Source organism: Drosophila busckii, chromosome 3R (genome assembly GCF_011750605.1).
Source record: "Drosophila busckii strain San Diego stock center, stock number 13000-0081.31 chromosome 3R, ASM1175060v1, whole genome shotgun sequence".
NCBI classification, from domain to species: Eukaryota; Metazoa; Arthropoda; class Insecta; order Diptera; family Drosophilidae; genus Drosophila; species Drosophila busckii.
In genome coordinates this window covers 5573144-5645232 of record NC_046607.1, presented here as the reverse complement: position 1 = coordinate 5645232, position 72089 = coordinate 5573144, and the positions used below count along the sequence as shown (strand labels likewise).

The window sequence follows — 72089 nt, the reverse complement described above, 5'->3', positions numbered from 1 at the left end:
CTAAATATAATTCAATGTACAAGGCTTAGTTCAAGTGCTATGCTTGCTTCTAGAGCGCCGTTAGATCGTAGTCCTGCTTTATGTGCTGCTGCAGATTGGTCATGAGATCGGATTGCTGCTGCTGCTGCTGTTGGTGATGATGATGCGCATGCATTTGATTGTTGTTGTTGAGGTTGTTGTTGTTATTATTGTTGTTGTTGTTGTGTAGCAATTGCTGCTGCTGAGATCCGGCATAAGCATTCCCACTGCTGCTCAGACTGCCCGCATCGGTTACTGCTGGTATATACGGCGGATTTCCCAGCGAGGAGCTGACATCACCAATGCTCTCCAAACTATCAGAGCGTAAGCACTAGAAAAGTAAAAAAAAGTAAATTCATTACAAATTGCTATAAGCCTAAGTTTAAGAAATATCTAGAGATAACTTAAAGAGATTTTATTATTTGGAGTCGCACTATGGGTAACAAGTCTAAAATTCTAGCAGAATTTTTATTTTTTAAACAAGACCAATTTCATTAATTGGCGAGCTTCTGAAATTATTTTCCTTGACTCTTTCTATATCTATACTTAGACTACATCCAAGCGGCATAACTCCACTTGATATTGTCTAATACTACAAGCACATATGAGTTGTAAATGCCTTAATACCATTTAAATCTATAAGAATTTATTAGAAGCATTTAATTCTGAATCGTTTTGCTATTCAAACTTAAGTTAAGTACGCCACATATAGAAAATTCAATATGGACACATGACTATGGAAAAATCATTAATTTACATAATCAATTTATGCATTTGGAATCATTTTGTAGCTGCAAGAGTTGTTCAATATATAAAACCGATTTAGAGTTTGAATTGAAATTCTGATGATGCCTTTCAATGGATAACAATTTACTTGAAAGCCTTAGAAGCTTTTATCTAGCACTTTCCGCAACTTACTATTTTTTTGCCAATTTAGTTTAAAGATTTAGAAGCTTTTTAGCTCATGTCATTGTTTACTCTTAAGTGCTGCGCTGTTGACTTTCAGCACACGCAACTTACCTCATTCATCACTGGCGTTTGTTGCTGCTGCTGCTGTTGTTGTTGCTGCTGTTGCTGTTGTGCCTGCTTCTTGGCACTGGCACGCTTAGTGGTCTTCTTGGCTACTGGTGTTGGATTGCCATTGGCGTCGACGGTCTTCTTGCGCACATTCTTGGTGTTGGGCAGCTTGTTGTCCTTTTTCCACTTCATGCGGCGGTTCTGGAACCAGATTTTGATCTGGCGCTCCGACAGCACCAGCGTATGGGCAATTTCGATGCGACGGCGTCGGGTCAGGTAGCGATTGTAGTGGAACTCCTTCTCCAGCTCCAGTATCTGGTGGCGTGTGTAGGCGGTGCGTTGGCGTTTCGGCTCCATTCCAGGCTGATACGAGCCGTTCGCTGCAATCAAGAGAGAGAGAGAGAGGAGGAAATAGCGTAAGAGAAGATGCATAATTAATGATTGGCAATGCGCGCATGGGCGGGGCTGGCGCAGTTACAATTAATACACTTCAAATTGGGTTTTCATAATAAGAATAAGGCTCAATAAATCTCGTCAGATAAGTTGACAACCCCAAAAAGCGCGCGCGAAAAACTTTTGACAACACCTTGGGGCGCTTAAAAATTAACCAAGGAGCAGGAGTGGGAGACAGCCAAATGGGCAGCGGGTAGATGAAAGGACTGCGGCTGCTGCTGCTGCTGCTAGTTCGCGTCAGTTGGACAGGATAATTAATCAAAATCAAATAATACAACTCGCTGTCTTTCTGTCTGGGCAAGGACTCGACTCGACTCGACTCAACGCGTTTGTGCGTTTCGCTTTTAGTTTTTCTTTAAAAACTGAAATTAAACATTTCCCGGCCACCCTTACACAACAGTCGCAATCGCCTGTATCCTTTTTCCTGCTGCGTATTTTTTCCCGTTCTGCTACACCTGCTGCCAGCTGCTGAGCGGGCTGAAACTTGTGGGCTCTATCAAAGGCAAACTGACAGGCAGCCCATCAAATAAGCATTCGCACCATCAATTTCAATTTGGCCAGCTCAGCTACCAATGCCACTGGACTTGATGTTTCTATCTCGTCCTGCTCCTGCTGCTGGTGCTGCTGCCCATTGCTTGACCAATCATATGCGACGCTATTGCTGTAATTTATAAAAATTGCATTGCATTGTGACAGACAGCTTTCGATTTGATATAAATATTTCAATTGCCAGCCACTAGATTAATGATGTTGTCCACTCTGCTCGCTGACAGCCTCTGGGGAGCAGCTAAAGCAATTGGAGCAAGGGTTTGATTTTCTCTCTTTTGCTAAAAAAAAAAAATATAAAACTGCAAGCACAACTGTAGAGTGAATGGGTTGCTGACAACTTATTGTTCGGCTCTAAAAGCGAAATGTTTAATTTGGCAAAAATAAACGAGCTAGAAGTATGGATCAGCCAAAAGTTACAGTAACTAAACAAAATACATAATTATATGTAGCTATATTTATATGACGATGACTACAGCAAAAAGTTGTTTCTTAATCTGAATTTTAATTATTGGAATTTATCAGATAAATCAATTTAGCATAGACTTTTGATTTGTCTTTTTCAGAAGCAAAGCAGGTGCAAAAGTTATTAAAATTAAACTGCGCTAGTTTATTAAACACTGGAGACAATACTTATATGATTTTTCTTTAAACTAAATTTGCATTTTTTTATATATCAGTTATAAATTACTAAGACGAATGTTTTTTATTATAAAGTAAAGTATGCAATCAACTTTTTATACTATATTAATATAATAAAAGCTGTTGCTTGTGTTATCATCGTCTAAATGAAGTCACAATTATTTGTCATACGTATAAAGAGCAGGAAGAATTTACCTCGCCTCCAAACACAATAAAATTCTTGAACTTCTTGTAATTTCAACAGTTGAATGTCCTTTTTGAAATTCAAATACAAGCAACATGCAAATTCGTTAAGCTGGCTGCTTCAACTGCTCGATGATTTATCAAAGTTACAAGATAAAAATTATATAAACAATGCGGCAAACAAAACATAAAAATGAAACAATATCAATTACAAAGGCCCAAAGGAGCGCAGGAACAAGCCAAAGCAAAAAACAATGATAATATGGGCGGGGGCAGCAACAAGAACATCAGCTGCTGCTGCTGCTGCTGCTGCTGCGACGTCGACGCTGACGTAGGCGGCATGCTGCGTTAATTCGTTTTTAATAAGTGCGTATCATTTCATTTCAACATTTCAACGAAATGCTGCTGCCAGGAAGAGGCCTTCAAAAAGTCCAAATCCAATTGCAAAGTCTCGCCGCATACAAATAAAATTCGAATAACTGCCAAGTCATGCTGTAGACCCAAAAGAGTGCCAATTGGCATTGCAGCCAATTTATGAAAATGCCAAATCATACAAGGCCAAGGAAATCAAGATTGCATAAAGAGCGAGAGAGCAAGACAGCAAGAGAGCGAGAGCAGCAAAGGGAGAATTGAGCGTGAAACTGTTAAAGAGCGAACGGTGGGTTTTTGGGAAAATTGGCGCTCTCCAGGGAATACATATGTATGCGTGTGTTTTTTATATGAATGCGTAGGCAGCGCACTCACTCGCTCTCTCTCTCTCTCTCTCTTTCACTTTTTTGAATATAGTGTATAATTGGGCTTGTCTCTTGCATGCGGCTGTCGGCATGTTTGTCCCATCATATGATTTATCATACGCTTGTGACTCTACAGTTTCATTCACAGCAAAGGGCAGCGCAATAGAGCCAGCCATATAAATAAGTAAATAAAAAACTATGTCAGACGTTACTTAATGAACATAATCTGTTTGTCTCGCATTTATAGGTTAACTCAATATATGTTATATCGCTTTAATCCGCATAAGTGATCGTTGGCCCATTTAGCTGTGCCCTGTTCCTTTCTGGCTTGCATGAGGGTGTGGCTGTTGCCAGTCAACAACTTCCGGGCTTTACTTTAATTTTCATTCATTCGCCAATAACTGGGCGCACTCTTTTTACTTTTTTTTCTGAGCACTGATCTCAATGAGCCTTGTGATTAATTGAGGCGATAGTGCGAGCAAGCCAGGCCACGAACTTTGTAGCGAGAAATTTGACTCGTGCCGAGTTCGAAAATATTTTACGTCTGTCAACTTTGATTTACCTGCTCATTCATCAAACGAAACAAAAAACTCGTTACCCCTGCCCCCAGCCCCAAGAGCTCTGGCGCTACGCTTGTGTTTTATGGCAATAATAATTAAAACAAACATTTCACATGCAGCAGCAGCAGCAGCAAATTAAATTTAAAATTTCATATTAATTTGCTTAAACTGAGTGCATATTGCGCATACGCCGCTTAGGCCAGTGTCAGCTGTGCGACAAAGCTTAATTCAGTTTCAGGTTTTTACTTTAAAATATTGTTATTGCCAGCTGTTTGTGTGTGTGTCTGTGTGTGTTTGGGTAAGTTTTTTGTGCTTGTTTCATGAGCTCATGGAAAAAATACAACACACATAGAGCAGAGAAAAAGGCAAGTCAACATCAGCATTTCAACAACAGCGGGAGCTGCATCAGCAGCTTGTCAAGTGACTTGCAGTTTGTGGCAAGCAAATAAAAATAAACATGAGCTCATGCTACACACACACACACACACAGATACAGAACAAGAGCCCCTAGCATGCGTAGCAGAAATCTCATGTACTTATAAACAATTGCATATATGTATAGACGGCTTATGTATGTAAGCTGAAGCACTTGGACTTTAAGTTTAGCAACACTCGAACAAAAGCATAGAATGAGTCTAAAAAATTAATTAAATTTAGCTGCAGTTGTTGTTGTTGAATTTGCAAGGTGTTCAAGCCACTTTGTTTTGCTTGTTGCTGCCAAAAAGAACACAAAAATGATTTATTAATGCATGCATATAAAAATTAAATATAGGAAATATCTAACTTCATTTTGACACAACAAGCAACTCAATAAAATCACTACAATCTTTTCACTTTTCATTGCGCAGCAGCCAGCAGCATAACTAATGCTCAAAAAAGCGAAACTAACTTAGAACTATTATAGCCGCTTATTTCTGTATGAAACAGACAAACAACGCAAACGCGTTAAGAAGCTCACGACTTGGAGTCGTCGGCAAACAATAGAAGGCGACCTTGAAAACTACGCTTTGTTCAGTTCTTAAAACCTCACACTAAAACTCTGACGCTTGATTCAGTTGAATTCTGTGCGCGTCGCACCAATAAAAGCGTCGCTAATTAATGCCAATTTCAATAATTCGCACAACTTGCGACTAACTTTTATTGGCGCAAATTGAGCGCAGACTGCTGCTCTATCTCTCTCTCTCTCTCTCTCTCTCACTCTCTTTTCTCTGTTTCTCCAGCGGGACGCTAATTACGCTTTGTTTGGTGAGCCAAATGCTCGCATGTCAGTTGTATAAAGATACAGATGCCGGGCGGCTCAGCTGTTCGTGCCTCATCTGTCATAAAAGGCGAACTTCTTAATTTTTACTGCGTCATTTTCATCATTGTCATGCCGCTGGGCCGCAACTTTAGTCTGTTTTGTGTCTTTGCAGTTTGCAAAAGCGAGTTCGAGTTACACATAACTGAGTTTACGGCTCTGTTTGGGCCGCCTCTTGCACTTTTGTATAGCTGGATGCTGTTGCCGTTGCCGTTGCCAATGATGATGATGTTTTTCGCAAGTCATCGGTTAACTGTGACTGAGCCATGAGCCTGGCCTCTGTAAACTTAATCGTGGACTTGCCATTGAAATTCAGTTACAAGGCCTGTGCACGTTTTCAACTGTTCGCTTGTTTTTGAAAATTCATAAGTAGCTTATTCATCTGCATAGCTGGGCTGAGCTCTCGTGCATGAAAATCAATATTATATATATTAAATATTTAAACCAATTTAATGTTTATCGCTGGGCATTTCGTGTCAACACTTGGAATTTAATTATATTGAAAATCTGTTTGTGTTTACGCTTTGACGTTGGCAAATTAAAGCTTGTTGCGCCCTAAGGCAACATAATTTACAAATGGCTTGAAACTGAGCCTATTTCGGGGGACCACACGCCACCTGATACGCACGTCAGGCGGCGGCGGCGACCGGAGCGCAACATGTTTGGGAACTAGGCAAATGCCAAGCCAAGAGTCGAGCTCGAGCTCGAGCTCGAGTGTAAGTCATTTGTAAACGAGCCAAGTGCCAAGATATGGCACCACCGGTCTAACAAGCAGCGATTGAGAACCAAGAGCTGCCCCCCGCCCCCGCTCATGCCACATTCCGTATAACGAGAGAGATGATGCACTGACGATAATCAAGTTTCGTCTTGTTTTCGTAGTCGCGCGCTCATGATAAATGTCACAACATTAACATCAAATGACACGGACCATCCGTCACTCAGTCGGAGTTTGCTGCGGCTGTGGCTGTGTCTGTTTGCCCCTGAGCGATCTCTAAGGTTCGTTTCGTTTCTTTCTCTCTTTCCCTTTGGCTGAACTACTTCGATTTGAGGCTCATCAGCATAGCAGCTAATTCCCCAGTGTCAGTGTCGCACGTCAAGAAACCGAAACTGAAACTGAGGCCTGAAGAAAATGCGCGTGGCGCAACTCGAAATGTTATAATTGCCCATTAGGGTCAAGGTTGCGTTTAATTGGAGTGACGACTGCTCGAGTTGCATAGTCGCATCGACTAAATAAAGTTAAGTAAAGTACTGCTGGCTATCCCATTAGGCAAATCGAGCTGTGCTAATTAAAAAGCCATTTATCAACCCCAGAGAGAGCCTTAACCCATCATCCATCCACATACGGCCCTTTTGATTATGTTTATGCACTTGCCACTTGCCACGCCACTGGGCTGTCAGTCCAGTAGCCAATTTGGCTTGAATAAGCGACTGACAAATGTCGGAACTCTCAACACTTGGTTCAATGAATTGGATTTTAGGCGCGTTAATGTTCCGGCGCGACAATTAATGGTAATTATCTAACAGAGATCTGACATTCAAATATGAAACGTAACCACTTGGGCATATTGCTGGCTGGCCAAGATCATCGAAACCTTTTCTGTGTGTGGTGAATGGAAACCTGTTTGGCCGTTTGTGTGAATTGAAATACGCAGCAAACAAGTTTATGAATTTCTATAAACGCTTCGCTTAAAAATTATTAATTATTAACTTTTGTTGCAATTCTTACACGTTCAGCTTGACAGCTAAATTTTCTTTTGAGCTGCAAGTGTTGAAAGCGCCTAAGTATATTTTCAAGTGCCACAGTTGCATGCCCCAAACAAACACACACACATATGTGAAAATGTCACTCGCCATATATATGTACATATATATGTATATATACTTTTAGTTGTGCCCTCAGCAGAAGGCGCGCCATTCTTGATTTTGATTAATGAGCAGCGAGCGCAAAGTTTTTCTTTCTTTTTTGGCTTTTTGGACTTTTTGTTTATAGTTTAATTTTTTTTTGTTTTTTGCGCCAAGCTCTTGAGCATTACAAATGTCTGTCAGTGGATCAACGTGGGTGTTGGCAGCCAAGTAATTTAATTAGCATACCAAATTGCGCCTCTTTCCGTTCGTATTGCAACATTAACTGCTGCGTAAATTCACTTACCAACGCCCGCTACATGAATCTTCTTCATCCACGGGTAGATAATGCGTTCCCCGTCGGTTGTTTCAGCCATTAGATCATCATCACTGTCTGAATCAACCAGATCGTCGTCGTTGTCATTGGACGCCAACTCGTCTGGCGATCGATCGAGCATCAGTCGATCTTCCTCAGACATATCCTAGAAATTTTACAGTTGTTAAACAAAATTATCCAACGCTTAGAATAATGCAGGCTTACATTTTCTGATCCCATATCATCACAGTGTAGAACTTCTTGTAGTTGTTGGCCCGTGGGTGCAGCTTCTTCCAAGCGCTTCTCCAATTTCAAGCCTGCAATTAATTTGATAGCGTTTGGATTCATTAATAAACAATATTTTTAATAATTAAGTTAGCTGCTATTATGGATATCGGATTGACTTTTTAAGTGAAAGGCTTAGCCTTAGAACTTATATTTTATCAAATTAGCTTTGGTTTAGGTTAAACTAACGTAGCTTCTTGTATTTGTTTATATATATTTGTTCAATTGGTATCTAAACATATAGCTATGTATATTATATATATTCTAAGGATTAGACTTAATTTAAAATTTATGCTTTTAATTTTAACAATATTACCAGCCCAATTATTCAAATTAACTTCTGGGTATTTTAATAACAATTAAAGTTCTTCAACTTAAGCTTGCGTACGCAAAATTTTCCCAGCTAGTCCACTCTATATTATTAATGAGTAAATTCAAAAGTGCCCACTTTTTTACAATATTAATATTGCATTTATTGTTTTGATATAATTAAATTACTCCATGAACCAAAGCTGCATATGACAAACTTTCCCAGCTAATCTACTACACATTTTATTATTAATGGACTGTTGACAGTGGCCATATATTTATGAATTATATAAAGCCAATTACAATCAAATTACTAACTTGACCAAATTGCTTAGTGCTTATTATAGACCGTGACCATATATTGACTCACCCAACTCCTGCAGACCCAGCGAGGTGTTCGTTGGCGGCTCTGTGGAGGAGCATTGCAGCGGCAGATCCATTATCTGTGAGGAGAGCGGCGAGTGGCCCTGGGAGTGAGTGCTGCCCACGCTGCCGTTTGTGTAGTAACCCCCGTAGTATCCATTGGAGTTGTTGGCGCTGCTGCTGTTTGGCACATTTATCGACGGCGGCGGCCCGTAGCCCGCCTCCGAGTGCACCACACCAGCTGGAATATACTCGGGGGCGTGGTGCACAGCTGCCGCGGCGGCAGCTGCTGCATGATGTCCATAATAGCCGAGACTCTGATGTGGATGCGAGTGCGGATGATGCGTTGGCGGCGTGGCGGCATAATTTGTTGTGTAGCCGCTGTTCTGATGGTGGTGACCAGAGAGTGCGCTGTTGTTGTGGTGGTGCGAGTGCGGGAGCTGATTGTGGTGGTGTGCAGCGGCGGCCATGTAATCATTGACCATTTCCGCCGGATGCGCGGCGTGCGGGTGGCCAGACATACCTGGACCGCCGCCGCCGCCAGCTCCACCAACCCCACTGCCGGCACCCATGTGACCCGTCGAGGCGGTCATCGAGTAGTGGCCATTGTAATGATGATAATCGTCGGCCACCGGCGGGAACTTGGGATCCAGGCCATTGCCCATGGTCATGGGACTCTGGACGTGGTGCGGCGCGTGTGGATAACCCATGAGGAATGAGCTCATCGTAGTTACTGTACTATACTCTATTTGTTTGTGATTTTTTGATTGCTTTAACTTTTGCTAGGCTCTGCGCTTTGATCACATATTTTGCCTATTTGCAAAACACACTTATTGGCACTCTCACTAGCACATTGATCACAATATTTGGAGTATGCTCAGCATTACGAAAACGCGGCGAAGCTCTGTTTTTTTTTATAAAACACAACACTTTTGTTTTATAAACAAAAATTATTAATTTGTTAGCGGCATTCAATAAGTATTGAAAATATAAAACGACGCGTCGTCCCAACTGCAGACGAGAGCGAGTGCGAGTGCGAACCGTTCAATTCGAGCCGTTCTTTTGTTATGAATACTCGTGAGCGCTCAGAGCGCAAGCGAACCTGTTTCTGTTTTGCTGTTGCTTGCTCTCTCGCCAAATCGCCATTGCCATTGACTGACAGCCAGGCGATGACGTCGACGCGACGAGTCTCAAAACTCGAATTACTGGTTTTGCATTCGCTGCGGCAACAACAACAATGCGCATTCAAAGGCCAGCCCACAAGAGAACTCTGTGGCCATGACTGTGCGCCATTTTCCACCACCAAAACAGTCTGTGAGTTGAAAGAGCGCAGAGCGAGAGCGCAAGAGCAAGATGGCAGAGAATATGAACACACCCACTCGCTTCAAATGCGCTCTTCACAGACGAGGCGAAAATAATAGTCACGGCTGCATCAGCTGCTTGGTTAAACTTGCAGAGACTTGCTAACAATTAAAAGCGATTAAAAATAATAAAATAAATTTCACATTAAATAATGCAAATAATATTTAATGCAATTTAGCATTTATTTAAATTTTACCATATTTGTGTTGTGTACGGCTGACTGACGGGACTGTATTAAAAGCACACACACACTTGTTTTTTTTTTCTCAGAGTCTGCGAGAGCAACATTTTGAGCACGAGTGTGAGAGTTTGTGTTGTTTTGCGGTCTTTGTTAATGGCGCACGCTCAAAAACCCCAATAACAACAAAAATCGAAAAAACTCCCTCGTCATTGCGCCTCTCACAACGTGCGTAGTCAGCCAAGAAGCACCGCCTACTTTTCACTGTACCTTTCATCGATCCCACAAAGCGAATATGGCAAACCATTTATATTTTTTTTCAAGAACTTATAAGCAAATGCAACAATATCGATCGTCGTCGACAATGCTAAAGTGTTGATGTAAATTTGCTCTGCTTATGGCCCCGCTCGCACTGACTTGCAATAATTTACCAATGCCTCTGAATGTTGAATGAATATCACTGCACTTGCCGCAATATTTTATTTTGATTGTGGCTACAATTGTTGTTGCTGTTGTTTCTGTTGTTGTTGTTCTTAATAGAGACAGGGAGCAGTGGTGGCTTTTGTTGTTGGCTACTATCATTACTACCGTGATTTGTATTGCTGATGAAATGATGGGCATGACAAGCGAATATTCAAATGAAGCTGCCTCACATGGAAAATCGATACAATGATTGTTGTATAATCCAGCCAGATGAAAAAGAAGGTCGCACATTTAACGCTTTAATATTGTTGTACGTAAATATTTATATGCTCTCCTCCCACTATCATCATTAGCAAATATGCAACTACAGTAGAACTTTTGGCTTGCGCCATGCCTTGCAGACCTTAGTGGGTGAGCCAGGAGACTGTCTAATTGCCGAATAATTGAACTCATTCCAATTGCGCACACGTGCTTATTCACACATGAGTATGTTCACTAATTAATCGACTTGCCAACTGATTCGATTTTGATGGTGACTATCAAAAGTTCATTAAGTCCATTAAGTGTATAAAACTTTAATTTAAATGTCTGTTGACTTGTGCAGCAGTTGGGCCAGCACATGTCCAACGGTAAACAGTTAACTATTTTGACAAGTTAATGTAAATGTACAAACTCGATAAGCAAAGCAGTTATTAAAAATATATTTTTAGTAAAGTAAATCAACAAGTAAGTTTACATTGCATTTGCTGCTGGCTTAAATTTATGCTTATGTAAGTTGAGAGTGCAGCATGGAAGCTGCTCAAGTTCTACTATATGACGTCGACTGGCTTCGTCAGAGCTTTGAGTCCGAGATGAGCCCAGAGAGCTGGCGAGGGTGGACTCGTGTGTGTGAGTGGCTCAGTGGCTTGGGCTGCTGTTTGCACAGCATTTGAGTTTCAAATCCCAATTCAGAGCCAGCAATCAGTTGCGACTGTCAGGCGGCAAAGGAAGTTCACTTGCTGCACAAGGCAGCAAATGTGATTAATGGTCTTACACTATATGCGAGAGCCACATTATGTGAGTCGCTGTTGGACTTGTATTTGTATTTGCAATTTATATATATATATATATCTATTTGTATCCGTTCTTTGTTGTCGCTCGTTCAGCTTAAAGGCGACGCAACCGCAAGATTTTAATATATCAAGATAAATGCCTAAATATCCAAGTTTACCTGTTAAGCTAACAGCATATCAACCAAATAGTTTGCTTTAAGTACAGTTTATAAACAAGCACAAAATATATTTGAAGCTACACATTCCTATTAATCCACTTGGCATGCAAATTATGTTAACGACATGTTGACAAGTGAGATTGAGCAGGCGACAAGTGTGCGAACTGAGCTGAGCGTTGATTATTTGACTCCCTCTATTTTCAATTTCAAAAGCGCCAACAAGGCAGACAGGACATTGAAGGAGGCCTAGCTAGCGTTTGTGGCGTTGGCACATTGCAATGATTGATTGAATGATTAATGATTGACTTCGTCGTGTGTCAATTAAAGCTTTAAGCAGCCCCAAAAACACGCTCAATGTGACTTTTATGGACTTTAAAGTCGCAATACGAAAATTAAATGCGTTTTGAAAGCTTTCAGCTGGCGAAATGGAAATTGTCTGAGCTGTTTCCCAGACATTGCGACATACATAGATAGGCAACATTTAAATGTGGTTCATTTTGCGCGACCAACAATTTGTCCATTTATCAACAGACTCAACTGTTAGCTGTCATATTAGGTTCGAATCGGCGACCCAGACCTCAAGACGCAGTCGACCCAAAGTCGAGTGTTTAACGAAATTTACACTGCGGCTGTTTAAAATAATTACACGAATGACTTAAATGGAGTTGAGCCGCGGCCGCGTCGAGACGCTCGGGGGATCGACTGGGACACACAGGTACCCATTATATATGACAGATTATCTCTGATTGATTTCATTTTTTGAAGCCATGCACGCCATAATGAACGCAAAGGCTGCACAAATGAACCAGCAACGGCTTGAGGCCAAAAGCCCCAAACTCCGACTATGATCGCCGATCGCCTTTGCCGCCAATTGGTTAAATGTTTTGAAAGATGGGCTCGTAATTGCCTCACATTAGCTGAAATTTAAGAAAACTGTTAAAATTATGCTTAATGATGAACGCTGTTTATCTTTTTTTAGTCAGAGTTCGACTACAAAAATTTCTCATGGACTTATTTTTAAATATTTTTGAGTAGCAAGTAAACAGTTAAAGTTTCATTTGTTTAAATAAAATAAAAACAAATACATATTTTGAACTTGCTTTTGAGCAGTTAAGATTTCATTTAATTAACATTTTTATATGCCAGTAAAATATGCAACCATAGCCAATTGAAACTAACATTTTAAATAGCAAACCAAATACTTCCGATTAACAAAACTTTCTATAAAATTTTCACACCCTAGTCAGACCCCCAATAGACCAAACATGAAAACAACTTCTGCGTTTATGCTGCAAGAAAATCGTTGAGCCCCACGCCTCTTGCGCTTATCCATCAAAGAAAGCTTAGCTTAGCTATTTAAGCTAACCCTTTAATTTAGAGAAACTTTGAAGACCGCCGATGCCGATGCCGAAGACGAAGTTGAAGCCCAAAAGCTTTGCTCAAATTTCCAATTACGTCTATGTCAATCATAATTAGTAACAACGTCGATTTTTCATTGAAGGGCTTCAAAATCGTAGCTAAACGTAACATAAACGACAAGAGCAGCAGCAGCAGCAGCAATGCGGAATCGCAGTCGGAATGCCCAGAGAATCGACTTTCTCACACATGTGCGTGGCCCGGGAGCTACAACAAGTTTTCTCTACGGAATTACAAGTGGCAAAGCCGTATACGATATACACTTAACTCTATGTAATGCTTGTAAATAAAATGAATGTAAACAAAAGAGTTGAGCAGCAGGCAATACCCGCAGCTTTGGTTAGTGTGCGACTCGTAACGAGCCAAGCTAGAGCCCAATAGCAATGCTCACATGGCAAGAGAGCGAGAGCGAGAGCGAGAGCCAGATGAAAAGTCCGGTAAGCATGGCCAAAAGCGTTGCACAGTTTGTTGTAACATGTAATTTGGTACAGCATTGGATGCGCCGCCGCTGTTTGGTTCCCGTAGCTTGCTGGCGGTCTGTTATGAATGTGACTAATTAAATTTAAAGATATCCAAGAGATTATCAATCTTTGATGCGCATCGCCGAGCCAGCGAGCCAGCAGAGCAACTGCGAGTTCGGCTGAAGTGGGGCGGGGCAAGAGTATCGATATGCTTCGACACAACATTTCACAAGACACAAAACAAAGCCAACTGGCAAACAGAACTCTGGGCAAACAGCAAGAGCAACAACAAGCATCAGCACCCAAGAGCACATTTGTTTCATGATCATGATTGAAATAATGATTAATGAACGCGCCGCCAAAATTCAATTCGAATTTACTATGTATAGCCCGGGAGGGACTCTCGAACTGAGCCGTACCGACTTGGAATTCGCCTGCCCGCCAACTGTGTTCCATGCGTGAAATCAACAACAGAGAGAGCCCAACAGACCAGACCAACAATCGAGCAGTTGCATGTGGGCTCCATGCTGTCCAGCAGCGACAAGCTGCACTCATGTATGTGTGTCCTGGCAGTACCATCAATTATAGCTTTTCGTTTACACCAACGCAGCTCGGGCCTGCTTTGGACACTTGCATCTGGGTCTGCCTCTCTCTCGCTCTTTCGCTCGCTCAGACACAACGGAGCACGCAGAACGTTTTCATTTTATGGCTTCACAATGGCCAAATGGCTTTGTTAACAGCTTTGTGCAGTGGCTCGGTTAATAAATGTTTTTTTAATTGACTGCTCGCTACACCCGCCGCCGCAACATTCTTGGCCAAGCTCCGCTGCAGTTGCGTAAGTTGCTTAGTTTAGCACTTCCCTGTAATTATCGTTAAGCTGTTGCTTAATTCGTTAAACTACACACAGCTGTGCAATTAATTCCCTTTGTCATAATATTAAGCATTTTGTGTAAATTAATGAATACGTTTAGCTTAAAATCTAATGCGCTTGGCGATTACAAGTCGAAAAGCTTCACATGCTGCATGATTTTCGCTTTTTCTGCACTTGGAATTTTTGATGAGGCGTAACAACTGAAGTGCCTGTGATTAGAATGCTAAATTTAAATTCACTTAATTGTTGTCTGAGCGCTCAGTTATTAGTGATTCGCCAGAAATCTGTCTGGGCATAACTTTTCCTAGTACTGCTCACTTTACAGCTCAATTAACATTAACAATTCCACAATTGCAGTCAAAACAGCAAATCGAATTGCTTAGTTTTCGAGTTTGGTAGGTGTTAGCTTGGCTAAGTGCAGCGTATGTGCTGCAGCTTTGTTTTTTAAAGGAACTGTAGCGTTGACATCGATAATAAATGATCAGTTCGAGGGAATCAAAGACAAGCGGGCACTTCTTTCACTTTTCAAGAAATCCACAGGAAGAGCGAAAAAAAAAACTTTTCTATACAAACTGTCAGTTAAATCGGTTCGCCCTCAGTCTTAATGCTGAAACCAACTTGCTGGCCAGGTCTGGGCTCTGAGTCTCTGGTCGTGCCTGTTGTCTTCTCGTCTTGCGCATAATTAATGATCTGCTCCATATTCACGCATTGGTGTAGGTCTCTCTCTCACTGTCTCTCCGCCTTTCGCCTTTCGCTTAGCTGCGTGTGCGGCGCGGCAGTTGCAATGTTCCTACTACGCCTGCATGTCTGCATATCCGTGGGCTGCTGCCTGCCTGGGTCTGGGTCTGGGTCTGTGTCTGAGTTTAGATTTCAGATTTACCATTTCTTATGTTCCGGCAACTGTCACTTTTCTATCTCTAACGGCCACGTGATGTGCGTACGAGAGAAACATGAGTGAAAGACTTTCCCGCTGGACAGACACTGAGCTCTGCGATAAGCGTTGCTCTGAGCACATCTGAGATGCATCTGCATCTACAGCTGCCAGTGAGTTTCCCATGCTCTAGCTCCCAGCTGTGAGCCAAGCTAAAGCCAACAGTTTGACAGACAGCAAGTTGACAGTGCACGTTTTGTCTTTCAGCCCCCCTAACCCCCTAAGCTTTCTTTCTTTTAACATAATTCCATTTCTTATCGAACGCATGGAGGAAGCTGTGGGAGCACTCAGCTAATCAACGCGCGGCCTCAAAATGTAAATAGGCACATCCTTCAGCAAATATTGTCGCCATTTTCTATTTTCTACTTAATGGCCACAACTTCTACTCCCTCCCGCTCTCTCCACTCTCTCGTCACCGGCCGTCGTTCGTCGTATCTGTCGCTCTGTCTGTCAAGCGCGTGCAAAAAAAAAAAATAAAATGAGAAAAGAAAAACAAAGTATACTTTTCTTTTTTCGTTCTTTCCATTTCTTGTGTGTGTGTGTGTCTGTGTGTGTATTTTTTGTTGTTTTCGCGTTCTTCGCACTCTCTGCGCCTGAAAGTGTGAGTGTGAGCATGTTTTCGTTTTTCCCCACTGCTTTATTTTCTTCTCGGGGTTTTTCTTTTTTGACACATAAAAGGACACGCACCGCGTCACATCATGAAAGGATTGATTAATGATTCGTTGATTTTTCGCCCTTATTCTCTTTAGTTACACTTGGGCACATAATCCGCCTTCTATCCAATGCTACCCATTCCCAACAGGCAGTCGCCCAAGCCCAATCCCAAGCCCAAGCCCAAACCAGTCCAATTTTGCGCAAGGCAAAGTGAGTTTTCAAGAGCGAACAATTGCCACAATGGATTTCAATAAACTCGCCCAAACTGAAATCAAACAAGTTTCTACTATTTCCATTTCATATGCGCATTTCATTAACTGTAAGTCTATTTAAGCAAAGCAATTAAGCATATTCTATTAAATACAAACTACAGTTTGACTTATCATTAAATGAAAACAAATGCGTTTGGAGCAAGTACATCTTATGAATAAAAGAACAGCATAAAACTAATTATCATTGGCCACTTCACATGAGCCAAGTAGCAATGACAATTAAAAGCAAAAGGACACGCAGGGGGATTCACACCCACCTTCGGACAAACTGTTGATGTGGCAAAGTAATTAAACTGGCTACAGAGCTGACTAATTTAAGCACAAGTTGAGTTTTGACCAATGTCCATTCGTTATTAACGCTTAAGCAGCTGTTGAGAGCACACGCAAAGTGTGGGAGGATTAGAAATGGAGCAGCTTGGGGTTGGGGCCGCTGGGGTGACTTTGAAATACGTGACACATGTCCACACTCCATGTCCAAATCACATTCGCATTCCAGCGACCAGTGGCCATTTAAACTAACAGCAAGCTGAATTCCTGAATTCTTGTTGCCTGCTTGTTCATCAGCCCACACATCATTTTTAGGAGGGTAGCAATGGGTGTTTAAAGTGTCGAGTTTGCGTCTTAAAAGTAGAAAAATTATACCAGGGCTTCAACCTATACCTACTGACACGCCTGCTGCCCATTTTAAAATGCGTTTAAGTCTCTGTAACGTGGGATGGCCCAAAAGATAGACAGCCCAAGCAACAGCAACAGCAACACGAAATGAACCAAAAACGTAAAAGTAAAAAAAACATTTAAAAGGCAAAATGCGTAAGAAACCTTTATCAAATTTGACTGACAGGTTTTCAAGATGTTCGCACTACCAACCAAATGTTTCGCTCCTACTCCATTTCTGTTGTATATTTTGTAATCCAAAATGGCTAACGTCATTGTATTTTAAGTTAAACAAAAAACATATTAAATAGCTACATATTATGTCTTTTATAAAAATCATTTACACTTTGATAAACTGCTAAGCCGAAAAACATACGCATAAATACATGTATATTATAAATTACAATATAGTTAATTATAGCGTTTTTTAGTTAGAGTTAGAGTAAAGTTGTCCTTAGCCTTTTTAGACTAAAAGCTTTATTATTTAAACCAATTGAAAATCTTATTTTATGCAAATAGTTTTTGCTCTAAAACCCTTAAAGTTTTTGCATCAACATGTTTGCGCTCAGTGGCGCCATCTATGAGATAATAGTAATACGTTCCACAACAAACTGCGCTTAGTGATGACAGCTAGCAAATGCACGAACCATGCAAACATCGCACGTTAGCGGCAAATTTAATAAAATTCGATGTTTATTTTGTAGCAAGTATATAATATTTACTGCTAATTTGTATTGCATGCATAATTTAAAGAAAAAAACCAGCGTCGCGGTTTTGTTAATTAAAAAAGAGTACCCAGTACGATGCCACCAAGCATTGAGGGCTGTCAAATGGGCATTTTCAGTGCTGATCAATCATTGTTTAACTTTAACTATTTACTAAGCAAAACAAATAAATCTTAGGACGTTGGATTAGCAGCCCGCAGCATGTGGAGCATTCGCCCAGGGCTACATACCATATAGAGCGGCGAGCGGGCGAGCATCGGCCTGCCAGACAGCCATTGGTCTTACTGTGTTGTGACCACTTTATACGCAATGCTGTCACACTGGATCGGATAAGCTCTAAATCATCCACTGAAACGAGCTCACCAAAGCATTTAACTAGCAGAAATGGCGCCTAATGCTATGAGCCGGCTGCTCCAACAAACGCGACTTGCTGCTTAAGAAATTGATGCATAGCCTGAGCTGCTGTAGAAAACTCAAGCATTTTTATTATAGTCTTATCCTTAAGAGGCTAAAAGCTGATCTAGCATCTCCAGACCGTGCTTCAATTAATTTAAATTTTTCAAAAAGCTGCCTCTTAATTTTCTCTGAATAAAAATAACAATGTAATGTTAAAAAACTTTTTATTTATACTCATTGTAAACATAAATTAAAAAGCAAGCAATTTTTGCAGCTCAGACAAATATTTATTTAGACTTTGAATATGGACAAAAGATTGTTATTATCTTATTCATATTAATATAGAATTTCCTTGTTTGAAATTTACTTATGTATATATATTCTCTATAAGCATGTTAATTAAATATTATTTTTAACATACAAGTGATGGCTTTACTTAAGTAAAAACTAATCTATCATTGATTGATTATTTTACAACTTGACAACATTTTAGGCGCGACTGCACTCGAAATTGTTTATTACTATTAATAATATAAAAAACATATCAATTTATCATTTTGTGCCTTTATCAGTGCAGAAATAGTTTATCGAATTGAGTAATTGTGCTTTTCATTCAGTTGTGTTATCTACAACATTTAATACTTTTAATATCTAAATTACTCAGCATTTACTTAGAACTTAATAAAAATGTACAGTCAAGTGAATAAAGCGATTGCATTGAGAATATTTTCTTTGTCAAGAACTTATTGTCTATGATGGGGCTGGGGCTGGGGCGTGACAAGTTCCTCGATGACAGTTGCAATGTCGTTTCTATTGGTACAAATAGCACGCCGGAGTCCGGATGGCATATGCAAATTGCCATAAGTGCACGGCCATTTGCACACAACTACGTAACAAATCCAAAAAAACGTGGCACAAAACCGTCAGGCGATTGACCCAAAATGCCAAACACTTCACTCCTGCGCACTTTACTTTGGCTGCCACCTCCTCCTCCTCCGTCTCCTCCTCTTCGAGTAGCTGTAACCGAATTGTAATAGCAATTTGTATGCAAAATTTGATATGTAAATTCAAGCAGCATGGCGAATAAATTCAGAGCACAAGCAAAAAGCTGCACATGAGCTGCAAAAATTTTGTGGAATTTACTGCAGCTGAAGGATGCACAAGAAATGAAATTTATGCATTGAGGTGATTGAAAATCGTTAGCTTAGGCAATCTGCAATAAAAAATGCGTATGAGTAACAAATTGATTAACAAAAAAAAAAAAAACAAATCAAAATACAAACGTTTTTATTAATAGACTGGAAGCACTTGAGTTAGCTCAGCAATAAAAATAAATGAGTTAATAGTAAAAATGGAATTCCCTTGCACTTTTATTATCACGTGTTTTTAATTGTTGATCCAATGAGCCACTTAAACCTCTCTAGAACCGAATTTGTCCTTAAAGTTAGTGTACAACAAATTCGGATCTACAGGGTAGATGTGGAACAAAGTGTCCTTAGATTTCGCAGTTCGAGCTCGAGTTCGAGCTATGAAAATTACATGCGCCGTTTCAAATAATTTCCGTGTCGTGCCACACGTGATGCGAAATTATGAAATGACCCATAAAAAATGATTACAATGCTCACCACAGTGTAGAAGTAATTACAGTCACGATAAGCTTACACATTACACATTGCTGAGTCCTGGCTGTCGTCGCCTGTCGTCGCTCCAAAGGCGGACTCCAGTGCGTGCCAGTGCCGGCGATCAACTGAGCCCAGTGCCAGCGGCATTGGTGGCCAGGTGAAGACCACAGATTAGACACTGGCAGGCAAAATCTATTTGTTAATGTTCTGTGATAAGATAAGTGAGCCAACCACCAAGCAAGTTGACTGTCTTCTAAGCGCTTCCATGTATCTAATTGATTGCAGACGGATTAAAGCACTTTCTTCATATCAATATCGAATATCGGAATTGATATCGTCGTAGTCATCATCATCAGCAACGCTGTCACCTGCTGATAAGAGAGGAAGCACAATTTAAACTAAAGTATGATGGATAGCTACGTTGCGCTAGTTTCCTCAAGTGGAGCCACACACACACACACACATATGTATCAATCAGTGTATTTCACAGCTGTCGCCGCAGCCAGGGCCAGAGCTTAGTTGGGGGCCCTGCAAATTGCACTCAGGCAAATTTGTTTGCATTTGGCTGTAAGACAGAGAGCGCCCCACTGTCGATTAGGCTGGCGACATGGCAGGTTGGGTTGTGGGTGGGGTTGGCTCCACATGCTTGGCGCCATGTAGGCAAAGGCCGTAAGCCTTTCAGTAAGCTGTCCCAGTGCTGCTCAGTGTTCCAGCTACCCGCACACACGGCCAATGATGATTCAGCAGAAGCATTCGCAGCAATTCTGCTGAATAATGAAGGACGACGCACAGTGAGGCTTCACCCAGAGCGTTGAAATATGGCACATATCATTGCCATTGTGCAAGGTCGTTGGGAATTCTGTTGCCAGATAACATCTGCAACTGTCAGCAGTTAAATTTGCCTGTGTGTGTGTGTGTGTGCCTGTGTGTGTTTGATGCTGGTTAAGTCTGCAAGCAAAGTCAATTAATTAATGAGTTTTTAGCGTTATTCATTAGGCACTAATCGCCTAGGACTAAACTATTCTATGCTTAAGCTGTTAGGGGCTGGCTGAGCTGAAGAGCTGAAGTCAAAAACCTTTCGGTCAGGCTGGCTGTAGGCAGAAACTGAGACCCCGGATTAAGTTCTATAATGGCAACAAATCTTGCGTAAACAAAGGCAAACGAACTGACTCTTTGCACCCCTGTTGGTCGCACTCCCTCTCGCTTGCGCTCTCACTCGCTCGCTCACTCGCTCGCTCTCTTCATTGCCTGACTTGGTGGTGGTGGCAGTTTGTTCTTTTTGCAGCCTCAATGGCTGTCGCTGCCTCAGCCTCTCTCCAAAATTTGTGTACACACAATCCACAAGAGAGCGCGCAAGCAATAGATAGAGAGAGCGAGAGCGAGAGAGAGAGAGTGTCAGGCAGCTGCTCAACAAGGGCTGCCATTGCCAGCCAACGGTGGTGGATTCCACATCAAGCTGCAAGTACAACGACGCATTTCTACTATAGATATTAACAATTTGTGCTGCTGGCCAGGCCAGCATTTATTTGTTAGCTGCTCTAAATACTTATTGCTCTGGCTATGGCATGGCAACCTTGGGAAATTAACGCAGCCTCGCCAAATTAAAGTTTGCAAAAAATATTCATTCATTACATCATCCTCAGATAGCAGGCCCATTGCCACTTGATGTATGCTAATTGATTTCACGTGGATAACAGCAGTTAGCACCGAGGCAATTGTGAATACAAGTCGCCCCAATATTTGCTGACGACGGCACAAGTCGTGCAAATCAATGTTAGCCAACTAATAAACTCGAATCCACTCAAGACTGCTGCTCAGCTGCTGATTTCTATTGTCATAAATATGAATGAGATCAGTTTTCGCAAAAAGCGCAAAATTTATGGCCAACGTCTCTTGGCAACAACAGCGACGCTTTCGATTCAATTTAGTGTTAATAAAAATGTAATAAAAAATTTGATTATATTTTTAGCAAGACACTTAAAAATATTCTAAATTTAATGCTGATCATTTCATATAGCTTCGGCATATTTATTGGCTTAATAATTGCAACTATATTATAATTATTTTGTAGAAATGTTTAACGCTGACTTTCAATATATATTTGTCAGCATATAAAATAAAATTTGAAATGTATTTCGCTTGATTCCCTATATTGAACAGCAGGCATAGAAAAATATTTCTGAGTTTAATGTGGATCATGCCGCATATTAAAATTGTTAGTAACAAATTAAAAAATAGATAGACTATATTTGTAGAAGCGTAAATAAATTCTAAATTAAGTGCAGTTATTCTTCGCTTATATTAAATTTTATGCCAGCAGTCGTGCAAAGATTTAGTAAAAAGTTTAATTAAGTCATTTGAAAATTCTAAATTAAATGCGCTGTTTTCCTATAAATTTCTGCGTATTAATGGCTTAAATAATTATAAATAAATTTAAAGATACGCACTGAGGAAATCTATAGAGCTATTTGTTGCTACCTTTGTAATTAATTAATGGTATGCGCTTTATCGCGAGCCAGCAGTGTACGATCAAAAACAGATTTTGAATCGCTTCACATGTATACAAAGTGCTGAGTGCATAGCATTTATATATAGCATACACATGTATATAGTAGTTATTGTTGATTGTAGCTCATAAATAGTTTGTTTTTCTTATCACACGATAAATATGATGGATTGCAGTAATGAGTACATAATTACAATTAATACCAACACAACTACTAAGTGTACTAAGTACTCGAAGCTTTCGCGTACACAGTTTGTTTGGTAAGTTTACGCCTAGCAGTTGGTATTAAGTCACAGTTATTTTTGGTAGCCCTGCTCAATGCGTTAACTGTAAACCCGCCTGAGCCCCCCGCAAGCTCGGAACGGAACGGACGGAAGTAGGCAAAAGGTAAGTCAGCAATGTTTGTTTGTCTGCACCCCAGTGCAATGAAAATAAACGGGGCAATGACTGGCGAATTTAACCACGTTCCAGGGCAGAGAAGAGAGACTGCGACTGCGACTGCGACTGAGACTGAGACTGAGACTGAGTGAGCGACAGCAGCTTCGCACATAAATCAAATGCCGGCAGAGTCAGAGCTACAGTGTGAGCGATAAGTAAGTTTATCTGCCACTGCACACGGCTGTCACACGTGCAATTATATTGTAGCTTTGCCCCACTGTGCGTGCGGCGTTTTCTCAGGCACAGTTGCCGTTTGTTTGCATCTCTCTGCGATTGGATCGGAGCGAAGAGACCATGAGAGAACTTGAGGCCAAGGTTGTTGCCGTTGCGATTTCAGTTTCGGTTTCGGTTTCAGTGCGCGAAACGTTCTTGTTATTGTTGTTGCTCAGCCGCGCAGGTCGCGAAGCGAGTCGCGGTATTAGCAATAAAAATGGGTGCAGGTAGAGAGAGAATTTCAGAATAAAAAAAAACAAAACCAACACACACACTGCGTCTCACCTTTAGCATGTATTTCGTATTTGCTTTTGGAACCTGCAAAGTTGCGGCATTTTGTATCTGAACACACGTCACTGCCTGTGTGTAGTAGATACATATGTATCTGTATCTATTGCTCATACCGGTTGTAGTCGCGGTTCCTGTTTGTTGTTTACAAAATTCACCGCCTCGGCTGCGCTTATCTTCATTTCTCATTTTATGCCCAACTTAATGAAATTGAGCTTGCAACTTCGCTTAGTAGGGGGTGAAACGGCCGAGCAGCTGCAGTTCCCATTGCAATTGGCTAACGAATTTGCATGAAATTCAAATAAACATGCCAAAAAACAAAACAAAAAAAACAAAAGTGCATACCCTGCCGACGGGGATGTATTTCTCTCAGGCGATTAACTCGAAAGTCGTTGCATCTAATTTGATTTGTGTGCTGTGCTCTGCCGCTGTCTAGCAATTCACAACATGTGGCAATGGGGTGTGGGAACTTTAAATATTTAAATTGTTTGAGCAACGCGTTCCAAATTGTGTTTCTAGTATTTGCTCTGGGCTTATCAAACGGCGACGGCATGTTCAACTTTATCACATTCATATCTCTGGCTGTTTGTCTAAACCTTTCGAACTCAAGTGCTCAAGCTGCTTGTCTGATAAGTTCATTTCAAATTGACTTATCTAAAGCTAGCCGCAAGTTGTAAAAATTTATAGTGAATTGAACTTTCTCAGTTTGGCGTTGCATGCAGCAATCTCATAAAAAAAGCAAATACATGTGTGTAGCTTTTAATAGGCGCCCCAAGAATTTGTGTCGCATTCAAAGTCGGAATTGCATGCATTTTCTATATATGGGGCCATGCTAATATTTGTATAACGAGCGACGATAACATGCTTATGTACCTATGAAAAATATATATGCGAAATTCAGGTCAACACGAAGCTAAAGCACGAGCTTGCTACTGAGGGGGGAGGACTCAAGATCAAAATTGTCATAAAAAAGCGCAGAGTTTTATAATTAGCTAAACAAAAGCATAAAATTGCCATAAAACGAAGCGCGCTTGGCCCAGTGACAGTTTTTAAGCTTGACGCTTTTAGCCAGATTTGCATATTGGCAACAAAGCAGAAAAAGAAAGTAATACAATTATGCTGCTGACTGCGGAGAGTGCCAGGAATTGGATAATTTTCCACACATTAAGCGGAGCTCTCAAACAAGAAAAAATAAAAAGGAAATGACTGCAACTGCAGCTGCTGTGGAGACGGCAGCACTTTGACCTTAGACAAAGCGCCATATTGCTCACACGCACACATACGCACACACACACACATAATCATGCATATAAGTATGTATGCAAGTACATTAAGTGCAGCCGTTGCCTTTGCTTTGGGGTTGCAATTTTGAAGCTGCGACTAGCTTTGGGGTATGTAGATAAAAGGGGCGGGGGGCGCTGTTGGCAGCTGCCACTAATATTTTGGGTATACTACTTAACCCATGCACTAAATGGCGGGACAAGTGTTTTATAGCGCGAAAAGCACGCAAATTCGAACTTGGGCTTGGGGGTTGTTGCTTGCTCAAGTGTCTGCTGCTGTTGTTGTTGCTGCTGCTGCTGCTGCTGCTGCCGGGTGACAACAACGCTAAAGCTGCTGCTGCTGCTGCAGTGTGGTACGTTAGGGTTGGGGGGGTGTGGGTTTGGGCTGGTTGCTGTTTCTGTTTTCTGCGCAAATGAAAAGTGGATGAAAGGCGCTGCTTTGCACATTTCCGGGCGCGCAAGTCACACACACACACACACACACACACACTTGGAACCAAAACGAGGACAGAGGCACAGGCACTCTAAATGCATGTGTGTGTGCGTGTGTGTCTGTGTGTGAATTTTTGGGTGGTCGCTTTAGCCTCTTTTCTGGCACATGCGTATTAAAACAAATCGAGGCAGTGCCCTCAAACTTTTGCTTGCCCAGTTTTCATATTATTTCAATTTTAATAAGTGCACCTCACACACTTTTGCTCAGCACTCACCTGCGGCCAAATCAAAAAGCCTTCAGCTCAGGTCAGTTCGCCGCTTGCATTTTTTATACTTTTTGTTTTTTGTCTGCATCAATCGCTGCTCTTGATAAACACTCTGCTCTCACTCAAGTACAAGTTTATGTTTTAGTTTCTTTTTGATTTTGCCTTTTGCAAACTCGCTGGCCAACAATCATCATCCAGGGCAACCAGCCAGCCAGCAGCCTGCAGGATATTAATGTGTTAGCTGCGACGGCGACAGCGACAGCGACGTTGTCGTTACGCCTGTCGATTGGCCGCGCTCTCGATTGCGACGACTGCTGCGTTCGGCGTCAAATTTCAAACTAAAGTCAGTTTGCCTGCCCGGCATGGCCGCAGCTAAAACTCAGTTCGACTCAAATGCTGCGACCCTCCAAGTCAGCGTTACCCAGTGGCAAATAAACGAAGCAATGTGCCATGTGATATGCCATGTAGGTAACTGCTAAGGTAACGTCTATAAGCAATGATTCTTTTGTTTGTATGGCTATGTTATAAATAAATACCTTGAAAATTTTGTTACCATCAGTAAAGTAAGGCATTTAATTAAGTCATAAAAAATATATTACGATAGGTTTCAATTAGGGAAAAGTTGCTTTATTTTAAATAAATAAATTTAATATTAATGGCATGATGTAGAAACTGTTTACGGCATAGAAATAAACTATGAAATGCTATATTTGTAAAGTAAAGAGTTTTTTAATAAATTTATACTTTAATTTAAAATGCTGATATAACATAAAAGTGTAAGCAATAGAAAAACATATTTAACAGTTTTAGAAAAGTGCGATTAAGGTAAAACAACGTCAACTCCATTTGCTATTTGCTTTAGCTTAAATGTATTAAAAATAACACTGCCCCCTTAAATTCATTTTTATATTCATAACTTTTTATTTTTGCTGCTGGGTAAGCAAACTCGTGAGCACTAACAACAATAATAGCTGCTTTTTGCTAAAGTTGATAACAGCCATGTTGATGTTGGTGTGTGTGTGTGTGTGCACTCATGTGTGTTTATGTGTGTGTAGCACAACCACCTAGCACCTACATAGTATTAGAGAGTGAAAGAACTGTTGAGTGAGTAAGAGAGCAAGAGAGAGAAAGAGAGTAAATAATACACTTGGAAAAATGTTATGCAGCAAGCAATGAAATGAACTATTTAAAAGAGAATGAATATATGAGCGCTTGTTATTTCTTGCAGTGCATGCAATTTCATTCATTTACCAGGACATGCTGCGTTATATAGTCACACATATATACATACATACATATGTATGTGGTGCATGCCTGGGAGAGCACCCAGCGTAGAGCGATGGCGATGGCCGTGTTTGTAGACATTATCCTTGTGGATTTTGTTTCCACAGAAATTGGCTGGCACAATACAATTTGCTAGCTCGCGCGCTCTGCAAGGACTCTCAGCAAGGACTCTCGCAGCGAAAGAGCAAGAGCGGTCGATTTACGAGTGCACGCCCGCCAACTGGAGTCAATGAAACTTCTTTGTTGCACGCTCTGCTCCGCTCCGTGCTTCAAAATGAAATCAAAGTGGGATATTTAAAGCCTCATTAATCAGACCGCTACTTTCCACACACAGAGAGAGCTCTGGGGCAAGCAGAGAAGGTGTCGAGTGCATCAGCAGCAGCAACTACTCAAGGCTTTTAGCTTGGGGACTGACTGAAGAGCGTTAATGTGCTCATTAAGTTCAAATTTGTTCCATTGATAATTACACACAGCTCAATAAGATGCGACGGTGCAAAGTTTTATGACTCACGTAGCAATCCTAATAGACAAATTAATTTCATTGGGATTGTAACAATAATTACTAGCAAATACCAGAAAAAAAACTAGCTCAATCTTTTTTTATAAGAACTGCAGCCATGGTCGGCTGGCTGCTCAGCATGGAATTTTGACAAGCCAAAATACTAGCGAAGGATACTTTTTGATCCATTGTTTAGAGTGTGTTTTTTAATTTATGACCCATATTTCCTGCAGTTGCTGTGTCTTAATTCTACCTGAAGTAGAACTACGGGCTGCTGTAGTTGAAGGCTATATTACTTTCTTAGCCTTGGATGTACAGTCGAGAAAATGCAACTGAGCCGATTTCTCTTTTCACATACTGAACTGGCAACGTCATGGAACTGTTTTTTTTTTCCTGAAAATCGTTTGCTCTGGTTTATTGTACAAATATTTGCATTTATTTTGTAGATTAACACGGCTCTAATGTACAATAACTAGTTCGTGTCTGAGCGCTGAACGCAACATTCGTTTTATTGTTGCACCGTTTCAGCTAAAGCAATTTGATTATTTGTCGTAATGAATGCTAATTAAACGCATTCGTTTTCTAGTTCACTTGACAGCTTCTCCGATGCTAACTCGGCCATAGAATCTCCATCTCCAGCTCTTACATATATGTATTCGTTCAACTTTAACATCAGCAGCGTTCAACAACGTTTTGGTATTCGGCAGGGTAACAAAGTATGTATGTCAAAATTCTTAGGCGTATCCATGAACAAAACCTTAGAGCAGCGTCTCTTTCTGTTCGTAGCTTAGCAAACAGAGCCGCAGCCACACACAAACCCCGACCCTGTTATATACCATGTCGCAAATACACAAACTCGAGTATATAGGCAAGAAAACGCGCCGCACCACGACGCGGTACATAACAGATACGGATACTGTAGTGCATGCCCAGATACAGATAGCCAAGAGTGTTTCACACAATTTTGGTGTATCCACACATAAATGAAAATGCAAATAAAAGGTGTTAATTTCATGAGGGTCCAATTAGACGTTATGCTGCTCTATGCTTTCGTTTCAGCTTTTAGCTAAATGCCCCAGCATCAGGCACCTCCACAATCAATTGATTAAACTTCCTACGTATTTTTATTTGTATTAAAATAAAGATAAAAACAAAAATAATAAAAAGTAGATCGCCCGAGCAGGGACTTGAACCCTGGACCCTTGGATTAAAAGTCCAATGCTCTACCGACTGAGCTACCCGGGCATGTGTTTGATTGCCGCCAAATTATCAATATAACGCAGCTGCTGTAAGAAGCTTTCGTTAGAACTTTTCTAAAGCTTTCATTCTGCTGTAAAGTTCTAAATCAAGATATCCAAGGGAGTGTACAACAAAAACTCTACTAGCTACTTGGCACATATCATATTGCTAAATAATCCTTATAAAATAGGTTTAATTAAAATCTATGTGATAAAATATTCTGCAATAGTCTATAAAAAAAATTTATAATCGCCCGAGCAGGGACTTGAACCCTGGACCCTTGGATTAAAAGTCCAATGCTCTACCGACTGAGCTACCCGGGCATGTATTTCCAGGCTCGCCAAGGTGCGAGTAAGAAATTCTATTAATAAAAGAACAGGATCTATTATTAATTATAATAGTTTATTATTAATTTCTTAACACCCTTCAGTTATTAGTGGCTGTGAAGTAAAAAAAAATAGGAAAATGTTTCCAGTACTCCGCATATAAGATTAAGAGTTTCATAAGTTACATAAAATATATATATTTTTGCAAAAAGATTGCGGTCCAACAATTGGCAAGGCTGATAATGGCAGTCCACTCCGGTACGCTATCCCACTACTGCCTACCACGGGAACTCTTGGCTGCTGGTTTTCACCCCTGGCCCTGTACATCCCTCCTTAGCCAACCTGGATGCAACGCAGACTCCTCCGCGGCACCCATATTGATGGCAAGCTTAGTGCGGACGTTCCGTCAACATGGCTGGTCCACTACACAGTGAATCCCAGCCTCAGGCTATTCCACAATCAGACCTCACAGAAGCGTGATTACAGAAGCTGCCAACCTTCCAGTCGAGCAAACCGTATCCAAAGGTGATATTAAAGCAACCTTTTTCCTATGAAGTAAATATATATGCACACTGCTTTGCCGACACGACAACTCAATACAACATACTTGCTCGACGCGCGGTGGAGCCATACATGTTGCAGTGCGAGTTAAAACAGCTTGCAACCTTTTATTTTAAAACAAAAATAATTAAACACCTGAAATTTTCTTGCACCAACATTAAAAAGTAATATATTAATTTCAAACACCAAATATAAAGTAGTTAAGACACATACCAACATATATCCGAATATCTATAGATACTTTTAATACAAATTTACCAATCTTCATTCACATTGAAGTAAAGACTTAAATTAAAATGCGCGTTTTCAAAAAAAGTCCATGCTCCTTTAAGCATATAGTCGCCACTTGGAAAGGGTACCTTCAGAGTTTCATAGCTTATATGAACGTTGTCCACAATTATGGGGCCCTGAGTGACAAAAAGGATGAGATATATTTTGAAACTAATTTATATCTGAAAACCCACCACATATGGACAAGAATGGTTTATGTTGGAGAAATTCGCGTAAGCATCATAAATAATTCTCCCAATTCCATATCCCCGACTTATCGACTTTATGTATTTACAGCCATCAATGTTAATATTTATAAGCCACGGCTTATAGCCATTATGTTTCTAAAACATTTGATATCGCACGAAATACTGGTTTATTGGATGGTATATAGTTGCATTCAAGGTAAATGTATGTCTTTAGCGACTTATTGCCCGCAGTCGACACTTGTGTACTTCAAATACCGATTTGTTGTCAGATATGCAAACTACATTGGTAAACTTCACTTTGCCGGAATTCTGAAAATATAGAACGTTATTAAACTATTGCAACATTTTTTACAATACCTACAATATAGCTCAAATGTATAATGAGCAAAGCACAAAATATTATAGTTTTATATACTTTCATTACGTTATTGTCACAGAGACTAAATGTTTGTTTCCAGTACCCCGCACATAAATAATTTTAGATTAGCATCAAAAGAATTGATTACACGCAATTTTGGCTTCCATAATTATCTAATCACACGTGTTTTTCAAATGTTATGCCCATCTACTCTGATATCAAATTATTAATACTTTTTTATCTACCATTATATTATTATATAGTAAAGATCAACATCTGCGCGGTTAAATTGATAGACAATTACAATTTTGAAGCTGTCTGTGTTTCTAAATTGGCATTAACTAAGCAGCGCATGTGCGGATGCTTGTCTCTCTAAAAATTATAGGTGTAAAGTGTTAATTACATAATGCTCATTACTTGTCGCAGTTCTAATCAGACTTAAGTATTTTTCGCAAGCTATAAGTTCCTCTTAAGCCAAAGAACACAAGTCGTTATTGCAAGAACACAAATATTATTTATAAATATGAACAATTTTTATCTATTAATATTAATTGTCTGCATGTTTAACTTTTTTCAAAACAGTTTTTTAAAAGATAATATTACAAAATAAAAAGTTTAAGCCACTTTAAGGCTCAGAAATATATTATTCTATTAATATTTTTTTTTTAAAATACAATATTTAATTCAAATATTCACGTTCGAGCGTATGCTGTGTAACCCGCCCCATCGTACGATGCTTATCAGCAACAGAGCGCTCTCACTTATTCGCAGCAGCGCAGACCTCTCCAACAATCTAACAGATTTTATAATCTTGCAGGAGAGCTTATTACTTTTCACCGAAATATACGTGCGGGCTGCTTAGTCGGCACTACAACTCAATAACAACATACTAGCTCGATTCGCGGTCATGTCGCAGTGCGAATTAAAACAGCTTGCAACCTTTTATTTTTAGAAAATGTGTTAAAACCAAAAATAATTAAACACCTGAAATCTGCATGCACCAACATTAAAAATATAATATTTTGAAACAAATTTATTTCTAAAACTCATCACATATGGACAGGAATGGTTTATGTTTGAAAAATTCGCATAAGCATGATACAAAATTTGTCTCAAATCCCCTTTTTCTCGACTTCAAGAACTTACAGCCTTCAAAGGAAACATTTATTAGCCACGACTTATAGCCACTATGTTTCTGAAAGATTCGAAGTCGCACGAAATTACTGTATAATAATGGATAAATGTTTGTCTATAGCGACTTATTGGCCGCAGTCGACACTTGTGTACTTCAATCACCGATTTGTTGTCAGATACGCAAACTAGATTGGTAAACGTCACATATATAAAAATATATCTCGTTATTAAACTATTGCAAAGTTTCTTACAATACCTACAATGTAGCTCAAATGTATAATGAGCGAAGCACAAAATATTATAGTTTTATATACTTTCATTATTTATTTCATTCATGTTTGTTTCCAGTACTACGCATATAAATATATCGGTCAAAGCATTTAGGATTCACATCAAAAGAATTGATTACACACAATGTTATGCAATTACGTTTCTATCTAATTTATTTAATAACCTTTTTATCTCCCATTATATAATTATATATTTTATACATTTGCATCATTGACAAACACAAGCTCTCCAAATAAAAATCTGTGTTGCTGCATTAACACTAGTTAAGCAGCCGTATGTGCGAGAGCGTGTCTCTCAATAAAATATGGTATCCAAGATATATTGTATATTTATATTTATATTAAAAACTACACAAAGCTGTAGTTTGGCAAAAAGATTGCGGTCCAACAATTGGCAAGGCTGATAATGGCAGTCCACTCCGGTACGCTATCCCACTACTGCCTACCACGGGAACTCTTGGCTGCTGGTTTTCACCCCTGGCCCTGTACATCCCTCCTTAGCCAACCTGGATGCAACGCAGACTCCTCCGCGGCACCCATATTGATGGCAAGCTTAGTGCGGACGTTCCGTCAACATGGCTGGTCCACTACACAGTGAATCCCAGCCTCAGGCTATTCCACAATCAGACCTCACAGAAGCGTGATTACAGAAGCTGCCAACCTTCCAGTCGAGCAAACCGTATCCAAAGGTGATATTAAAGCAACCTTTTTCCTATGAAGTAAATATATATGCACACTGCTTTGCCGACACGACAACTCAATACAACATACTTGCTCGATGCGCGGTGGAGCCATACATGTTGCAGTGCGAGTTAAAACAGCTTGCAACCTTTTATTTTTAGAAAATGTTTGTAATGTAATTTAACATAAAAATTAAAGCCAAAACAATTTATGTAAGAAGTCGAAGCGTTTTCTTGCTAAAGAGGAATATTTTGTATTTCAAGAGTACGTTTATAATTACAGAACTATTGTACTTTTTAGCTTTTGTCATAGAGCAGCTCGATAGTATACTGCTTTGCCGATAATATAAGATAAGCAGTAATATGTGTAGCTAGCTTGAAATAAATCTTATAAGGTAATTTCCAATGCTTTGATTGGTTTGTAAAAAAAACAGTGTATCCAAAACAAAAAAGTAAATCGCCCGAGCAGGGACTTGAACCCTGGACCCTTGGATTAAAAGTCCAATGCTCTACCGACTGAGCTACCCGGGCATATGAAATCAGGTTTCCCACGAACTCTCGTGTTATTTTGAATAGCTCTGGACTAGCAGGAACAGGATCAATATAATAAAGAAGAGGAAGAGACATTTACATTTTAAAATAGTTTTTATTTTTATGTCATAGTCATACATGTTTACATATGTTTGTATCGGTTTTGATTTTATTATATTTGTATGCTTTTGTTTGTTTTATAGTTCAGTAACACTGCCTATGCAATGGAGTCCATATCATTACATTCATACGGATTTCATTAAAAATTAGTTATGTAATTTATTTTTACATGGAATGCAATTAAACATTTTGCGCTCACTGTGCAATGGCGCACACAGTTGTCGCGCCCCCTACCCCGAAAATCTACAAATTTTTTCTTTATATTGCATTGCATAGCGATTTGAGAAATCATTTTGCTTGGACAAATTGCAAAAATACATACGTACATATATAGATACATACATAAATCAAACGAAAAACGATTAATTAATTTGTGCTAAGTATTTTTTGTTTGAGTTACATTTTGTTTAATATTGTTTTTCGCTCTTTTGTTCTGGCTTGATTTTTTGCAGTATTTGTTTTTGTTTTTACTAAAATTTGTCTTGCTAATTTAATACACATAACTTAGGAGCTTACGAGCTAGGTTCACATAGACTAACGATAGAATCTAGAATGCACTAACCTTAGCTTAGCGAAAAGTACAGCATAAATAATTACATTAAATTTATATATTGGTTTTACATTATAAGGGGGTTTTAACAATTTGCGCATTGCTTCATTAATCATTCGATGCACACACTTAAGACTACGAGACAATATATGTATAGGATTTTCAATTCGATTTACAGACATGAAACATGAAACACTTGTACATTAACCAAAATCAAAATATGTATGGGAGAGCTTTCAGTATTGGGTTGGGGCTGGGGCTGGGGCTGGGGTTGGGGTTGGGATGTCTTTGCTATAAAAATTATGCTAAATTTGCATTTGCGCTAATTGGTTTTGATCGCTTTGCCAAATTCCCTGTTTGTGCTCCGAATTTGTTCATCAATATATGGTGCAGATAAAGATAAATTAATTAGTTATTGACAAATTTTGAATAAATTAATTGGTAAAGCATTTGCATAGCTGTTAAAGCACTTTCAACAACACAAAACTGAACAAATTGCAGCTCTCGAGCAAAACAATTGATTACATATAATTTTATTATGTACGTTTTTTTTTTTCTGGGAAAAAAAAATATATAAAAAAACAAATAATAAGAGATACACAAACATAATAAGGCGCCCCCTGAGCAAGGAGATGAGGCGCTCTGCTATTTACAAACTAAACAAAGCCTTATACGATTAGCTAAATTTATGCGTATAGATAGTTTGGGAGGTTTTAAGTACACACTTGAGGATATGAATGTTCCCGGGTTACACTAGAAATAGAGTTAAGTATAGTATAAAACGAAAACTAATTTTAATAGAAATCACTTTGAAATTATTGCAAATGTTGTGGGTTGTTGTGTTTTCATATTTTGTTGCTTTTGTTGGGCATTTGTTGTTCGTATGTGCAGCTTAGGACTAAAAATTTATGCTAGACTTATATAACTAATAGCTTTTCGAATACTGCTTAGAGAAAGAGGTTTATCATACTGGGACGTGCTCAACGGCAAAACAGACCTGTGTGTGTGTGGGTGAGAGTCTGTATTTGTGTGGTGTTGTTGTTGTTGTTGTTGCTCCCACCAGTTCCAGTATCATAAACCCAAACGAGCCGCACTCCGGCAACGCGGCTCGTTTCTCAGCTTAACACGAATCAGTTGCAAACAAGAAGTATCATCTTTGATGTTGGTGGATCGACGGCGACAGCGACAGTGGCGGCAGAGCGACGCAAGCAGAGCGAGAGAGCGAGAGAGAAGCGCAGCTCAACAGCAGAATAAGTTGCAGCCAACAATATCCGCTTTGTACTCCAGATCCGATTCGGGATCTGGCTCGGGCTCACAGTCCAACTCCAGCAGCTTCTCAAGCGACTGTTGCTGCTGTTGTTGTAACTGTTGCTGCTGCTGTAGCTGCTGCTGCTGCTGCTGCCTGATGATAACCTGAGATCAGAACTCTTGCGGATACTTGATGCAATCGGCATTGGCCTGGCTGGCATTGGCCACCGACACGGCGGAGCCGAACAGCGAATTGGGGCCGTTGCCGACACTAATGCTGCTGCCACCTCCGCCGCCGACGCTGGCGCTACCGAGCGCCGCCGCCGTGCTGACATCCTGGGAGGAGGCCTGCGACTGATAACCGCCGCCGCCACCACCGCCGCCTCCGCTGGCTACGCTGGCTGCTGCCGCCGCCTGATATGGTTCCTGATACAACTGATTGAGTCTCTAACCAGTACCCGAAAAGTGCCACGCGTCCTATGCGCTCAGGTGCGCAAACTGCGACGGATGGATATCGAACTGGTGGTAGGGATGGCCATAGGGGCCCATGTGGTACGGCACAATGTTCATCGACGCCATCTTGTGCTCCTTCTTCCACTTCATGCGCCGATTCTGGAACCAGATCTTGATCTGCCGCTCCGTCAGGCACAGAGCGTGCGCGATCTCGATGCGTCGTCGGCGCGTCAGGTAGCGATTGAAGTGGAATTCTTTCTCCAGCTCCAGCGTCTGATAGCGGGTGTATGAGGTCCGTTGTCGTTTCGTCTCGCCATTGGCATTCACAGTACCTGCAGAAAGTCAGACGACAAGGCGACAGATTAGTAAACAGCAAATCAAATACGGAATAAATTTAATTTCAGTTTTTGAATTCAATCACGACCATTTTCATAAATTCAATTTCGATAAATCTTAAACCAAATTCAAAAAAATCGTAGACTAAATATTTTAACAAATTTAGTTGCCTATGCTCATTGGCAGAAAGTTAAACTTAAAGTTTTAGTTTGCCAAGCTTTAGGCTAAGGCGTCGCCAGTTAATCGACAAAGTCTTGAAGTGGACAAGCAAACAACTTTGGGCCAAGCTTTCCACCTGAGGCCTGCTTACAGTTAATTTTCTTGTTTATTTTGCCATTTTCTGCAACGTTGCGCATTTCATAAATATGACGTGACAAACTGCAATTTCGCTTGGCAACAACAAAAGACTCTTTTTATTATCATTATTTAGCCAAAAAATCAACAATAAGTTGACTTGACTGTGCCATGCTGGGAGGTGGGGGTGGTGGAGCTCTTCACTCTTAGACAGCTGTCGTTGGGCTGCCAAAATGCAACTCGAGTTTCTTCACCCACTGCGTTTGGTCTAAGATAATGACAATTTTCCAAACCAATGTTGGCAGGCCGCTGCCCCGCTCTTCCGCTCTCTTCCGCTCTCCATGTTTTGTCATCTTTTTGGGCTTGTGCGAGGGCGTTCGAAACGCGTCGTTCATAATGAGAGGGCGGGCTATGGCAAAGTAGACTTTTAAAAGCCATTTACCGTGGCGTGTTATTATGGCCAAGTCAATTGGCCCGCCTGGTTTTCAACAACAACAAAGTGGCAGAAACAATGCCTCACACACACACGCATACACACACACACACACACATGCATATAGACCGTTTTGAAATGTGTGGCAGTCAGTCAATTGTGATAGATATGCCCGACTGTCGACACTTTGGGAAAACCAACAAATGTTCTTGTTCCCCCCCAGAATCTTGCTGAGAGCGCACCACTGACTTTATATGGGTCATGGCCCATTGCTAAGCGGCAATTGGCTCAACAATGTTGCTGCTGCTGCTGCTGCTAAAAACAAAGAGCTGCCTATCAAAAAAATCATTTGATAAAACATCAGTTGGCTGCGCTAAAGTTTAGCTAAAAGTTCGCTCCAGCTACGACTGACGCGGTCATTGAGGATGTCGCTCGCTCAGTGGCGGTTTTTGTTTATTTTTTGGCTACGCGACGTCGTCGGAAGATGTCGGTGCACATCAATCAGTGGAAAATCTAAATGGAATTTCTGATTAAACTTGAAATTAATTAGCGCTCATTTAATTAAAATGAATTTGACTGTATCTAAAGCACAAGCGCCCACACAAACACACATACAACTATGCATGTGTGTGTGTCCATGTTTGTCGCAACTGAGCAAGGCGGCAAGGCTCTGTTAGCTGGGCTTAAACTAATGACCACGTAAACAGCGAGCAGACAGTAACCAGACAACGACATTTAGGTTTCATCACTCATGTCTGAACAGCATTAAAGAGAGTTTTGCTGCAAATTAAATTCTCTTTCTCACTCTCTCTCTCTCTCACTCTTTTTCTGACCCATTTCAGTCACTTGTCAGTCAGACTATCAAGCATCAAACTTGATATCGAAACTAATATTTCTAGCTTGCCATTAGAAAATGTAGCTGTCGCTCAGGAATGCGTCAAACTTTGCAGACGACGCGCACTTCAGTGCTCATGACCACCAGAGAGAGATAGAGAGCAACTGGTCACATGTAATATTTAGCGTTGCAGACGCTACTTCAATTTTCTTTACTTTGCTCTGACCTTGCAGCAGCCACAAGCAAAAATCAATATGAACTGAATGTTGTTGCAACCATTTGCAATTGTCAAATGCTGCTGCTGTCATATGAATGTTGCAATTTGTTTACACAAAAGTGTCTCAGAGCTAAACTATCTTGGGAGTAGCAGCTGAGTTACTTTGAAATACAAAAATGAGCGCGATATTAAATCATTTAGCATTATGAATAGCTTAATCAGCTAATGCCAGGCACAGTTAATGCTTGGCACTCTGCATTGATTTCCAGCTAAAGATCAGTGGACAACTCTTTACCGCTCCCAAAAATAAATGTGAGCAGCATTGCGTTCGCTTGTGGCCTGGGACTGGGACTGGGACTAACTCGGCTACTCGTTGTGTCGCTTGTCGTTGTCGTCGTCATGGCCAGGCGCAAAGCCCCGTTGAGTTGACAGCCCTGTGGCATCATCTTGTGGCATCGCCACCTGGCTTGTCATATCACTTATTGCCGGGGCATGGCGCGGTGCCTTGACAGCGCCAATGAGCGAACATTCGAAGCGTTTTACAACTTTGTGCCCATTTCGTTTCGTTGTCTCTGAGTGCGTCTGTTTGTCCCACAGTCTGTCTGCCTTTAGACTTTGTGAAATGCTATATAGACATATTGGATTTTGCATGAGGCGGCGATACTTGTGTGTTGCCAAGTATTTTAAGTACTTCAACAACTTGCTTCAGCACATATCCGAGCTATGTGACATTTGTTTTTCTCTTTGGCTGCTCTTTTGCATTTCATTTTCATGTAAGATGACGTCAAAGTCACAGACGCTGACAGCCGTTTAACATATCAGTTGATATTTTGAAATTTGGTGCATGCAAAAATCAGGCAACAGAATTTATTAAGTGCCACAAAGCCAGAAAGAGAGAGAATCGAGACTCGCTGCGGCATGCAGTTCTGCAATTCAAATTCTTCCATTGTTCGCAGGGCGTTTTGCATCCTGATCATGTTGTGATTGACACGGGATTAGCATACGCGCCGCTTTGTGAGGCGAACTCAACACAAACTCTCCCTGGTTCAAAGTTAAGCTTGAAGCCCTTGGCCTAGGTCGGACATGCATACCGATGTTAGCGGTTCAAAGTTTAATTGTTTTCTTTTGCTGCTAGAAATAGAAATAAAATTAAGAAAAACGCTTGCGGCTTGTCACAAACACTTGTAGCGGTCATTTGTCAACGTTGCCCGGCGTCTGGGCTCGCTCATTGGAGAGGCAGCAAAAGATGAATATACAAGCTAAACATCGTCATCGTAATCAGGCAGAGGCGCAACGTGTGCGGCATGAGACTCAAACTCACCGTTGAGACTTACAACTTGCATCTGGCCAGGCCAGGCCAGTCCAGCCGCGCGGCCTCGACTTGATCTTCTCGCAGTCGTAGTCGGCGCAAAAAATAAACTAAACACAGCGTTGTGCTTGTAGTTGTTACCCTTGTTGTTGTTAAAGCGAAATGCGACAGCAACAACAACTGAACAAGCTGAGCAATTTGCGCTCGAGATCGCTGCCAAAGAATCATAAATCAACGCACTTCCGATTGCGCAAGCAGCAGATCTAAATGCTCATCAAACAAACGATGAGCACGCTGACCAGATGACCAGCTGACCACAGTGAGCGGCTACTTGGGCTAATGAGTCGTTTACCAAACACCATTATCAATGTCAAAATGCAGCCAAATGATCATTACTCATACGCAGCCCCGCAAGAGGCACAAGCAACGGCATCAAGTGACAAAGCAGTGGCAAGAGAGGGGGGCACAACCAAAATATCACTTGAGGTGTTAGAATCAGCGTCTCGGGGTCGTAAACTAATTGTCTGCATGAGAGATTTGTTGTCTCAGGTCAAGTCTCAAGTCTGCAACTCTATTTAAACTATGATTTATGTTTAATTTTTGTTAAACTAAAAACTGCAACTGATTGTGAGTTGCCAACATATTTTTGATTTATAAAATGTGCTATAAATAAAAGAACGAGACGCTGGCGACGCGACTAAAGAAATTGGGAAACACTTGAAGCGGTGGGGCAGGGGCACGAGCTGCTGGCCATGCTCGAGCTATGCTGGAAGAGATAAATCTTGAGGCGGCAGCGATCGAGGGCGCGTCAAAGGGGCCGCTGCCTGGGGTCGACATGTGCAGCGGGTTAATTTCTTTCGGAAAAGAAAAATTAATCAAATATGCTAGCTATGTGTGTGCGTGTGTGTGTGTGTCTCACACATTCCTTTGGTGATAAATGACTAGCGGGCAGTTTTGTGCAATGCGACAAATGATGTGACATTCGTGATAATGAAAGTGTTGCAGCCACAGCACGAGCTACGCTGCTGCATAGAACTAGCAATAGAGAGAGAGAGAGAGAGAGAGAGAGAGAGAGAGAGTGAGAGAGAGCGAGTCCACAACAGGTGTTTGCTATTCACACAAAAAACCATTAAATTGCTATTAAATCGTATTTACAACTTCAATTGTCAGCCAGACAGTTTGGGAAGCATCTGCAAATGTATCTGTATCTGTATCTATAACAGTAACTGCAACTGTATCTGCAGCTTCATCATTAATCACAGCGCAAATAAAGCGACGCAGCCGTCAGTTGCTGTGGTCAGCAGCAGCAGCAGCCACAGCCGCAGCAGCAACATCATAAAAAATGGTCAATATATTTGAAAATAAGGGAAAACTTTTGGAAAACGCTTGCCTTACAATTTGCCTACTTGCCCCCAAAGCAAGGGGCATTGTTCAACGTGCCACAATTTCATGTGCGAATGGTGCGTGGCTCTTTTTTTTCTATATATAATATAAATTTTTTTTTGTGAACATTTTGTGTTGTTCGCGTGGCTGCTTTTGGTTTCGTGAAAAATGGAAATTATGTCAAGAAGTAAATTGATTATTTCGCTTTAAAGCATTTCTCAATTTATATTCCGTGTTCGTTGTCAACACGAACACACAACATTCAGTTTCGTCAACAACAATAGTTGGCTCTGCCTTTTTGCATGCCTCTGCTTCTTCTTCTTCTGCGTCAGCTTCATCTTTGCAACTTTTTGCAAAAGCCATTCAAGTGAAATGACATCATGTGCTTTTGAACTTCTCGAGCCAGAGCGAGAACAGCTGATGCCAGCAGCAGCAGCAGCAGCAAATTAAACGATCTGAACCCTCCAAACTTTTCAAATTGGCAGCATATGGTTTCCGGTTTGCAATCATTTTGGACAAACCAAATGTTATGCTGCAGGATAATTCGTTACTTTTATATATAAACTATAAATATATATATTCTATATACTATTATGTTAAGAAATAAAATATTAATCGATATTTGTTTAGCATCATTCAACATTAATTTTTCAAATAAATCTTAAAGCCTTTACGCCTAAGTTTTCATTAAATATTAACACTTAACATTTGATATATTTGAGTTTAAGCTGCAACCTGTTGAATTGGCAATTGAAACTTAAGTGCTGCTCCTGGGGATTAAACACCTAAGCAACACTCACGCCTGCCCCAGAGACACGTGCCTGGGCCTGGCCAAAAGGGAGCTGTGGCTACAGCCCAAACCACCCCAAACAGAACTCGTTCTATTTGCTAGCAATAATTGTTTTCGATTCGAAACAGTTGCCGGAGCTCTCTTTCTGTCTCTCTCTCTCTCTCTCTCTCTCTCTCTCTCACTCTGTTGCACATCCTGGCGGCATAATGAGCTGAGTAACAAATTGTGGCGCGTTGAGTTCGCATTGTGTTGAAAATATAATAAATGAATTATCTGCGTAATTAATGAGCTTTTAATTTTTAATGGCGCGTCGCAGGCTCGGCACAGAAAGTTTGTTTTTGGCGAATGCAAAGTCCACAATTCAGCTCTTGGATGTTGTTGTTGTTGCTGTTGTTGGCTATCAAGCGATGCGTATCTTTTAGATACAATTTTAATGTGGCTTCTTGCAAATTATTTATGCGCGCATTTTCGCGCAGATAATTATCGTTTATCTTTGATTTAAGCAGTGAGGACCTCTTGCCTGATTGTTTCACTGCTTGTCGCTGTATCTGTGTGTGTGTCTGTCTGTGTGTGTGAATTCAAAATGACTACCTCAGTTAATTATGGTGCTCCCGAGTAGGGAGCGAGCGGTGCGCTTGCGCACATAAATTAGCAGACGCGCCAGCTAAACCAGTTCGCTCTCTCCAAAGCGTCTCCCCCCACTCCGCTCATGTTGGCCACTGCCACTGCCATGTAAAAAGCGGTTAAACAGCCGTCTGGCCCACCAGCTCGTCGTGGTACCTGTGCACCCATTTTTAATGAGTGTCCTGTCGTCTGCAGTTGAATGAACGCCGCCGTCGTCAGCGTCGTTGTCGTCTGTTTGCTGCTGGCTTCTGGACTTATTTTAGCCATGCCCATGATTAAGTGCGAGGTCTTTGACTGGCCCAAGCAACGAGCAGCAGCAAAAAATATTAAACTGCAAGCCAAGCTGCTGTGTAATCAATCAAAGGCACCAAACAGAATTTCAAAACAGAATTCATTGACTTTCCATTAATAATTTCCTTTGAAAATTGCATCCTGTGGCCAATCGTTGTAATTGTGATGAATTCTTTATTAATGCAGACACAGACACTGACAATCGACAAGCGGCTGCAGCTCAGCTACTGTACAGCAAATGGCGTTAGCTTCAATTATGTATCCAACAGATACACAAAGGCTCGTGCGCAAATTGCGTTTGCGTTTGATAGAATGAACATTAATTTGCCGGCTTATAGCGACTCTTTTTTATGATGTATTTAAATGCAATTATGCGCTTATAATATATATTAAATATGCTATTTAAGTTGACAGCTGGAAATGCTAATGAAGCGTTTAAAAGAATGAATAATTAAAGCTCATGCTATAATAATAAAACATTCTATAGAAGCATCTACATTGCAACTATTTTAGCATAATATGCATTTAAAGAGAAAAAGAAGAAGAAGATAGTAAGTGTTGAAATAATCAATTTAGTGATTTATATAAATAATAGTACAGTGAACAATAAGTATAAACAAAAAGTCTGAACCTATTTTAACGAAAAAGATTCTTATGATGTTTTTAATAGAGAATAAGTTTCATATAGAAAAAAGACTTAATTGTTTTATAAATAAATTTTGTGATTTATATATAAATAACCAGTTTTATTAGTTATTAAAAAATTATAAATTTAATCTTTTCAAAATTAAATGTTTTCGCATTCGAATTCGAAGAATATTTTATTGATTTTCATGAAATTGCGACAATTTTTGTTACATAAGAATGATAATTTTAAAAAGGGGCTGCTTCTATGCAATATTAACTGCACTAAAAAATAAAATTAAATAAAAAAGTCACAACGACACTTCATAGCAGAGCAAGGTTTCGATCCTCGGACCTCTGGGTTATGGGCCCAGCACGCTTCCACTGCGCCACTCTGCTGCTTGAACAGCCCTCGGCCAAGTGGGCAGCAAATGCTGAGAGGAAATCAATGCAGGCTAACTGGTTTGGTTTTGGCTTAAATTGCAAACAAAATGCTTAACAACAAATGTGTGTTGCGATTTATAAAACAATAAATAAATTTTGTCAGCTGTGACGGCAAACTGCAAACCAGTTTTAATTGCTATTTTGTTAAGTTGTTGCTGATGCGCAACCCACACATAAATAAATAACTATAAGCATAGTTTGAAGCCATCAAAATTAAGTTGAAAAAAGTTATAATACAAAAGTATTCAACATGGCTGCCCAAGATAAAAGAATAAGCAAAAGATATAAAGAAAAAATAACAAAAATTGTAGTTGCTGCTGCTGCGCTGCGCTGCTGCTGCTGATGAAGATGAAGCTGCGCTGTAGCTGAAGCTGAAGTGGGCTGCTGAACAAGTTTGCAAGACTTGCTACAAAGGTGTCTTTAAAAATCTTTTAATTTCGACTTCGCATTTTGTCTGCCGAGCTGCAAATTTGCTGTCGTCAGGCAGGCAAAAAGGCAGAAACTTCGATATACATAAAAGAGCGAGAGAGAGAGAGAGAGAGAGAGATACAAAGGCGGCTGCTGTTGTTGGTGGCGGCGACGGCGGCTGCATCCGCCCGCCTTTTAATGAAGCGCGAAGTGCAGCGAATGCCAGTTGGGGCAAAATTGAAAGTAAACTAAGACAGTGTAACCCAAGTCGTGGTTGCTTCACTACCTACATGCGCCCCAAGGGCAGGCTGCGAACAAATTGCAATTGTTGCCATTGCATTGGCGCTGTCATTTCACAGCAACAACAGAAACAGCAACAACAGCAACACAAGCAAATGCATGCGGCTTAGTTTTTATTTACGTTTGGCCTTAGCTTTTGACCTGCTGAACTGGCAACTCGTTTAACACACCATAAACAGCAACAACAACAACAACAACAACAACAACAATTCTAATACATAGAGAATTATGTGCAGGAAAAGCAAAGTGGAAATGCTAGACATTTAAATCGAATTGGCTGGAGGTGGCAACGACTGCGCTGCTCCCCACACTCCACCAGTTCGCTTTAATCTGCAAAATGTAAGCCCGTGCTGCACGTACAAGAAAAGTATCTGCAAGCAACATTTTGACGCAGGCAACACCAACACACACATGCAGACCACGCGTGTAACTCAATTTTCAATGGTGGACAGGCAAGAAGGTGGCAGCTCACGTACTGCGATTTGTTGTTGCTGCTGCTGCTGCTGCTGTTGTTGTTGTGGCTGTGGTTGTTGCTGGGTTTCGTGGGTTTGCCTACTCAGTCCAAATAGTTTTGCCGCCTGCATTAATAATTCACAATTTCATCTGGAATTGTGCGCGATTTGTGATGCTGCTCGCTTTAGCGCTACAGTTGAGAGCACTGTGCTGCACAGTGGTGCGCACATCAGCAATTGGCTAGCAAGCAATTGGCAACTGGCTTTTGACATTGCTGCTGCCCACTGCCCACTGTGCGCTTAGCCGTTTTTATTTCGTTTAGTTAATGCGCAGCCAGTTTAATATTCTATGCGTATCTGGACGATATCTGAGCGACCAGTTGCTGCTCCGCCTGCTCTGGCTGCTGCTGCTGGGAGCCAATTTGCAGATGTGCGCCAATTTGCGCCTGAATTTGATAAATTCTCATGCGGCGCTGGCGTGACACTCAGTTCGAAATTTATTGCTTGCCACTTTTTCAGCATTCAAATCGCAATTACTTTGCTTTATTCGCAATTTAATTTCCCCCGAACGACTTCAGCAATTGTTGCAACGCAACAAAAGCAAATCAAAACTAGTGTATAAAACTCTTTTGCGTATTTGTTTAGCAGCAGGCACTACAATTCTCTATATGTGTGTGTGTGTATCTGTGTGTTTATCTTGATGTGCTGCATTTGCATCTATCAGCGCGCGCACATCATCAGTCATTAGTGGCGCCATTGTTGCTCTTGTGTCTCTTTGTTCTCTCTGGTCTGCATTGTTAGTGTCTCGCACTTTTTTATGCGCTTTTATTAACTTTGGCCAAAAATTGTGGTGGCCACTTGAAGGCATCAGCAGACAGCTTATAAACAATGATTTGGGCAATCATTCATCTTTGGCTGCATTTCTTTTTTTGTTTGTGTGCCACTGATTTGTGTTAAATGTTGAGTGAGTGGCTTAAAAACTAAGCCAAATCGATACCAATTTGACCTATAAACAATTGTAAATTGTTACAGCCTCGCTGCTGAGTGCCCCTAATGCATATTAATTCAAGCAAAGTGCTGAGTTTTCACATCCGACACAGCGTGCACTTCATGCTTGTCGCTTAGCAGGAATTGAATGAGAGCAGCATTCATTAAGAACAATTCAACTTGGCTAAATGCGAAGCTGTTGCCAAAACTAAACGCTTTGTTACGCATAAAACGACAAAGAAAAAACAAATTTATTTTATATGCGCGCACCTTGCAGCGCGTACATTATAAAAATGATTGGAGTCAGTGCCTTAGAAAGCACCAAAAAAATGAAAAAAATAACAGCAACAGCAAAAAATAATAACAATCATTATGATTAAACGTAGCTATTTGAAAAGTCGTGTCCCAACTTAATGAAAATGTAATTGACCAGCTGAATGCAACTGGGTCTGGGTCTGGCCTGCAACGTTGTCTGGTGTTGCTGCATGGGGCAGGCAGCCAACCAACCAACCAACCAACCGATCGTAGACGAGTAGCGTTGGGGCATAAGGCGAGCCCCAGAATGCGCATACAGCAAGTTGCAAGAGCGTCCATTGTTGGCTGTTGGCTGCCTTGGAGCTCTGGCTCTGGCCATATCTTGTGCATATCTGGCGTTCAACTCGTTTGCAAACTATTAATTTTGCAGCGACTTTAGCATCCTGCAACTCAATGTGGCCTTCGGCACGAACTTCAAATGGCTTTTGCCAGATTTTGGCTTAGCACACAAATATTTTAAATATGTTCAAACAAAAGTCTTGCTAATTAGGTTGCCTGCATTGCATTCGTTGTTGTTGGGCTTGGCTGCATTTAATAAGCATTTGACATTTTGTTAGCTCGCATTGTGGGCGTACAGTGAAGCGCGCAGATCTTTGATGATCTGCCACGAAATTGCTTGGAACGCCGCCAGCTTTGGTCTTGTCAATTAGAGAGAGAAATGTATGCGCAACTTCACAAGATTGCGCGCGATATTTAGCCGAATCTAACTAAAGGCAATTTGTCTAAATATACTAAATAGACTTAGATATAGATGTAGGTGTAGCTGCAGCTTTAGCTACTGTTGGCGTGCAGGCATCATAATGAGCTCATTTAAGCCAAACTATTTAATAACTAGCTGCAAAATGCAAATGCCGCAAGCGGTGTAGAGAGAGTGGAGAGCGTGGGGGGGGTCGAGGTGTTTTGCAGAATTCTCTCGTTCTCGCCTAACGATCTCTACGTGCTGCGCCTAATTGAGGCGCGTCTCAAAGATGGCGTTTAATTTTATATATTTTAATACGTGTATGTAAAAAATGTAAAAATAAAATAAAACTTGACGTGATTATATGCAATCAACGTGGTTGTTGTTGCTCTTGCACCTTCCACTTCACAGCAGCAACAGCAGCAGCAGCAGCAACATGCACTCGAATTTGCATAATTGTTAACATGCTGTTGTTGTAATTGTCGTCGTGTTGTTGTTGCTGTTGTTGCTCTGCTGGATTTTAATCAGCGCCTGGTTCTTGCCCCAACAACATGCAGTTGCAGTCAGCTGCACATTTTGCTTCTCTCTTACGCACTCGCTCTCTCTTTCACTCTTTTTCTCGCCAGCGCACTTGCACTTTATGTTTAATTTTTGAGCTGCTTGGCACCTGCGCAGCCATTTTAATGGCATTGCTCAATTTCAAGTTGTTGGCTCTTGTTGTTTTTTCGGGCTACAACTCAAATTGCAATATGTTTGGCTACGGCTATGGCATTTAATAAAGAAATTTAGCTTTTGCAAATTAAGTTGTTGCGCCAAGCTGCGATAAGCAATGACTTATAAAATAGATTTTAATTGAGCGCAACATGAAAAGGCAAAGTGTGCTTAAGGCCTTAGCATAAACTTGCTACTGCTAAAATCATCTAAACCATTTTAGTTCGCAGCTTAATGTTCAAAAAGTTATCAACTAAGCAATGAGCCACTTTAAGAAAAAGAACAGCAGCTAAAATTCATAATATTTAACTCAACACTATCATCTTTTTCATAGTCTTCTGATCAAAATGCTTTTAAACGATGAATAAATTTGTATTTCATTGGTAATAAATAAGAAGGCAACATTTAAAATTTAATAAAATTATTACACTAGCAAAATATTGAATTGAATTGTTCATCATTCGTTGCATATTTTGTGGGGTAAAGAGTTTAAAATTTTGTGAGAGTCTAAAATGTAACAAATATGCTAATAACATCAATAAATAATATATTCTTTTTGCTTATACAATTTTTATGCTATGTAGCAACCCTAATTGTTTATCGACTAGCTAAATTCTTTTGCTGCAGCCCTCCTATAACTTTTAGTTATGAATTTCACTGTATACTAGACTTAAGATTTAACAATAGGAATAGCTCTATTAGTAACAACTTTAATTGTTAGCTTGCTTTACTAAAAACAACACTGAGATGTTGCTTCAATTTATGCCGCCCTTTGTCTGCCGAATTGCAATTTGCTGAGCAGCCAGCACTGGTCATGCCACTAAATTCAGAGAGGAGACTCCACTTTGGCCGCACTGCTGCACTAAACAGGCGGCAACTAATTACAAAGTGGCCATTCACAAATACAATCACACAGACTGTGGGACAGACAGACAGACAGACTGACTGACTCGCAATGCAATTAAAGCCCCATCGATGCATAAAAAGCAGCAACACTTGTTCACAGTTTGCTGCTGTGTGTGCTTAGGCAAACTATTTGAACATTATATATATGCAAATGTATGAGATTGCATCTAAATATGGCAGCAACAGCAGCAGCAGCAGCACATGTCGCTTGTAGTTCATTCAGACGAGTGGAAAAAACGCATCTTGAGTTTGCTCGTAATTATTTCTACTGTTTGCCTTGCCTTGCCTTGCACTTGTTCTTCAAGCTACAGTTGCTGCTGCTGTTGTTGCCATGAGTAACAGATATACAGAAATAATAACAATATGCCCCCATTGATTGGACTTGGCAGCGGCAGCGGCAGCAGCAGCGCAACGAAACGAAACGAGTTTCCATACAAATGGCAAATTACAAAAACGGCTCCTTTGCCTGCAAATCAATAAGTATTTGCCTTTTTTTTCTTGTTGTTGTCGCTCTGTGTATTTATAAATGTAAATGCAGTTCATGGCGCTTTTCAGCGTCTCTTTAATTGGCTGACATGTTGTGATTTTGGCTTGTCAAGAGCTGCAATTTACAGCTTGGCAGCTGGCAATTATTGAAAGCAATTGAACTCATAGAGCGAGCGTTAGCGACTGCCGATTAATCATATTTGGTCACACTGCAAAGATATTTATTAATTATCTACAGGGCGCTATGCACCTGAGCGAACTGACAATGAAAAATACTGAATCGTGCGCCTATCAATGGGTCAGCATGAAGTTGCTGCTGCTGCTGCTGCTGCTGAAGTGTTAAAGAAAAATCTCTGTCTGACATAAAGAAAAATCGCTCAACAATTTTTCGTTCAGCAGCAACCAAAAAAAAAATTCTGTAGCTGCTTAGCACGCAACATTTCTTTTTGGAAAATAAGTTTAAATATAAACGTAGCGCGAGGTGTGAGATTCTGTTTCTCTAGCTGCAACTGCAGGCATTAGATACTCTTGGCTTTTATGAGTTATTGTGGGAGTATGTTGGCCTTAGACGCGCTCGGGCCCGCTCGGCGTTTGTTTACAAATTTCACGCGCTACGATTTTCGCGGTCGAGTCTTCACGCAGCGCCGCATAGAAGCAGCAGCAGCCGCAGCAGCAGCAGATACAAAACTGTAAGTGTGAGCTAAATGTTGTTATTGTTTATGTATTTTGACAAGTTGCCACCGCGCGCGTTCCCCCGATCTTAGCTCTCGCCAGACAATTCGGTGCTCCAAGCTAACGCTAATAAATCGCTTAGTTTTATTTACAATTATTGGTCACTGAATTTAAGATTCCAATGAATTCACCAATTCACCAATACCTAGTGGATTAGATTTGAATTTCAGTGTTGTTAAATTTACTGCTGATTGGTGATTGTGAATTGGTGACATTCACACAGAAATTTCAACAATGTGCAGCAGTGGGCAAAGCATCAGCAATAATGATAAGATCTGAATTAACCCATATATGGAGGGACCTATGAATTTCACTAGTTTGCAGTAACTACCCATTTACACCAACGCGACCCATTTCAATAGTTCCCTTTAAACTATTTCTGTACGAAAGTCAATCCAAAAAAATATAATAATATTCATAAATCTCAAAAAAAATTAAATATAAGAAATAGGTAATATACAGAAACAGCTTGAAGGCCTCAATTGCTCTGGCTATATAATTGTAATATAGAAATAATCCTAAGTTACAATTCAAATAAATAAATTTCTGTACGAAATGATAAAATTCATAGCTAAGTCTTAGTTATTTAGCTGATAGATAAAAAGATGGGCAGTATTGGAAAACGATTTTTGGTTAACTGGCAAGCCAAAGAAAATGATAAAATGCACTGCTAAGAGTTAGTAGAGTAACTATAGATACTCCCCTCATTTTATTAGCAGCAAACTTTCGAAACCTTTGAGCCTAGCAAACTAAGTCATTCGCCTTTTAGTACTGTCAACATCTAGCAACAAATTGTTTGTTTGTTTAATTTTGTATTTGCTTTTAAAATGCATTTTTTGTATAAAATCATTTACGATTTTACCATATTCGTTGTGCTGGGCTTCAAGCCGGTGGCAATGCCAGATGAAATTCAATGGGATCAGGTGCACGCCGCTCTGCGCCAAACGCTGTTGGCCCAGAGCAGAGCAGCTCTGAAGATGCCAACGAAAGCAGAGGATAATAACTTGTGAGCTCAGCAGACTGAGAGTTCACTCATGCTATGTATATGTTAGGCTAAGCACTTGGTTACACTTACTCTGTCCGAGATGTACTCGCTTCATCCAGGGATAGATCTGTGGCGGATTCTTCTTGCCGTTGCCGCTGTTCTGACTGCTGCCCGCCTCGTTGCCGCTGTCGCTCTCCGAGTCTGAGTCGCCGCCGCCGGGACTGTGCATGGGCACATTGACGCCCGGAACGCCGGGACCGCCGCCGCTGCCCCCATGATTGTTATTGAGGCTAACGGCGGCGGCGGCGGCTGCCAAACTGCCGCCCAGGACGCCTTTGTTAAGCGAGCGCGCTACACTCTCAACGACGGAGCTGGGCGAGAGCTTGGGCGAGATGTCGCGCGTGGAGAGATCCTGCGGGCTGGCGAGCGACTGATTGTTGTTGTTGCTATTAGCACTGTTGTTGTTATTGTTGTTGCCGCCGCCAGGCGTTGACGGTTCATTGGCGTATTTACAGCTAATGTTCGATTGCTGTTGCTGCTGCTGCTGCTGTTGCTGCTGTTGCGGGTGTTGCTGCGGCAATTGCTGCTGCTGCTGCTGTTGCTGCTGTGCAACAACGGCGGCCGCTGCATGCGCATGCTGCTGTTGTTGTTGCTGCTGCAACAGCAATCGCTGCGGCTGCAGCTGTGTGTAGTCCACCATATCGGGATTTGCCTGTCCCCCGACAGCTGCGCCGCCGCCGCCGCCGCCTCCGCCACCACCCAAGCCATAAGCTTGGTTAGCGTAGTGCGCCTGCGGTGTGTTGGGATAAAGATTTGGCGTATAGGCGGCCGCTGCTGGAAAGTAATCGTTGCTGCCGGGCGTCGCGGCGCCCGAGTTGCCCTGCCCGCCATTGGAGCCGCCCGCACCGCCGTTGCTGCTGCCCGTGCTGGCATTGGCGCCCGGATGGCTCTGCTGTGGATTCATCTGCTGTGGATAGCACGAGGCCAGCGAGTTGACAAACTGGTACGAGGACATGGCGAAGCAGTCTGGATCCATTTTGCAGCCGTTCTCTCGATTTGTATCTGAAATGAGAAGCAACAGTAGAAGCATCAGTTGTTGTTGTTACTCCAGCTGCTGCTGCTGTAGCTAGCGATGCCCTCAGCCCGATATCAAATTGACTATAGCTTTAATCCACGCCCCAGCGCAGATCCCATTGCTCGATCACGAACTGAGCTTCTGTGCCTCTCGACTCAGACTCAGACTCGAGACTCGAGACTCATTAAATATTTGCATTAGCTGCTGATTGCAGATAGAAGCGAAGCTACAATGTAAGCTTCGAGTAGATAGCACTAGACTTGGTGGCAGTCAGACACACTGGCAACGATATTTTTACAGCTTAACATATATATATGTATATGTGTGTGTGTATATTTTGTAGTAAATAAATTTGAATATTTGTAAGATAAGTGTCGGGACTGGGACTGGGACTGGGACTGGGACTAGGACTGAGACTGGGCATATAATTTGAAAGTATTTTCGCTTTACCGCTGAGCATCATTATTATTACAATTATTGCTCAAGCGACTAAGAACGCAATTTCCAGCCGAGTCGACTCGACTCGGCAAAGACTGTTGCCCGCTTCCGGGTGCGGCGTGTAGGGATGAGGAGGAGATGTTTGAATTTCACTTGAGCCGATGGGCAAGCGCGGATATGCCTAAGCATTGGAATTACGTGCATGCAATTTTTGGTGTGGCACGCCACTGTCCCGCCCACTCGCTCTCTCTCTCGCTCTGTCGCTCTCTGGACACTTTCTTGACTGCACTTGTGTCCGGGCCCAGGCGCAAGTTGTACACCATCGCTGATATTACATGCCCAAGCGGCCATGGAATGTTTGGGCTTGAATGGAGGAAAACTTGTATTCGCTTTTGTTTTTGGTGGACTCTGTGCAGCGGAGATAGTAACAAAGCACAGCGCACGATTGCAAGTTTATATGGCTGCAAAATCGGAACAAACCAGAAATAAAAGAAGAAGAAAACACACAGTGCAACGTCTTGACCGAAAATAGCCCCAAAGCCGAAAAGTGTAAAACGCAATGGCAAAGAGCAGGCCAACGAGTTGGACCAGACCCAAACCCAAGCCCAAGCCAATGCCAATGCAACTTCAGCTAAAAGAAAAAACCACAACATGCCATAACAGCAAAGCTGAAAACAAAAAAAAATTAAAAGCTTGTGTATTGCCAAAAACAATGCAACGACCTCTGCTGTAGTCTTGAGCTCCCAGCTCGACTTTTGTTGGACTCGGCTGCACTGCTTGCTGCACTGAAACCAATAATTTTGATTCAGTGGGCAATTTAACCCTTTAGCATGTTGTCCAAATGAAAGGAGTTGAAGCTTTAAATTAAATCGGCGTACGAGCTGCTCAGCTTCGCGAACTTCACGAGCTGGAGCTGGACAGAGATTTATTTGATGAGCAATGCTAGTGAAAACGTTCGTTCGGCCCTGGGACTCAAGAGACGATTATGGAGTTTAAGCCCAACTAAAAGTAACGGCACTTCGATTTTCGTATTAACCCTTAAGCTATATACCAAACACGCTTCAGCGAATTGTGTTCTAAGCTAGCTGTATTAACTAAATTATACGCTTAGATAATACAAGCAACAACTTGCTGAACTTTAAACTTGTTAAGCATTTGTTTGTGCAATGGGCCAAGAGATCAGCGCAGCGCAGCGCAGCTATTGGGAAAATGTTTATTAAACCAATAAAGTTGCGTTTAATTGAAAACTGTTTATATTTCGATCACTTAACGGCAAATTAAAAATTTAAATATATCCAAAGGCAGCCTATAAATTATTCAACGCTGAAAATTGTTTTCTAAAGTCTGCAGCAGCAGCAGCGACAAGCGGTTCAATTGGTGTTAATTAAATCCATGAATAATGAAAACGCCAAAGCAAATTTGCGGGCTTCACTCTCTCCCAAAAAAAATTACCACTATACCGACGAGTGCGAGTATCGCCTGAGTCTGAGTATTGTTCGTTATTCTCGTTGGTCGCCGCCGCTTGGCTGATTGTCGCCTCATAAGAAAGCCATAAATTATGGCAATTCTTTCGAGTTGCGACACTTTCGAGACGAGGGAGCGACGAGCAGTTCAAGCCGAGCGAGTTTCCTTTTGTTTTCAGCCTAAGGCCTTCCTACTTCTTCTTCTTTTTGTATAAACAGTTTAAATGCTCGCATGGCAGTGAAATTTCTTTCTCTAAACCGCAGAACGAATTTCGAATTTCCCCGTCTCTGTGTGTGTGTGTGTGTGTGTTGCAGGTAAATAATGTAGACAGTAGGGTAAGTATGCGCGTATCTTTTAGTAAATAAACAGCAATTGAGTTGCACATGCTGTTCCCCCCGCCCCTCGCCAATGCTTTTGATCCATGCACTGCACATAAATCAAATGCAAGGCAAATGCGACAGCTGAAAAGGGTCAAAATGCTATAATCTGCAAGCTGTTTTTCTATAATTTTTAAATATTAACTATGTGATATATTAAATAAATAAATGTTGCTCTGACAATTAACATTGCTTGAGCTTGAACTCCCATTGCTTGATCTTGTCGCTTATCTATCAAAAAACATCTAAAGCCCAAATTTAACACTAATTACTCACAGCTCTTTAGACAACAACAAAAAGCAAGCAAGAAATAAAAAATACAGTCATCCATTTCTAAGCACTTTGCCACGCCACACGTCCAGTCCACTTCATCATCAACGAGCTGCGAGCTGCCCCAAGTCTCAAGTCTCCACTGCCCAACTCGTCTCCATCTCTTAATTATCAAATGAAGAAAACCCAAAGCAGTTATTTCTTTTACAAATGTCGCCCGTTGTCGTCGCCCATCGCGTAGCTTGTCAACTGTCGCCGTCACCATTACAGATTTTTGACTGCGCCTTGTTCGCTCCACGCTCAACGTTGTTCGCCTGGGCCCGAAGGCCATAAATCATAATTTTTAATATTTCTTGTCAACATGGGCGTAGCTCGTGTATATGTAAACATGCCCCGCTTCTAAACAGAGGGAGGGGCAAAGAGGCAGAGGGCAGCGACATGCGGACAATTCTCTAAAAAAATATAAAAGGTATTTGCGCACGCGCAGTCACACTCAAATTCGCTCGCTCTCGCTCTTTACATATCTATTCGTCTAGCTGTCTCTGTCGCACGCTGACAATGCTAACAAAAAGAGGCACATGGCTCCATTAAAAACTCATAAAAATTTGTAAGCACCTCATAAAAGTAGTCATAAATATTATTATTTGCTCGCTCTCTCTCTTTCGCTCTCTCCTTCTCTCACTGCAACCCTCGATCCAGCTGCGTTTTGTTTGCGGTTTGTGTGCCTCTCATAATTTTTATGAGTTTTTGATTTGCCTCTGCGCCATTGTCAACTTCAGTTGAGGCTGCGGCTGCGGCTGAGGCTGTTGCCGATCCTCACTGCAAGCAGCCATTGTTGACCTTTTGACACGTACTTCAAACTACTCACAGTGTGGCTTGTGGTTTGTTGGCCTTTTGTCTGTGGTAAATGATTTTTAAAAACATAATTTATGGCCCTCTTACATAAGAGCACGATGATATTTAAAAGGATCAAGGACAACTCAATTGACTGAACTGGCAAGTTAATGTTGCTTAAGTTTTAAATTGCAAACTCAACTCAGAATTTCATGAGACATCAGTTGGCATCGCCTTTTGCCTGATGCCAATAACTTGGCGAAAATAAATGTCTGCTGGCGCTTATAGAAATAAGAAAAATTGGCCAAATGCTTGCCTTGCCGTCGCTCCAATAGATCAACGACTCGCCACAGCAACAGCAACTACAATTTATAACAACAACAATGTTTGTTGCATTGTTGTCGTCGCCATTGTTGTTGTTGTTGTTGCTGTTGTCGTCGCGGCAAAGTTTGCGTGTTTTATACATTTGATATTTTGATTTATAAATACAAATATGTTAGCTTGAAATATCATCATGACATTTCAGTCTTGGGCCCAATCCTCGCATACGAGCATGACGAATGTCTGCTCCAGGCGCAGTCCAGGCATAAATTCAAGCGCTGACAGCGCAGCAACTTCTAGACTCACACACATGTGTGTGTGTGTGTGTGTTTGGATGACCAATTAACTTGCCGGCTGACGCTGTTGTGTCCACATTATGCAACAGCAGTCCATGGAGTCTCACTTTGATCTTGCCACAGCCACAGCCTGACCACCCTCGGAGTGAGAGCAGCGCATGCAAATGAAAGTGACCTACATCTACGCTCTCTCGCTCTCTCTCTCTCTCTCTCTCTCTCTCTCTCTCTCTGTGCTTGCAACCATGTGTGGCAAGAGAAGCGCACATGCAGCGTAATTGGCCTAGACGATGTGTCTTTGGACCCCTTTGAAGTGCGCAACTGCTACTTGAACTTTGTTTGTGTTCCAGCCCAATGCCCAAGTCACATTTTAATAAAATTGAACAGTTTCAGTTTCAGTTTGCGCCCACAGCGCTGGTCAGCATGACTTCCTTTCGCCTTCCATATGATGGAACCATCGGGCACGCAACTCAGACTATACCAACTACCAACTATATAGTATATATATGCATATGTATGAGTTTGCTTTTGTGCTGGAGGTACAGGCGTAGATTAGGCTGCTTGTTAGACATTTTTCATTTTGCTGTGACATTTCGCCTTTGTGGCTCTTAATTATTTCAAAAACGGCTGCATTCGTTTTAATGAAGTGAAAATTCTTTGCGTTGATATCACGCACGCAACCAAAACGCAAAATGGAGCACAATACAATGCGAGAAAATGAAACATTTTATACGAGCCAAGCAATTTATTGATTCCATTTAAGAACTGAATTGATGCGAATACAAGTTAAATAAGCGTAGCTGCTCTAATTAAACAAGTACGAAATTCATTTCAAATTTTAGAATTTTATTTCAAACAACTAAATTCAACATAAAATATTTTTTTTAAATATATTTAATAGCATATTTCTGATGTAACATGTTATTTTAAGACTTCTATTCAGAAATATAAAAAAAATACTTCAGACTCATTTGACTTAAAATAACAATGCAAATTTTTTTAAAAAAATCTGACACAACAAATTCACATTGTTTTCAATTTTCTTTTTTAGCTTACCTCCTGTCTATTATATTGAAATATATTTTGTTTTGATCTGAAGGCAAATAATTTTTACCGACGGAATTTCTCACTCAATGTTTAATAGCAAGTGAATTAAATGAAAATTAGCTTCACTTCACGAAACTAACATTGAGCTTTGTTCATTTTTATTTTTATTTAGCGGAAACAGTTCGTTGTGCACAAATGAGACTCAATCACTTTGTAGGGAAGGTCTTGGACTGGGCCATGATGTTAACCCGCAAATTGTGAATGTTAATCCGTTAGCATGCTTTTGCCTTTTAGCGGTATTTGAATTTTACCTGCAGTTTATGGTTATGCACTTGACTTTTAGCCGTAATTAGCCACACCGGGCACACAATTTGTCACAGTTAATTTTTGCTCAGTTTACAATGAATATCATTAAGATACGCCAATTCGCGTTTGTATCTGCGTTTGCTTCACGCCAAATTTATGGCATCCATCAACATGCATGTATTTAAAACGTCATCGATGAAAACACACTGAAGAGCACTGAAAACACTTTGCTAACCATTTATCTTTTATTATTGCTCAGAGTCAAGCTGCAGAGCGTGTCTCTAAATATTGTTGTATCCAACGGATGCGCGTTTTCTATATATTTGCAATATTTATTTTGATTTCTTTGTTGCTTGTGTGTCTGTCTGTCTGTTAGGCGGAGAGCCAGCCGCACGATTCACGTTTGTGAGCGACAGGGCTATGACGGATTGACGGATTGCACTTAGCGAGGGCCAAGTTTCGGTTGTGGTATTAGCTGTTTCTATTTTCAGTTTAAGTTTGAAGTTTGCGTTAACGCTCGCAGCGAAATGTATCCGTGAATACGTGCTCGAAGCGCCAATGTCTCACTTTGACTGCTCGGGCATAATTCAAATATCTGAGCATCAATAAAAAACTCATGCTACGCGGCAGCGCCAGCGCCGCCAATTGTAGCAGCGAGTACGCAAGTAAAGTCACACACATACAGTCGTGTGTGTGTGTGCGTGTGTGTGAATGCCATGGCAAGCATATAAACGTAAATAAAACACCAACACTTGTGTAAAAAAAGAGATTCGAACGCGTGCGAGCAGGCAGGCAACATTTAATGCGCTGCTTGCTATCTCGCACACGTTTGAGTGTGCGACTGTGTGTGTGTGAGTTCGAAAGAGAGCGCAGTTTCGAAACTGGTCTCTCCAACTCGAAGAGCGTGCGCTCTCTCGTCGAAAGTTCTTATTGATCACATGCACACTATGTGTGTGAATCTCACATATACGCAGCAGCGTTTCGATCGTTTCGGTATTCGAAGCAATTTGATAACAGCAAGTTTAACTAAATAATAATGATGAGTTGTATAAATAATATAATTTACCTAAGGTTAAAAAGTTATGTAATTTAGTTGCTGCACTGAATTAATGTTTAACTAAAATTCTATTTTAGTTGTACTACAATAACACCAAAGAGTAATCCATTGCAACTTTGTGAGCAGCAGTTGTAACTCCAACTATAAATATTATTAACGTTTAACGAATTTACTTTCTTATTTAGCGTTTAATAGTTTAAGCAACCGAGTACCGAACCGCGCAGCTGGCGTACATGAGTGCGCCACGTTCGATTTAGTTTTGACAGAAAGAGCCTTTTGCAAAAGCTATGCTTGTATGCCGGTTTTCCCAGGTCCATGCCTGCATTGGTGTGTGTGTGTGTGTTTTCGAACTTGCTCTGTGTGTGAGCGAGACATTTATAGTGTGCGCATGTTCGAAAAGCAGTTGCTGCTGCTCTAACGCATGCAGGCCACGCCTTCTGCTTTGATTTATGCCTTGGGAGAATGAACCAACAGCCTATGGCATGACAGCGACGGTTACACTTACAGCGGTAGCAGCTGGAACAGGTAGTTGGACGCTGGACGAGGCAGATGATTGCCTGCCACTCAACGTCAACATCAGCACCAAAGTCGAGCCCCCACTCCCTGCATTGCTGCTCCAGATTAGGCTGAAATCATCCTAGATTAGTGCGTCCCGCTAGCCGGAACTTTGCCATGCAGTTGCGCATCCCTTAGCCCGCTCTGCCTCCCTTTTGGTTCCGGGCACTTTATTTGTATTCAATCGTGGCGCTCTTCCGCTAAATCACCGTCACATTATTATTTCGCATTATTATTTTATAAACGTTTCGCTCAGTGCGCCATCATTTCCATTTTTATTGGCTGCATTCGAAATTTTACAACGCAAACAGTCAAGTCGCCAAAAGTCAAGCGACAAATGAGCTTAAACTTTTGTGTTCTGCCCTCACCCCCACCAAAATGTGTCTTTAAAGACAACAAGCTCGTTTGGCAGTCAACGAAATCTCTGAATTTGTATTTGAATTTAAAATTTATTGGCCACATTGTCTGGCGCTGTCTCGCAGCTCTCTTATGATTCATTTGGTTTCAAGTTACAAGTTTTTGTTTCCAGTCTCTGTTTTTCTTTCGAACAGTTTGTTTTATTTTTTGGGCAGGGTCTTAGTCTGTGTTTGTGTGCCGTCTGGCTAAATGCCTTAATTAAAAATCAATTTCGGATTTGCTACCAAATTTTAAGCAAGCAAAAAGCAGCCACATAAATACACATTATTTATTTATTGTCTTTTGTTGACATTTCTGTGTTTTTGAATTGAATTTATTGCCAAGCTTATGTGTATAGAAAATTAACAACAACAAAAAAACTCGCATATGCAACCAATACCTGTTAAATAATAATTAGTAATTGTAATCATTACTAATTGAGACCCGCCGCCGGCACAAAAGCCAAACAATTATACAAATAATCATAAAAATTCAATCACGTGTGCTGTTTATAAAATCGATCAAGCCACCTTTCTTGTTTAATCAAAGCATGCTTTAGTTATCTCTTACGTGAGATTAGGCCTACATGCTCTCTCGCTTAATTCCCACGCTCAGCTGCTTTGCTTAAGTGATAAGACAAGCCTCCCACACGATAAGAAACGTTGAGAGAGCGTTGAGAGAGCTTCGGCCTTAGGTAGGCGACAGCTTAGCGAGGGAGAAGCTGCATGATAAGTTGGTTGATCGCTGACTCCCGACTGGGCTGGACTAGTCAGCAGCAGATCTAGGCATGCAAATGCAAGGATCAACAATTGTTTATCATATTTTTAATGATCTTCCATACAACTTCTGTACAATTTAATTATGGTATGATATTATATCTGTTCAGTCATTGTTTTTCACTGAATTTTATAAAGCTAGCACATAATTAACTGCAGTTGTCAAAAAGTAATTTAAAAAGCGAAATCGTTTATATTAGGCACATAATTGATTACTTAATCTTAATATAATGCTCTCCTGATTGGGGAGGGATATCGTAAATATAGAAGAAGCTACTCTATGCTTCTTATTTTCCATTTGAATGTATAAATTAGACTTTTAAGTATAGAAATATATAGAAATATTTAAGTTGCAGCTGAAATTTTTTCCATGTACAACTTTGCTTACTTTCCAAATAGGTTATGTGAGATAACAAATACAATTTTTTTTTATTGGTTTGGAATCTTATTTAATAACTTATTGAATTCTAACATAATTGATAAAAATTTTTTTTTTATATAAAGTAGTCTTCTGTATATGAAGAAATAAACATTGTGTACAAATAAAAGTTGTGTCTTATATAAATATGAAAGCAGCTTTTGACTTAATATAAATTATTTACAAACGAGAAAAATTCCGATTGAATTTTTCTATTATTTATAGCTCTACCAAAGCTTGCCTGTTTTCAATTTTAAAGCGGACTAGTTAGTATTAGTTTGAATTTTGTTGTTCAGCTGCCCGCACGACATGCACCCCATATAAAAAATGTAGAAAAAAAAAAATTGTGTGGAAAATACTGAAAATCATAAGAGAGACGCCTGCGTGTACTTCTGTAATTGGAGTTGATGTCGGGGCTGCCAGCGGGCAGCAGACTCTAGAGATGTAGATGCAGATGCAGATGGAGTAGAAGATGTAGACTGCCTCAGTCTGCAGCCTCAGTTGCTGCCCAGCAGCAGCAGCAGCATCCAACATGTTGCAGGCGATTTTTCATCATCGCTCGCATGTTGTTAATATTGATGTGTCTGTTGTTGTTGCTGCTGCTGCACACACACACACGCGCACACACACACACATATAAATATTGTATATATGCACATGCTTTTAATATGAAACAATCAAGAGCGTTTGTAGTTTTGTTTGCACTGCTGATGCTGCTGCTGTTGCGCAAAAAAACTTGAGGAATTTTCAAATTAAATGTGGGCATACATAGATGCTACCAAGCATGTGCAAGTTGCAACTTGCAACGGAACTGTAACAGTTTTTCAATTAAACTCAGTGCCATCGACCCACGAGTAAAAGATAAAAATGGTCAACAGTCCGCAAGCACGTCCAGGCCGAAGCCACAGCCCAGCCACTGCCACAGCTTCAGAGATACAGATAGAGCTTCAGGTTCATGGACATGGTGGGGCATGCAGCTCACGACAATTCGTTAATACCTTGCCATTTGAGTTCTTCACGCACGGTTAAGAGCAGCAGCAGTGGGGCAGGAGCGGCGGCTGCAACTGGCAGTTGATAAATATGCGTCATTTAGAGCAAACACACAACGCAATAGTTGCAGCTACTTAGGGCGTGCGATAGTCGAAAGACAAATCTGGAGCAGATACTTCAGGCTGCCCAAACACAGACTCAGTGAAGCTCTGCTTAGTCGGATTGCATTGAAAGATGCATTTACATCAAAATGCAATTTAAACTAATTTCCAACATTTTTGTTTCTGATCTTTAGCTGCAGCTACCACTGAGCTCAACTCAGAGTCAGTGGCAGTGGCAGTCCATCCACATTTGATTATGATAAACGCGTCTCAGCTGTCATGCAATGAGCTACTTAGCCCTGGCAGCAGCAGCATGGCCGCCCCTTAACTTGTGGGGCTGGAGACAGAGAGAGAGAGCGAGAGAGAGAGTCGAAGTGAAGTGCGGGCCATTAGGCGCATTTGTTGTTGCCTGGACGGCGACAACAGCTGAGCTTAAGCGGCACGCGAGCTGTCATTAGAAGAGGCGGCAAAAATAACATTCAAATATCTTCAACTGAAACGCCATTTTGATTTTTGCCCAGCTGCGCATCAGTATGTGTGTGTGTGTGTCACATATCCTGGCGCTATATACCAAACATTTATGTACAGCGTGTGTGTTGTTGTCTGGCCAGCCAGATAACGAAGCTTTTGGTGGCAAAAGCTTCAGCTTCAGCAGCTATATCCTTCTCGCTTTGGCCACAGCTGCTGCCACTGTTGCGCATGTCCTGGCTCGCAAGCTGCGTACTTATGCTGATGATTAATTTGCCAGGATAATAGCCAAAGAAAAAAACGAACACACAGTCAGCAAAATGGAAAGTGGCTCCACCTCCTCCAGTCGCTTTAAAACGTTAAAACGTTGCTTTAAAATTTCCAAGGCGACTTGTTATATTTAAAATGGCGGCGCTGGCTGGCTGGCTGGCTGGCTGGCTGGCTGGCTGGCAGACTAAGCAATCCCATTTGGCAGCTGCTCTGCTCCCTCTCTGGGCAGAGAGACTTCAGCCTGCATCCTTAGCTGACAGCCTGACAGCAATCAATCAGATTGCAACAATAGATAGTGAGCAGTGAAATTCTATAAATGCCTGACTGGCTGACTTTGCTCTTGAACGGCTGCGCCAAGGTCGTGTCCTTCCATAACAGCTCAGCAACAGGACCAACAGGTTCGCAGGCAGGCAATTGGCATTGTTTTCAATGTGCGTTTAGTTTTTGGCAAATGTTTGCCATTTCGTTCGTATGCATGTGTGTGTGCGTTGGCAAAAACTCCTTCGTCTTGCTCATTTGTGTTCATTATCGTCCTGCGGCGCGCCGCCAAATCCTTTCTGCCCACATTATGCGTGTGAACAATGCGGCAGTCAGTCACTTGTATATGGGTTAGCTCTACATGTTCTATCCCTGCTGCTGCTGCTGTCCTCTAATGTCCTCTGTGCTAATCAGCGCCGCTTTAATTAGTTCACCTCATCAAGGCCACATTAAACAAATGCGAATAACTTAAGCATTTAAATCAGTTTGCTGCATGTTTGCTTTTGTTCAAATTGCTTTAGTTACGGTCAGTGGGAATTTCTTTTCGAGGATAGACAGGTTTGGTTTAGCAATTTCCCTAAACGCTTTAAAAATTTCATTAACGCAAACAAATTATATACGTGCAATGGTTTTATTTTAAAACATTTTCAAATTTCTATAAAATTAAAGTAAATGCGTTTAAGCATAAAGCTCTTAATTCCCATTTTTAATACATTCCACAGCCAGCGATAAGAACAATAATAATACTAAGAATTTAATAAAATTTAAAAAAATTAATTGTCAAAATTTAACTTAATTTATGTTTTTTTTATTATTATTATTTATTTGTATTGCTGTGCATTGATTTATATTTACTTTCCTTTTATACGATATCTCTAATGCAAGCAGTGCATTTTAAAGCAGTGCCATATGCAATTTCTCTGCTAAGCTACCCAAATAACTGCTGGGTTCGTGTCTAGAGAAAAATTGCAATTTTCCATTTGGCAGGTAAGCGGAAAATCTGCATTTCCAACTAAAAATCCCTTACTTGCAGCTCATTAAATTAGCAGCAAAGCCCACTTTAAGTTCACTAAAATTTAAGTGCTTGTGCGAAACAAACCTTTTTGGGCTTTTTCGCCGGCAACAAGCTGTCAAACTTAGACAGCGACCTTGGCCATTAATCGTCAGCCTCTCATTCATGTCAAATTTGTACAATTCAAATGTCAATTTGTGTGTGTTTGGGATGAAGAAGAAAGTTTTAAGCGGCTTTACAAAAAATCAATAATTTGAAACGCGTGAATTTCCATTAACAATTTGTTTTGGCGCCGGCACTCGAACTTGAAAGACTGCCAAGCAAACGAAAAGGGCCTTGAACCATTTGCTAAAAAAAAATAAATTAGAAAATTCCACCACACACATACAAACACATACAAAAGGCTTGGGCACATGTGCAGTGCCCGTCAGAGCAGCAGCGACGCTTGTGCTTTCGTTCCGGGTAGCGTCAATGGCAGAGAGAGAGTGGTGAGTGGGGTGGGTGGCTTGTGGGGTTGCCTAATTTGAATATAGTATGCAAACCGAAGACGTGCGTGTGTGTGTGTGTGTGTGTGTGTGTGTAGGCTGGGCTGCTTCTAAATGGAAATTGTAACGTGTACCGGCGGTCTGACTAGTCGGGTGGCAGCTTGCTCGACTGACTGACACATATTTGGGCATGATCAAAATTAATGACCCAACGCATTCACACACACACACACACACCTATGTATGCCCAAAAAATCTACGCACAGTGTAATTTAGAAAATAGGTCAAATACGATTTGAGTTTCTATGTTATTCACTACAGGACGACTTAAAGCCTTCCAAATGAAATTTGTATATCAGCCGAAATTCGCAATTTTTGTAATAAATATATTTTGGCTAATGACTAAGCGACCGCCAAGCTGGCAAAGCATTTGTGCAACAACTTTTATGATTGTTATTGCCAACAAGCAAAAGAAGTCATCATAATAAGTGTGGTGGTGGGCCAAAAGTTTTCCAACTTTCTGATGATGGCAAGATAAGTGCTTTGGCTTTTTTGGCATATTGCGACGCGGCGACGTCAAATGTGGCTGCAATTAAAAACTGTTACGCCTCATGCTAATCAGCCCAAGCAGTGCCGAGGTCGATCCAACAAAGCAGCCAACCAGAGCACGAGCTCCCAAGCAGACAGCTGACATAGGCATGGGCACGGCCACGGGTATGGGGCAGATATGAACGTCAAAAAACATGGCAAACTGCAAAAGAAAGAATTCATTATTTTACTTTTAATTGCTTTTTTCATACTTTCGAAATTTTTAAGCGCCAGAGCCCCAACTCCTTTCATTACCAAAGGCGCTTGCAAAAGTCACTTTGAGTTGAATATTTTGCATGTTCAGGCCACATCTTTCATATTTCACAAGCAAACAACAGTTTGAAAGAAATTCAATTATGCCTTTTAATAACCAACAGCCAACCAAGAGCGGGTCGAAACGCATATTGCAATTCGCAGAGCAGAAGACAAAGCGCCGACTTGATAGAAGCCGATTAAAATAACAAAAGTTTACTACTTTGCAATTCTCATAGTCCAAACCCCAAATGAGTTTCCAGCTATGCATGTTGTTGAACAAAAATTTCAAAGAGCAAACCTTTTCGAACATAATCAGTTGAATCATAAATTAAGCATAAATTCGTGCTCGCCCGCTCAGATAAATTAGTCAAAGCGACACACCATAAAGCATTTACTGAACTCATAAATCCCCAACCCTTCGGACTGGACTGGACTGGACTGGAGACGGTGGCGGTTGTCTAATCCGTGCGCATTAACATATTCATGTTTTGGCTACTCTACTCGGCTCGGCTCTAGTTCTTGGGCACTGATCTAGCCGCCAACGCCGCCGCCGCCACCGCCGCCTGCTTGCCGCTGCTGATTTCATCGCGCCCTCTATATGGGGACTCTATGGGATTCTGTGGAAGCAGCTTGTAACCCATTAAAATGTATGCATGCCAGTGGAGCATTCAGAGCGACATTTCTACATTCTGGCCATAACTCATGTGCAGATGTAGCAAAGTCAGCGCCACTCTGTTCTCTGTTCTTGTGGCTGCTGGCGTTTGGCCTTTGCTTGTGGCGATCGCAGCACATTTGCTGGACCATTAGATCGAGTCGAAAGTGTGCTCTGGCCTCTGGTATTGCCAACCATTCGGAAATTGTTGATTTGGGTCACAATTAATTGCTTTTTGTGCATCATAAATTAAGCGACGAAAGTGCTAATCACAACAAAGGCCACCAGCCGCAGATTGCGGCCGTCCAAGGGCACAGGTATGGCTCTAACTATTATAATCATGATATCAGCACTGTTTACGGTCTAGAAACCTGTTGCTCTGCTTTCAATTTACATTTGCTGTGGGAATGTGAAATGAATTTAGATAAAGCTCCAGCGATAACAGCATATGATTTAAAAGAATTTACTGCTGATAAGCTGTACATAAATTATAATTGAAATTAAAGTTAGCAGCATAGAAAATAATACAAAGTGGCATTCAAGCTTCAAGGGGTTTTTCTTGCAGTCAATGTGCAATTATTCAATTCACTGCTTACTATTTAAATGCATTTCTTCAAAGGATTTTCTTGCTGCTTCGATTTGCAGCATTACATAAGCTCCATTGCCTCAGGTATTTCAATTTCACTATTTGTTTGCTTGTGTGGAGCTCACGCTGCTTTGCTGTTTTGTCTTTGAAGTTGATCTCCTCTGGAGCATTGCTCATTACGTGGCCGTCTCCGAATGCTAATTGTGCGGCAGCAGCAACTAGAGAAAATCAGCTATACAACAACATTTTGGCATCAAGCTGCGCCTTAAGTGAAAATGGCTGAGAAAAATTATCAACAAAAACAAACAACTGAGCGTTATGTAAATAATTTTTTGATCAGCTTTATATTTAGTATCTCGTATGCATAAGCGTCAGTGCGTCTATTGTGAACACAAAGCGGCACAGCAGGAGCTCTGCTTCGTTTTTTTTTTTTATTTTGGGGGAGAGTAACCGAATCAGAATCCCATTCGGTTGAAACGCAATCAATTTGATTGCCTCAATCGGCGGCTAATTTGTGAAAACGAAAATGTTAAGAAAAATTACTCAAAATTTGTTTGATTTAACAATTAAAATGCACACGTCTCTGGTAAAGTGATTAGGCTATTTGTTAAGAATATTTATCTGTTTACATGGCGCTGCAGGTGTTGCTGTGTGGCTGTTAGTTAGTTAGTGAATTTTGCTATTCAATTTCAACAGAAAAACATAATTATAAGCAGACAGCATCAAATCATGTTTGTTGCTACACAATAATGATTTTAATCTAATTTTTTACCCAACACACATAATTCATACAATAGGCAAGTCACTCAACAACATACTAGTTGTCTCTACTTGATGCTGCTCCTCGGCATGTTGGCAAAGAATATTTTCGTTATTTTGAAAATGAGAACGACATGCAAAAAATCTCTGGTCGGTTTAGTTTAAATGGGCCGTAAATGATAATTTTAATTTTTAATCAAACATATGTACATAAAATCAGCGCAGCATAAAATGATTTAAGGGCAGAGGCAGCACCAAGAGCAAGGCGAGAGCAGCCTCCGTCAAAGAGGCCGACAAAAACATATGCCTGCCACCAGAGCAAGCAGCAAGTAGTAGCAACGTGCCTTAACTTTTTCGATCTACGCATATATAATGTACAAAACGCCAGCTGTCGAACAAATTGGCAAGCAGCGTATGCAAATTGAGCAGCTTTGTTGCTAAATTTGCAATCAAATGTTGCCGTTGCCTTGTTGGCATTTCCATGTGCGTGTTTAGCGGAGACAACAACCACAGCAGAACTTTCTTGCGCACAAGCAGTTCAAAAGCAGTGCAAACAGGGCGCGCACTGCTTCAACGTTGCTATTAATAATGCGAATGAAATGCTTTCGTTTTGATGCAATGTCTGTGAGACAAAAACTCAAGTTTAAATATGAATTATCTTCTCATGGCTCAGCATAACTTTAACTGTTTCAATGTTGCAACTTATCTCTCTGGCCTCAATTAAGACAATTCATGAATGGAATTGTACTCGCATGTGCACACACGTCAACAACAAAAGCTCGTAGACGTGTTTTCACATTGTGGGCAGCAGCAGCAGCAGCTTCAAAGAAATCCGACATTTTGTTTTTTGGGGTTGCGTGTGCTCTGTATCTGTATCTACGAGTACGAGTACGAGTACAGCTATAGTTGTTGGCTCAATTAAACTTTGAGGTAGCGGAGGAAACCAAACGAAAGCCGCACGCCGCTGAAAACGTATGGCGCAAGTAAACAAAGTATATATCTGAAAGATACAATTATACGCACGCAATTCGTCAATCAGAACGACATTTTTCTTTTATTTGTTCTTCAGCCATTAAAAAAAATCACACAAAAATATGATGAAGAAAAAAATATGTAATAAAAGTGCCGCAAAGCAACGTTTCCTACTTTTTTTTTATTCGTTATTATTCTGCTGCGGCCATAATTACTTTTGTTTTGTTTGTTTGCGCTTATGCTCAAGCCCTTCCTTAGACAATTATAATTCTGTTAGTTGACTGGGGCGACAACACACACAAAGGCAAATTTGTCGCATTTTGTACAAAAGGTAAACTAATTAATTGATTAATGCCCGGCGATCACACGCGGTATCATGCAAATTAATTTTGTTCAATTTAAAACTGACTTAAAGTCGTTTTCACCACAACTAAAAGTTGTCGCACTGTAATGGCGCCCATTTGTTGCCCGGGCCAGGCCAAAACGACAAACCACAACAATCAGCAAGATCCTTTTGAGATCTTTATCGCCACCGAAAACCGAACAGCGATAGTCAGACCCAGCTCCAGCTTCAGCTCCGATCGTGGAATGAATCAGTTGCCGCTTGTCACAGGCGAGCGCGACGCAGATAATGTCAATGGAACGCATAACTCAAATCGTTGGGGCACTGGTTGGTTGGTTACGCTGGCTGCTGGACCTGGACCTCGATCACATGTGGGCCGGGCTGCAGAATTAATTGAGCTGTTAAATGTAAGACTCCACGGAATGAAAGGGAAAAATTAAAGCTGACAAGCTAATTAATATTTAGCTCGTTTGCATATGAAAGTCCCTAGGATGCAACTGGTTGAGCAGGTTGCTTAATTCAAGGAAAAGCATATCTCTAACTATATTTAATTACTTAATCTATAGCGCTATATAGCATAAGGTGCCAATGTGCCATATCAAATTCAATGCCTCGCCTTGTGTATTCCTTCGGGTGTGCGCTGATTAATCGCTGACAATTAGTCAACATAATTTCCACTCAATAATTTTGTATAGCGCCCACATTTGTGCACTAAGTACGCCGAAAATTTGCATAAGCGAATTTTGCAAACTAGGTCTAAATATTAAAATGCGCAAAGTTCAATTTGTTGCTATGCTAGAGCCCAGCCAGTCAGCCTCTGAGCAGCGCCCTCTCTCTCGCTCTCTCTCTGCTGTTGTGTGTCCTGCAGTTAGAGTCCCATACCAATATTCAGGGGCTTGGGCTTCCAATCTACTCTCTACCTCTACGCAACATTGCGCACTGGCGCTGCTTTGTAACAGTCTGATTTTGACATTGACGAATTCGTCGCCATTTATCATGTACGCCCATAAGGGAGGCACGGGCAGCAACAGAACTGAAACAAGCGAAAAGGATACGCGCGTATATGTGCACGCTGCAGGCAGCCGGACGGACAGCCAGACGGACGGACAGACAGCTGGACAGTCAAACTAAGCCGTGTCAGTTCCCGTTCCCATTGCTGCCATTTTGTCTGTCTGTCTGTCTGTCCGTTCGTCTGTCTGACATTCCGTCAGTGCTGTCAGACCGATGTCAGCCATCATTGGCGTTGAAATTTTCATTATACTATTTTATTCACGTAGCGATGCGTGGAACAAATCTAAAATGCCACCACCACAATCATTTTCCTAGCCCATCAAGCGATGCGTGTAATTAAAATGTTTTAATATTCAGCATCTAATCACGAAAAATTTGATGTTGATGATGCGCTTGGCTACAGACAATCATTTAAATGTTTCAGTTAGATCTATATTAAATTAAACTGAGCAAAGATTAATATGTAGCCAAGGCCTACAAAAAAAGAAAAGCGTAAAAATATTTTATGCTGTTCCGACATAAACAAAATGTCCATGTGCATGTCCATCCAAGTATTTTGACAAATAGCTCGATTGGACATTGAAACATTTTATCTGCCATGTCGTCAATGCCACGAGCAAGCAAAGAGAGGGAGCAAGAGAGTGGGGAGTGGGTGGGAGTGGAAGTGGGAGTTGGGGTTTGCGCTTTTGGGCACGGCATGGGTCAATGCGTGGCATTTTGGTCATTTATATGAACACTCGTCCTTTTTCATAGCCAGTTGGTGTCTGTCTTGCTCACACTCTCTCTCCCTCTCTCCCACTCAGCCCAGTGGGAGTGTGTGTAAGTTTCGCTCGTGTGTGTGTGTGCACAACCCCAAACTGAAAGGCCGCCTTCGGAAGCACATCATGGCGAATGACAGATTAGCAAAGTCCCCATGGACATTTGTAACCAAACTGCAAAATGCCCAATGACTGGTGCGGCGGCTTGTGAAGTTGAAAGGACACCACACGCTTTGTGTGTTGCTGTTGCTGTTGCTGTAATTTAAATTGCAGGCGTCCACAACGCCTACACTGACTCGCTCGCTCGCTCTCTCTCTAGAGACAGTCGGCGCTTCTTATCGAGCACTGATTACTTTCTAATCCGTGCAGCATCAAGCGTCCAAGCGTTGACACAAACAAATGACCAGCACCAGCAGCAACTGAGCTGAGCTGAGCTGAGAGCTGAGAGTGGGGGAGCTGGAGGCTGACAGGGCGCATCAGGCAGGTCCAGAGAGTGAAAGGTATTAATTGCTATTGCCTTGCAGTCCAGGTAGGCCGATCAGTTGACCAGACCGACAGCAGCTTTAGCCGCATAGAACCCAAACAAGTTGCCGCTTTCAGTTATTTTCGTTGTTGTTGTTATTGTTGTGTGAGTGTTTTTAATGTGAAAGCAATTTTAGCAAATCTCTCGTGTCAATGTGCCTAGTGCCAGGTCCTTGGCAGGTATAAATTCTTTAGTTATTATGCTCGAAGTGGCCATAATTATTTTGATGTTGCTTTGTAATTAGTGCTCGATGAGCCACCCCCCACGTGCATGTGTGTGTGTGTGTGTGTGTGTGTGTGATGTGGCCGCAGTGAAAAGGGAAAGTGAAAAATTGCATTTTATGCGTGGCTGGCTCAATGAGGAAATTACGCACTTATTTGTTAATCGAAAAGTGAAATGGAAAATAATTGCACTCATTGAGCACATGTTACAAACAATTACTATCAATGTTAAGAGCAGCGCTACAGTTGATAAATGTTGTGCACTATATCAAATAATACATATATATAGGCTTGATCGTAGTCGGACTAATCAGCTAGATCGCCTAGCCGCGCCTTTTGAGTCTCGTTGACGACCACGACAAATTTTATGGCAACCATCGCTTGCTACCAATGTCGGCAATATGTCAGCCAAGCGCACGTGATGCCAAAATTAAAAAAAGAACACACGGTATGGTAAGCAGCAGCAGCAGCAGCAGCAGATCACGACGGGGGCAACCAACAGTGGCAGCAATATGGCAGCAGCGCCTTATGCCATATGCTTGAGCATATCAAAATTCATTTTGAGCTGCGCCCCATGTGAGCGGCAGCGCAAATTAATAATGACGACAACGCAACGTTGCAACGTAATGAAAATGTGTGCAGATTCAGATGCAGACATCAAAGTGTGGTGGGAGGGGGGCAGCAACAATGGCGTAACATGTGTGGCAGTGGCAGGGGCAGCGCATTTTGATTGGCAAGCAAGTGCAATTGCTTTGATGGTTGGTGGCTGGTGGTCTGCAAACTAAAAATATATTTCTCGCACTTTGAACGCTTTTAAATAAATTACAAACACAAATGTTCCATTGTATCTTTATTTGAATGAACAACCCATTGACATTGAAAATAAAAGGGGGGCGCACAACAATAAAACTCAAAATTAGATTAATTTGGGCAATTCAAAGTTTTGTTGTAATGAGTTTGGTCAGTCATTTGACTTTGGCATTCATTGCTTGTCTCTTTTTATTACGAGCGCGACGCTTCTACAATTTCATTTGTTTTTCCTGCCTCAATAATGCAAATAAGTCAACACGGCACACTCTTTTTTATTTATACAAGCATGTTTGTCATTATGTTGAACATCTAAGCATATGAACTGTCTGTCTGTCTGACTGTCGTCTGATGTTTCTTATTTATTCGACTGCCAAAACGCTGGAGTTGCCCATTTTTTCTCAGGCGACAGTTCCGCATTCGAGCAGCAGCCTCAGCAGTTGCATCTCCATCTTTGCTGTTCTCAGCGCAACACCCAGAGACGAGAGACTAAGCGAGCGAGAGAACGAGAGAACATGTTTCTTATTATTTTTCGCTGATTAATCGATTGTCGGCTGAGTGTCGCTGGCTCCCCTTGCTCCAATATGTCATCCGCAGTTGCAGTGTGATTCAGACACTTGTCACTGGAAAAAATGTAAACATGAAATGCATTTATGTAGAAATGTAAAAATATATATACTATGTATACTAAACCACTTTGTGCCGCCCGCTCTATTGCTCAAGTTGCAACAGCAACAGCAGCAAAAACTGTTCCAGAATTAATCTTGCAAATGTAGTTCGTGCTATAAAATTCTTAATTATTTTAGGCTCAGGTAGCTCTGGCAGCCGCACATTTGTTTAAGCTGCATTAAACGACTTGAGATTTAAAATAATTATTTTGTATATATCATCTTGCAATCCTACAATAATTCACTCTTTTAGCCATTTAAAGAAAAACCTACAAACTTGTCCTCCCCAAAACAATTTTTTTGTTTTTCGTTTCGTAGCTTTGCGGTTCTTGAAATTGCAAAATGAAAGCGAAACCTTCAGAAATTCCCAAACGTTACATTTGGCCAACCGCTCAGCTGAGCTTCCAGCCTCCTCCTCCTCCTGCTCCCAGTCACCCTTAACCGTATTGGGTTGCCTCTCTGGCTCCCTGCGGGTTTGCACAGCTCGGACTCGGACCTGAACCCGGCTGCTGCTGCTGCTGTTGTTGCTGCTTGGGCTGCGTTTGATGATGATGGCATTTCCTTTGGTAGTTGCGTACGTCATAGATTAATGACAGCAATTCATCAAATCACTCGATGGACATGACGAGCAACCGAAAATTCACAAGAAGCTGCCAGCCAGCATTTTTTCTTTCTATTTTTTTTTCTGATTCTCTTTTCATTGTGTGCTCGCTTTGTTTTTGCTCAACTTGAGCTGAGCTGAAGCTGAGGCTGAGGCTGAGGCTGACTTTGGCGTTCGGATTTTGTGTGTGCAACGCTCGCGGTGCAATGTGCAACCAGAGCTGACCAAGTTCCTGCCACTTAGGCGTCAAAAGTGCGACGCTTGCGGCGATTAATCAATTGCCGGAAGAGCTGGCAATCGACGCCAAGACAAGACAAGGTCCAATGGCAACGATGTGCTCTATACATAGTTCGATAGGTATCCCAGCCACTTAACCTGAATCCGGCATAAGCAAGATCTCAGCAGACATGGGAGCGGGAACGCATGGGGCATGCAGCCGAACAGTCGCGTCGTTTAATTAACAACCAAAGTGTGACTATGACACATCCTCAGTGAAAACACACGAAGTACTCAGAGTGGTGTCTGCTTAGCTCTCTGAGATCATCGACAGCGCCGCTAGTCGAAGCGGGGGCGTTCTCTCAATATCAATGCCTGCGTGTTTTGTTTAGTTGTTTTCTTCTTTTATTTAAAACTCTTGTCTCGCTCAGCTGCATTATCGGAAACTGATTAATAACCATT

General features: G+C 41.2%; 2 protein-coding genes and 4 non-coding genes across 6 annotated transcripts in view; all 6 read right to left on the bottom strand.

Moving 5' to 3' along the window:
- LOC108601653 (homeotic protein deformed) overlaps nucleotides 1–9526 on the bottom strand; it is a 9895-nt gene extending 369 nt beyond the window's left edge. Inside the window, exons 1-5 of the mRNA XM_017989553.1 lie at nucleotides 8573–9526; nucleotides 7834–7925; nucleotides 7600–7774; nucleotides 1039–1415; nucleotides 1–349 (exon numbers count right to left, since the gene is read on the bottom strand). The exon at nucleotides 1–349 is cut by the window's left edge and continues 369 nt beyond it. Coding sequence (XP_017845042.1) covers nucleotides 50–349; nucleotides 1039–1415; nucleotides 7600–7774; nucleotides 7834–7925; nucleotides 8573–9290 — 1662 coding nt within the window. The 5' untranslated portion in view covers nucleotides 9291–9526 and the 3' untranslated portion in view covers nucleotides 1–49. The remainder of the gene's footprint in view (nucleotides 350–1038; nucleotides 1416–7599; nucleotides 7775–7833; nucleotides 7926–8572) is intronic.
- An 18592-nt stretch (nucleotides 9527–28118) lies between these two features.
- Nucleotides 28119–28191, bottom strand: Trnak-uuu. Its single transcript has one exon. It is a non-coding gene; the product is annotated as a tRNA-Lys (tRNA).
- A 244-nt stretch (nucleotides 28192–28435) lies between these two features.
- Trnak-uuu lies at nucleotides 28436–28508 on the bottom strand. The gene has a single exon. It is a non-coding gene; the product is annotated as a tRNA-Lys (tRNA).
- A 3963-nt stretch (nucleotides 28509–32471) lies between these two features.
- Nucleotides 32472–32544, bottom strand: Trnak-uuu. Its single transcript has one exon. It is a non-coding gene; the product is annotated as a tRNA-Lys (tRNA).
- A 1711-nt stretch (nucleotides 32545–34255) lies between these two features.
- Nucleotides 34256–50888, bottom strand: LOC108601543 (homeotic protein Sex combs reduced). The gene is made up of 2 exons (XM_033294200.1): nucleotides 49547–50888; nucleotides 34256–35247 (listed from the first exon to the last, which is right to left on the bottom strand). The coding sequence occupies exons 1-2, from the start codon at nucleotides 50544–50546 to the stop codon at nucleotides 34940–34942; spliced, it is 1308 nt and encodes a 435-aa protein (XP_033150091.1). The 5' UTR covers nucleotides 50547–50888; the 3' UTR covers nucleotides 34256–34939.
- On the bottom strand, nucleotides 42379–42450 carry Trnam-cau. Its single transcript has one exon. It is a non-coding gene; the product is annotated as a tRNA-Met (tRNA).
- Nucleotides 50889–72089: the final 21201 nt, after the last annotated feature.

Bases quoted from the DNA above. Each gene is read 5' to 3' on its own strand.
- LOC108601543 (XM_033294200.1), bottom strand. From the start codon at position 50,546: ATGCTTCTACTGTTGCTTCTCATTTCAGATACAAATCGAGAGAACGGC. The intron at 35,248-49,546 runs GTAAGTGTAACC...GACTTTCTGCAG, and splicing joins GCGAGTACATCTCGGACAGA to GTACTGTGAATGCCAATGGC.